Source organism: Cibotium barometz, chromosome 2, assembly GCF_041138505.1.
Source record: "Cibotium barometz isolate CiBa-2024 chromosome 2, ASM4113850v1, whole genome shotgun sequence".
In the NCBI taxonomy this organism is placed as follows: domain Eukaryota; kingdom Viridiplantae; phylum Streptophyta; class Polypodiopsida; order Cyatheales; family Cibotiaceae; genus Cibotium; species Cibotium barometz.
Window position 1 is genome coordinate 39,563,492 of NC_141047.1, and position 72,089 is coordinate 39,635,580.

Here is a 72,089-nt window from a genome sequence, read left to right on the forward strand (position 1 = left end):
TAATGCAAAATCCAACCTTTTGATACAGCCACACTGTAATAGCTCTTATGGTTTCTATCTTAGTAATGGGGCTGAATGTCTCCTCATAATGAATGCCGTAGGGCTGAGCATAACCTTTGGCAACCAATCACACCTTGTACTAACTAATACTTCCATTTGAGTTATGCTTCACTTTGTAGATCCACTTATATGTAATAGCCTTTTTAGCCTTAGGCAAAGGCACCAATTCCCATGTCTTATTTCTATCCAATGTAGCCATTTTTTTATCCATGGCTTCTTCTAATGCACACGCCCAATAGCATCCTTAGAACATGTAGGTTTAACCTCCTACATAACCTTTACCATGTATGCATAATGGTGAGCTACAAAACTATCATACATCATTCTCTGAACATGGTTTTTAAATATTAGTGGCCTTTTTCCCTAACAGAGAAACTGTGCGCAAAGAAAATGAAATGTGCGCAAAGAAAATGAAAAACACAGAAAAGAAAGAAGGAAAAAGAGTTATTCATTACCGCTCTCTCAAATCCATAGTTGCTCATTCTCATACACAAAACATCAGGTAGGTCAAGACCTAAGATGGGTGAAGGGTGGCTGTTAAGGGTAGGTGAAGTGTTATAGCGGCTAAGGGTGGTTCACATGGAGTGCGTGCACAGGAGCTAACACTTGGCACACCTGGTGGGTCGAATTCCCAATCTAATGACCTGAACCCACAAACATAGGGTCACTCCAATGTCATGCACATAACATGTAGCTAGTGCACATACAGTGCAACCATTTCATGGCAACATGCCAGGGCTGAGAACCCATCAAAAAGAGTGCCATCCATACATACAACAGGAAAACATAGAACAATGTCTGAATCAGAATGCCCACACTCCACTGGCACGGAGGAGACATGGGGTAGGACTGACACTGCTCTTCAAAAGATATATCGATGAAGCTCCAGCATCTACTACATGCTGATGTATCCCAAATGGCATAATGCCTCGAGCTTGAATCAATGAACAGGGCATATCATCTTTGAAGAAATCTTCACAAATCAAGAACACATCAGAATAGGCCTTCTACTCTAATTGAAGTATAGGCAGAGTTAGAGGTCATGGTCAAGGCCAAGGTGGTGGCCAACAAGGAAACCAAGATTCTAGACAATAACAGTCCAATGATTTGCAGAGCAGAGAAATTATACACAGGTGGAAGAGACTAGTCTAGAGATAGGGGGAGCCAAAGACACCGAGGTGGTTGGCAAAGAAATCAGAGTGTAAATAGCATAGAGTGATATTATTGTGAAGAACCAAGGCACATGGCAAAGGTTTGCTATAAAAAGCATAATGACATTAAAAGTGGAAAGTTACAGCAGGGCAACTATGCATCATCTAGTAAACAGGGTGGTGATGATAAAAGTGAGCAGCTATTTGTGATACAGCACATGCACATCTCCACAATAGGAGATATGTCAGGATCTCAAGATATATGGTATGTGGATTTTGGAGCCTCTAACCACATGACCAGTCATGGTAAGTGGTTTAAAGACATGAAGAAAATGGAAAAGCCAGGTTATGTAGAAACATGTGATGATATTGCGCATCCCATTGTGTATGTTGGTAAAGTGTCATTGTTTATGCAAGATGGAAAAATGAAGTACTTAGTAGATGTACTTCATGTTCCAAATATTACAAAGAAGCTATTTTCTGTTAGACAGATGGTTGAGTAGGGTCTACAAGTGAAGTTTAATCCTCAAGGATGTTTTGCGGAAGACTTGAAAAATTTGTGACGCTTGATTGCAAAGGATAATAGAATGGCAAGATGTTTACTTGGGATGTGAACATGCCTGAGAGGTAAAGATAGCTATGTTTGTGTATAAAACACGTATCATTGTAGATATTGACATATGGCACAAGCACATTGATCATGTGAATATACAGTGATTGAAGTTAATGCAAGCCCAAAATATTCTTGCAGGTTTGCCAAAGTTTAAGGTTGATGGTATGCATAAAGTATGTGAAGCATGCCAGCTTTGGTAAGCAGGCCAAACATGCTTTCCCAGATGAAAAGCATGTCAAGTCCATTAGATGTTATACATTCAAATGTATGGGGACCAACCAAGACTAAAACAATTGCAGGTTATAGGTATTATGTTGCATTCATTGATGACCACACTAGGAAATTGTGGGTTTACTTCATGAAAGAGAAAAGTGAGGTGTTTGCTCACTTTCAAAGATTTAAAGCCTTGGTTGAGAAGAAAAAAGGCATGCAAATAAAATGCATGAGTTTATTTCTCTAATGAGTTTAATAATTTCTTGAGAAAGCAGAGAATCAAGAGACAGTTCACATATAGGTACACTCCACAATAGAATGGTGTTGCAGAAAGAAAAAATAGGCACATTGCAAAAGTACCAAGTACCTTGATGGGGCTGAAAATAATATGCCACATTATTTCACTACAAGAGAATGTACCATTAGCGACACTTATTTGCGGTGTTGTGAGGAGAAAAATGAGCCCCTCCTAAATACGATGTATGGATAAATGGTGTGAATATAAGTTGGTGTGAAATGGATCCAGGATGGCCAAAACCAACGCATGGCTGAGTGGATAAACACAAGTGTGCCAAATAGAAATAGAAAGACGGTGGGCAATCATGAAAGATGGGTGGTGGCAATGTTCTAGAAGAATGAGGGCGGTGGTAGGATTTGAAAGGAGCAAAGGTGATGATGCGGGTTCAAGAGGCGAGATAGAGATCATTTTGGAGACTCTCGAGTTGCGGTGGCTAGAGAGCATACTAGCTTACAAAATCCTTCATGCTCATGGATGCAACGTGGCCTGCACATATCCCTGCATGGGCTTCCTCAAGGATCTCTATGTAATGATATTTATGGATGTAGAGCCTCAAAATGTCATCCCTGCTGCCTTGCCTATACAAGTTGCCAGCTATAAGTGTATATGGAGAAACTGACTTAACCAACTTGCAAGCCCAACCAGGAGTGATTTCTTCATCCACCAGTGGAAAAAAAAAGGGGCTCTCTCATCACTCTAATCTAATACTATGCTCTAGTGAATTAAGCAGGCATTAGGCAAGTCATCTTCCACACATGTGGGAGGCTCACCATTAGGAACTTAGGAAAAATGGTCAGCCAAAACATGCTGAGAACCCTTCCTAAATGTGACCATAAAGTCAAAGTCTAATATGATCAACAAACATCAGGTGATGCGGCCAATGGTGCAAGGCTTGTTCACATCACTAAATACAAGAGGGCTTTTGTGATCTACAAAGAACACAAACTTGTTGGCAAGAAGCTAGTGTCTAAATTTCTTCACTATGTATACCATAGCTAAACCTTCTCTTTTCGTGGGGGTCAGTTAATTCTTCTTAGCATCATTGAGTTGTTTGCTTGCATAGCATACAGGAAAATCCATATGGATCTCACCTGGTTGTGCCAGGATATAGCCAATGGTTTGGCATTTGCAGAGGCATTAATGTGCACATGAAAAATCATATTCCATCTTGGTGGCCTGAGAATGGAAGTTAGTGCTAATGCTTTCTTTATTTTTTTAAACGATTTCTTGCATTTTTCAGTCCAAACAAAAATAATTAACAACCTACAATGAGGTAGTGCCAACTCAGTGTATAGAAGATGAATCTTCTATAATATCCATAGTGATCCATAAATCTATAGGCACCCTTAAAGTTAAGGGGTCTTAGAAGTTCAAGAATGACCTTGATCTTACTCTTTATCAACGGATATGCCATCCCTAGAGACAATGTGTCCAAGAATTACATCGTGACACACCATGAACTATTGACACTTTTGGTAGTTAAGGGAAATCCAATACAGCTTGCATAGCTCAAAGACTTTCCGTATAGGTAATCTATATATTCTATTTGAGAGGAAATTCACACATAGATTGCCATGAACACTTCTGAGAATCTACTTAGGAAATCTATGTATTCTTTCTTATAGGAATTCACACACAAATTATCCATGAAACACTTCTAATCATTTTTGCAGGTGATCCTTGAAAGTTGTATTCATAAGTCTTTGGAACATGGTAGAAGGTTTGGTAAGTCTAAAGATCATGACTTTGTAAGAAAAAATACCACATTGAGTAGCAAAGTCCATCTTACCTTAGATCATTACTTGAAAACTATACTCATAAGTCTTTGGAACGTGGTAGGAGTGCTGGTAAGTCTAAAGGGCATGCCTTTGTAAGAAAAAATACCACATTGAGTACCAAAGGCTATCTTATGTTGGTCCTTGGGAGGATCAATCATCACTTGATTATTTCTTAACGGTCAAAGGATTCAACTGGATAATTAGAGGATTATGATCAGTGACACTATGGTTTCATTAAATGATTGTTTTAAAGACTGTTGAATCTGTGAAAAAGGCAATTTCATATTGGGTGTGTGACTAGTTTTAAGTTTGCATGAATATTCGGCTAGGGGGCTTGGGAACTCTTTTCCCTAGTACCCGGGAAAACCTAACCAAATTCTTAATTGGATCCCACACTACAATGGTTGGGCAGTTCGCTAACCCATGGGACTAGATGGGGACTGATGGATCCCTAAATTGAGACTCAATTCTGTTCTAGTTTGATAGATGAAGTAAATCCCGGGCAAAATTTGTTCTATGGAAAAGAATCAACGGCTGTGCCTCTCAATGAGGAAAAAAGCGTTGGTCTCTATGATCCAAGTACAATCTTTTCCCTGATCTGACTATGGGACTTACGGGTTCGGTCAGATCAGTTCAGTTGGTTAAGGCTTTTGACTACGTTAGAGAAAAGTTATACTCGAGGAATCGCTCGTGCTTTCCGGGCAAGGGAAGTTTTTCTGAGTTTGGCTTTGGATTAACCAATGGATTAGTCTCTTGTCTGGATATCCGTGGGCGAGGCCCGAGTGTGGGACCCTGCCCCGCATAAGAAGTGCTACTTCCACTACTAGCACCCCTGAATTTGTTGCGCGGTGGGGATAGGGACCTCACAGCAGCTGGTATCAGAGCGAATTGGCTAATGAGGATCAACCGAGAAGCCAAAAATGTCAAAACTTTATGAAGAAGCAGTAAAAGGTTGTAATTGTGTGATAAAATTCATACAATTTGATATTCAAACTAAAATTCGTAAATTGGTAATTGGGTCTTCAGATGGAAGTACCGCAATTGTATGGAATCCCTGACTTGCTTGAGGCCCAGACCTGATGGTATTATAGTTCCAAGGATCTTGACTACCCGTATATACCCACGGTATAACTGCAGCTCTTTACTGGCAATATATACGAGTAAATCTAAGACTTAAAATTATAAGCATTAATACTATCCAGACGATGAATTCGAATGTGGTTGATATGATTTTAAATTCTGGTTGAGAACTGATGAGTTGATTTGGATTCTGATTGAAAAATGAAGATTCTTGAATTTTGGTTGAATGTAATAAACTAAGCAAAACCACAATGAGGATGAATGGGACGAGTCCCTATGATGATGTTCGTTAGCTGGAATGACGTTAATGACTTCAGCAAATCACTATGAGATTAGTGGATTGTGCTGGCAAATTGCTGCTGTTAACACTTGACCCAATGGATCAAGTTAAGGGATGTCAAATTAAAAATCTGTATAATTAAAAATTTCCATGGACTATTTAGATAGAAATTTTGGTCTAATGGACTATTCAGATAGAAATTTTGGTCTAATGGACCATTATTGTGATAAGGATTGAATGTTATGATCTGAGTGAATTATTATCTGATGATGAAATTTATATAAGGGATCTTTATCCCAGGATTCTGTTGGGTTCACCAGACTACAAGGAACCCCATAATCAGTTGGATCTTAAGGAAAAGAGTTCTCCTCTAATTTTGCGAGATGAGGACATCTCGCGTTTTTTAAGTGGGGTAGGATGTAAGATTCCTCCCTCCGGCTTTTGAGATGTGCAAGTGTAAGAACCTCCCCTTCTGATCTTATAATTATTCCCCTCTCTAAAATAAAAGAAAGATCCTATTTTACCATGTTTTGGCTTAGAGAGAGAAAATATCTAGAGAGAGATAATTCAAAATTGAGATATTTTTGGATATAAAAATCCTCCTAGTGTCTAAAATGGTTTCCCCTGAAACAGATATTCAAAAAGAAATTTCCAATGTGCAATTGAAATAAATTGAAATCAGGTAAAAAGGACGTTAGCCTAAGGGTCCAGATTTTCTGAAATTTTTGAATTAAGATTCATATGGACCAATTAGATTAATCCAAATGTAGGGAGGAGATAAATGGAAGAATGAAAGAAAATCCCCCAAAAAATGAGTAAATGCTCACATAAGATGAAGAGTTGACTAAGGACAAGGTTATTAGTTTAAAAAAATGAGATATTTAGAAGAAATGATGCATTTTTGACATCTCAGTGTGGGGAATTCCCCTCATGAAGGAGGCACCTATTTCACATGTGTGGTCGAGTGTGGTTGAGTTTTAAACTCACAAATAATGAGATATTTTCATCTCTTCTCTCTCTTGCTTCAACTAGATCCAAAAGGTAAGCTAAATTGACCTAAAAATAGTCAAAAATTGACCAAATAGATCTGGAAAATTCTAGAATCAGTTTGCTTGGTTAGAGGCTCACTTTTTCCTATAAATGAAGCTTCCCTCTTTGTAAATGGTTAAGTGTTTTATGCACTGTTATTCTACTCCTCCCCCCAGAGCCAAAAACAGTGAATTCATTGATAATTCATTTGTTTTTGACCATTTCCTCTTCAAAAGAATTGGTGGCCACTCTTGTTGCAAATAAGAGTAGATCCCTCGAACCATCAAGCCAAAGGAAAGCTCACAAAACTCCTAGTAAGTTAGAAATTCTACTTTTTCTTATTCTATTTTATGGTTTTCTGATTTTTGCTTTCTTTAAAATGAAAATGGATGTTATGCCTTGCTGGAAAGGCTTTCCCCCTTCTCTTCATTATTGAATTCAGCCTTTCTTTATCTTAGATGTGTAATCAAATTGATGGAATTAAACTTTTCATATTATTTTCTCTTAATAAAGTGAAAATTGATTAGATTAGAATGATTTAAATCATCTTGGATAATTTCTAGTAAATTTTAGAGTGAAAAATTTGAAAAATGGTCAGCCATACAAAGGAGGTTATGGCCAAATTTTCTTAAATTTGGTGAAGTAAGTTTTATCTTTTTATCATTCAAAAAGAGTAATCCCCAACCGCTTGTGTATTCTAAAAGTGTCAAAAATGCATCATTTCTTCTAAATATCTCTTCTTTGTTAACTAATAACCTTGTCCTTAGTCAACTCTTCATCTTATGTGAGCATTTACTCATTTTTGGGGGATTTTCTTTTATTATTCCATTTATCTCCTTCCTACATTTGGATTAATCTAATTGGTCCATAGGAACCTTAATTCAAAAATTTTAGAAAATATGGACCCTTAGGCTAAGGTCCTTTTTACCTGATTTCAATTTATTCCAATTGCATATTGGAAATTTCTTTTTGAATGTCTGTTTTAGGGGAAACCATTTTAGACACTAGGAGGATTTTTATATCCAAAAATATCTCAATTTTGAATTACCTCTCTCTAGACATTTTCTTTCTCTAGGCCAAAACAGGGTAAAACAGGATCTTTCTTTTATTTCAAAGAGGGGAATAATTATAAGATTAGAAGGGGAGGTTCTTACACCTGCACACCTCAAAAGCTGGAGGAAGGAATCTTACAGCTTTAGTCAGAGAGACAAATTGAACCGGACCAAGTCTCTAATGGAGGTGCTTCTCAGAAGTTCAAGAAGATGCATCTCCTTGCAGACTCTTTGGATTCTAGCCCTTACTCCACTCTGATCCAAACTAAAAATCTCCCACTGTTCTGCTCATCTTCACCACGAACTTCACAAATTGCATGTTCTCAAGCTTGCGTAGTACTACAATCAGGAATAAAACTGTCCTACAAGAGACCACTCTACTGCAGCCGGCTCTCCACTCTCTTTGGTGCTCTCTAGCCACCGCAACTGGAGAGTCTCCAAAATGATCTCTATCTCGCCTCTGAACCCACATTGCATGTTCTCAAGCTTGCGTAGTACTACAATCAAGAATAAAACTATCCTACAAGAGACCACTCTGCTGCAATACGCTCTCCACTCTCTTTCGTACCCTCTTTGGCAATGCATTAGAATTTATGAAAAGATGTGATGCATGATGCGAAGATTTTTAGTAACTCAAAATAGAGACTATATGCCCATGACTTTTATTATGTTCCTATAGCCTTTTGCTAAATGAGACATAGACTTTGTAGGAGCCATTAGTCCTCCTGCCCACCATATCGAAGCACACCTAATGGAGCTTAATGTTCATGTTTATAGAATGGATTCCTAATCACAATTATTAAGCTATTCCTTGGATTAATTTAACAAGATCAAAGCCTTATGAGCTTCAAAATCATGCAAAAGGTTAATGAAATCAAGGTTTTACCCTTCCAAGAGATGAAAATAGAATTCCCTAATGTAACAAGCTTTAAAACAAAACAATAAAACAACAAAACTAACACATCCAAGGCTCCAAAACCATATGTTTTTGGAATGTGACCTCCTAATCAATACCAAACAATATTGGATAATCCTAATAGCTTAGAATGGACGAAGGAATAGAGCTAATCCCTAGGCTACTCCTTGTCCGATGACATAAAAAATATTCACATTAGGAGCTAATATCAACCTTATTGAACCATGTGTCATTGGGTCTTGCCTTCAAGCCATATATAATTTCCCGATGTGGGTGTGCTAGCTCATCCTTGCTACATTCCTTTGTTGTCACTCTAGAATACTCCTTTGCCAATGGGGTGAAGGAAGAGCTCTCTTTGCCTAGATGGAGGCAAATAGAGATTCAACTTTATGGTGGTTCTCTCTCACAAAAGGCAGGGAAGAAGGAGAAGTTAATGCAAGACGAAAACCTATAGACAAACCTATCTCATATGCATCCATCAAGCAAAAATATTCGATAGAATACATGCAAGAAAGAATAGAGAAGAATGGGAATTAGAGTGGGATAGTTCATTGATGTTCATGTATTTCATGTTTTTCATACATTTCTTTGATGGATACGTTAGAAGCGCGCAAATCTAATTTAAAAATAAAAAACACTTAAATACTTACATAATCACCACTAACTAGGATTAATACCCTTAGTTATCCCCATCAAGTCTAAAAATCTCAAGAAACTCTAAAAATGAGGCCAAACCAACTCTCGGGTTGGGAGACGTGAGCCCAAAGACCCATAAAAAAGGATGTAAGGTCAACACACGGTGAACTCTGAGCTATGAGCCTGGACACATGAGTCTGGATACGTGAGAGTTGTGAGCCATGAGCTTGGACACACGAGAGCTATGAGATATGATGAGTGTGGACACATGAGAGCCGTGAGCCATGAGTTTGGACACATGAGAGTTATAAGCCATCATGAGTGTAGACACGTGAAAGCTGCGAGCTGTAAGTGTGAACACATGAGAGCCGTGAGTGTGGACACATGAGTCAGCAAACGTGAGTCAACTAGGCATCAATAGGCATACCTAATATTGTACCAGCCAATTATTACATAAGTAGGTATACCTAATATTATACCAGCCAACTATTTTACATTGAAGACTTAAGTCCTATAAGGATTTTCTTGTTATACAATCTGTACACTAGATTCAAACAAATTCCAAGGAAAATTCTTGCTCTTTGTAATTATTAAGAAATTTAAAGTATAATTATTGCCCAATAATTGTACACCACCCCCTATCATAAGCCTAGTTCATAAAAGTATGTGCCCTAAAAAGGCCTAATTCAAAAAAATAAAATCCATGAATGATGTGGTCAAATGTAAGAATTGGTCTCTTATGGAGATGGTATGTTATAAAATCCATGAATGATGTGGTAAAATGTAAGAATTGGTCTCTTACAAGAGCCTACTTCATAAAATTTGGATGGAGGCAATCATTTATGTAGCTTATGTTTTAAATAGATGCACCACCAAAGCTTTAAACACCTTGGCATTGTATGAGGCATGGAATGGAAGGAAGCCAGTGGCAACTCATATGTGTGTGTTTGGTTGTTTAACATATGCTCTTGTGTCATCGTGTAACACCAACACAAGCTTCAAGACAAGGACATGAAATGCATATTTGTGGGATATAGTTCCGAAAGCATGGGGTACTGCACAACCCTTGTTGGAATATCCAAATCATAACCCATTGTCGGTACTAAGTGAGTTACAAGCTTAACAGATGGTAGTATATGAAAGAAAGGGAGGAAGAGGAGACTCATTTACATAGAGTATAGAGACATGTAGACATCGTTTACATGGACTCTAAGAAATGGGAGAAGGTCTATGAAACCTTACAAAGCAAGACATAATTGTTATATAAGTTATTTACAATTAGGGCTTATAATTATCTTAGATATCTATGCCCTATGTTCACACTCACATATGCCGTGGCCTCCACATTGGACCATGCCCATGGCCCCTTTATTGGCCCATTTCCCTTTACAAGTCCTTTGTACATGATCCCATTTGGCGAATTAATGATTTAGCCTTAGCACTTTCTTACAAAATATCCCCACCCATAGGTTTTCGTCCTCAAAAACCTTGTAACATTTAGGACTTCCATATGGGTCGGATTTCCACATATAAGTGCTTGGATACCATATCCACAAATCATATGAGCGAGTGACATGTCAAGTGTGAAAGCATCCTCATGTAATTCATGGCTATAAATTACCTCCAATGGTTGAAAATGCATTTTATCCCTTCAAAACAGTCCCAAAACTTGCTCCCATGATAGTACCTCAATTACCAATACTCCCAAATACAAGAAAGAAGAAGTAAAGAAGATGCATTCCCAACCCATTCTTTTAAAAACTACTAAATCTTGCAAGAAGCATAACTCTTCATTGAAGCATTGGATGCTATAAAAAGAAAAGTTGTAGATCTAAAGCTAATCTTTCTCTTAAAATGTCAAGTGAAAACCATGCCTCCATTTCTTGCTATTTTTGCTGCAAGTAGGTACAGTCAAAGGTGCATAGTTCTGCAAATTTCTAAAAAACTGGGCAGCATTACAGAGGTCATAACTCTTTATAGAAGCATAGGATTGCTATGATTTAAAGAAAAATTTATAGCTCTCAACCTAATCTACAACTTATCTTTAGCAAATCGGGTTCAAATTTTACATAACTTTTTGTGCTATAGTCTCTGTAAGCAACAATGGTCATTATACAATGCAATTGTGTTTTTATTTATGGATTTTTCTAATGCTTTTTGATGGGCACTTTCTTCCCTTCCACTTGACCTCTTAAGATGATTCAAGTATGATATGTTTCCATTCATTCTCTCTCATTTCTTTATATTAAGGTGTCATATACCCATCCAACTCGGATTATCACAAATCAAAATGGGCAAAAAGAGAAAGACATGTAATTTTTGTGGAGAAACTATTAGAACTTTAGAGCAAAAGTATGTTTTTTAAAATTTTGATATTAACCATGCAAAGTTGGTTATGTGGATGACTACATCCAAATCCACAAAGAGGAAGAGGGGCCAAAGTTATCCAAGAAAGCCAAGGAGAATCCTTGGTGGATGCATCTAATCTTGTGCATGAGACATGAGGGCCGGAGGAGAGAACCAAAGAGGTCCCTATCAAGTCACCTCTAAGTTCAAGAAAAATGGAAAGAAAACCAAAATGAAAATGTTAAAAGCATTAGAAAATTATAGAGGAAAATGATGTAATGATTTCTAGAATGCAGTTACTTGTTGGGTGTTGTAATTTCTAGACCTAAGGAAGGACTCACTTTGTAAATACCTGGAGTGGAAGAAAACTTCTCGGACTCTCGAAGATGGACTTTTGGAGATGAAGCTGAATGGAGTAGAAGCAGGTAGCTACATTGAATCACCTATAGAGTTAGTTGATGTGGAAGACTACATCCACATCCACAAGAGGAAGAGGAGGCCGATGTGGATGACTATATCCACATCCACAAAGAGGAAGAGGGGAAAAAGTTAGCGGCCTAGGATGGCAAGCTTCACCGACACAAATCATAGCACACTTGAGTGCCCATGGATGAGATTCTTTATCGGTATATGCTTGTGGATTCTTCATCGGATTGGTGGATATTTTCATGCTATATTTGGCATTGATAGGAGATAGTAACCCCCAATTAAACAAAGAGAAAGAGAGGTATTGACAGGTATGAACACCCCTAGCATTACTAGCATTAGCTTAGGCTAATGAGTTGTGGGATTTGGTCATTAAAAGATGTCATATCAAGAAGTGGTTACAAGAGGGCTAGTTGGGAGTTAGGATCTTGTGGAGGTTATGAGAGTCCAATAGTCACATGGGTATCCCAAGAGTCACATGGCTGTATGGCTATATAAAGTCCCTCTTGTATGCAAATTGGAAGGGGAATACACTATGATGTTTTTCTTGTGTCTTTATCTTGTTCTTAATCCATGTCTTTTACTCCATGCTCATGTGTACATGTATACTCCATAGCTATGTGTAGAAGCATTTGTTTTCCACCATGTTAGCAAGCATACGCTAACACCTAATGGTATGAAGCTCTCTAACAATGATTTATAAGAAATTAGGTGTTAGCAAGCATACGCTAACACCTAATTGGTATGAAGCTCTCTAACAATGATTTATAAGAAATTCCAGTAAGCAAAACCACTATTATTCGTCCTCATTTGGCCCACCAAATGCACCCAAGATGTCATCATATCCTTCTACGATCGAGGCAAGTTACCATGAAGCCTCTTCGTTGGGTAAACCCCTCCACTTGATGAGGTATTCCACCAAAGAACAGTTGTATAACACCTAACCCCTCCACTTGATGAGGTATTCCACCAAAGAACAATTGTATAACCACTATAAGAAATTCTAGCAAGCAAAACCACTATTATTCCTCCTTGTTTAGGCCACCAAATGCACCCAAAATATCATCATATCCTTCTAAGATCGAGGCAAGTTGTCATGAAGCCTCTTTGTTGGGTAAACACCTCCACTTGATGAGGTATTCCACCAAAGAACAGTTGTATAACACCTCTCTAGTGCCAACACCTTTCGTGGTACATATTCTATCATACCTTCCTCATTCACTCAACTCATCTTGTACGTCGACTATTAATCCCACATATGCCTTCAATCGAGAGACATGGAACACATCATGTATGCATGTAGTTTCTGGTATCATTAGCTTATAGGCTACTTGCCCAACTCTTCTCTCAATCTTATCGTAGTATCTATGTGCCATCTTAGTGTTTACATTGCCCTTGATTTTAGTATGTATAAAAGCACCCAATCACCCACATTGAACTCCACGAATTTCCTGTGGGCATATGCATATTGCTTCGTACTCCTTTGAGCATTCTTCAAATTATTCTTACATTGCATTCTCTCTTTGCATTTTTATTCACAATCTTCTCTTTGTTGATCACCATTGGTGCATTCACCTTGTATCCATAAGTAGCCTCAAAGGTGACATGCCAATGCTTGCACGATTTATGCTATTGTAAGTGAATTTTACCAAAGGTAACCATTGGTGCATTCACCTTGTATCCATAAGTAGCCTCAAAGGTGACATGCCAATGCTTGCACGATTTATGCTATTGTAAGTGAATTCTGCCAAAGGTAACCATTCATCCCATGAATGTTGAGTATCATGGCAAAAGTATCTCAAGTATCTCTCCATCCAATTATTGACTCTCTTCATTTGCCCATTTGTTTCTAGATGCTAGGTAGTTCTAGGAGTTAATTTGGTACCCATGAGGTCAAATAGTGTTCTCTAAAATAAACCCATGAACTTGTCACTTATTACAATTGGCATATAGTAGGTAGTGCTAGGAGTCAATTTGGTACCCATGACGTCAAATAGTGTTCTCTAAAATGAACCCATGAACTTGGCATGTCTATCACTTATAATTTGTTAGGGCATTTCATGCAACTTGAATACAAACTCCACAAATTTTATTGTAACAATGAATGCCGTATAAGTAACCCTAGTAGGAATGAAGTGCCATTTTTGTCAACGGATCCACCACTACAACAAGATGTCACAATCCTTCTTAGTGGAAGGAAGTCCCATGATAAAATCCATAAATATATGTGTTCACTTCCCCCCTCGGGAATAGGTAAGGGATGAAGCAATCCTCTTGGCTTATATATTGAATCTTTATTTAATTGACATGGCAAACACTTTATGATATATGTATCTCCACATCCCTTTTCAAAAGAAACTCTTTCTTATCTTGTCAAAGATTTTATAACCCACCAAAGGGTTGCATGCATTTCCTCCATCACTTTGGCCTTATATGATGAACTGGGTACAAGATAGATATTATCCTTATAGTACAAGAGACCATTCTTGAGCTCATATAATGAGGTAAGTCTTTATAGGTGCCTTGCTATGATTTCTACACCATTTGTGACACTTCCTCATCCAAGAGATATTCCTCTTGAACTTCCATGACCCAATCTTTATGTACCTCCGAGATTGCATTCAAAGAGAACAAGTCCACATCCGTGAAAGATCATTGGCCCACTACATTATCTTTTCCCTTTGTATAAGCGATCTTAAAATCATAGTTTTCCAAAGTGGACACCCATCTTCTTTGCTTTGGAGATATATTCAGTTGTGATAAAAAATGTTTGAGTACCCTATGATCACTTCTCACATAGAAATGAATCCCATAGAGATAATGGTGCCACTTCTTGATTGTATGAAGACAAAAATCTCTTGATTGTAGACATGCAACTTCATCTCCTTGTCATCCAATTTACAACTCTCAAATGTAATAACCCCATGATCTTGATATAATACAGCACCAATGCCTCTTCCACATACATCCGCCCTTATGGTGAATGGATTTGAAAAGTCAAGACACACCAAATTAGGGGCTGATGTAAGCATCCTCTTGAGCTCTTCAAAGCTCTTATTTGCAATTGCATCCCAAAAGAATGCTTCCTTTGCTTATCCATCAAAGGTGCAGCTATGTGCACACACCTCTCAAATGAACCTCCTATAAAATCAAGCACGTCCCAAGAAACCTCTCAACTGAGTGCAACTTTTGCACACGCTCCATCTTCTTGGGATCCAATCTTATGCTATGTTTTCCAACAATATGACCAAGGTACTCCACTTCAATACTAGCCATAAATGTATATTTGCTTTCCTTAGCATACAGTTGGTTGGCACACAAAGCATCCAAAACCATGCATGCATGCTTCAAGTGCTCTTCTTCACTCGTACGATACACCAAAATGTTGTCAAAGAAGACAAACAAAAACTTGTAGACAAATGGTTGAAGCACTTTGTTCATTAAGGCTTGAAAAGTGGCGGGCGCATTGGATAGTTTGACTAGCATAAACGTATAGTGATATTGTACTCATCACCACGCTTTATCTTTATTTAATGGTAAACTGGACCTCAAGTCAATCTTTGTGAAGAAACGGGCACCGTTAAACTCATTCACAAGATCATATTGGGATGACTTTTCTTGATAGAACTCTTATTTAAATCACAGTAATCCACACATATCTGAAAGGTGCCATACTTCTTCACAAGAAGCACCAAAGATGCAAAAGAAGATTGACTTGGCTCCACCCATCCTATATCCATCAATTCTTTTACTGGTTTCTCCACCTCATGTCTCTCCACTTTGGACAATCTATATGGCCGCTTGTTGTGACGAGCCTAGCATTAGGCTCAAACTCTATCCCATGATCAATTTCCCTTTTCGGTGACAAACAAACATTTGAGCATATATTGAATACATCCTTATACTAATCCAACAAATTTTGCATACCCTTGTGTATTTTCTTCTTATTGGAATCCTTGCAAAGCTATAACACATATACATAACCCATCTTCTTGAGCTCTCTCTTAAGTTGAGTGGCATTGATCAAAGTAAGCTTTGATGTATTCACTCCCACCAATGTGATACGCCATTCACCATGCATAAACCACATAAAACCTCGCTTCAAATTCATTCTCGTGAAGGATCCAAGATTTGAGAGTCAATCACATCCGCCACCAAGAACCATGTCGATGGGCCTCATATCAAGAACAAGCATATCAAGTTTACATGTCGATGGGCCTTATATCAAGAACAAGCATATCAAGTTTACATGTATTCTTTTGAAAGCTCACACTTCTTGCCACATCATTGTGTAATCCATTGTAGCCCCATTTGCCACTTGAACTTTATGAAAAGTTATCAAAGGCATGGGCTATAATTTGAGACTACACAATCACTTTGCATTCACAAAGCTATGCATATTTCCGCTATCCACCAAGACATGGCCACTCTACCATTGACATTGACCTTGAGTCTCAAGGTCTTTGCACCCTTACATCCCGCATCCTATATCAAGAACTAACAAATCAGCTTTGCATGTGTATTCTTTTGAAAGTTTCATACACACATCTTGCCACATCATTGTGTGATCCATGGTAGCCCCATTCACCACTTGAACTTCATGAAAAGTTGTTAAAGGTATGGGCTATAATTTAAGACTACATAATGATGTTGCATTCACAAAGCTATGCATACTTCCGCTATCCACTAATACATGAGCCACTCTACCATTGGCATTGACCTTAAGTCTCAAGGTTTTTGAACCCTTACATCCCACTCCACCCATCCTATATCCATCAATTCTTGCACTTGTTTTACAACCTCATCTCTCTCTAATTTGGACAATTCGAATGGTAGCTTGTTGATGGGGGCCTAACATTAGACTCAAGCTATATCCCATGATTAATTTTCCTTTTTAGGGGGGCATATAAACATCTGGGCATGTTGAATACATCCTTGTACTCATCCAACAAAGTTGACATACCTTTGTGCATTTCCTTCTTGTTAGAATTATTTCTCTCATCCTTGCAAAGTTGTAATACATATACATAACCCATCTTCTTGATCTCTCTCTTAAGTTTAGTAGTATTGATTAAAGTAAGCTTTGATACATTAATTCCCACCAATGTGATACTCCGTTCACCATGCATAAACCACATAAAACCTTGCTTTAAATTCATCGTTGTGATGAAGGATCTAAGACTTGAGAGCCAATCACATCTAAGAACCATGTCGATGGGCTCCACATCTAAGAACCATGTCGATGGGCTCCATATCAAAGACAAGAAAATTTGGTTTGCATGTGTATTCTTTTGAAAGCTCCAAACACACATCTTGCCACATCATTGTGTAATCCATTGTAGCCCCATTTGCCACTTAAACTTCATGAAAAGTTGTCAAAGCCATGGGCTATAATTTAAGACTACACAATGACTTTGCATTCACAACTATGTGTACTTCCACTATCCACCAAGACATGAGCCACTCTACCATTGATATTGACCTTGAGTCTCAAGGTGTTTGCACCCTTACATCTCGCGTAAGAGTCATGAGATAAAGTGCACAAAGTTGGCTTCATGCTTGCTTTTTCAAAAGCACCCACAGGCATTCCATCATCCATACACCTACAAATTCTCTAGTAAAGTACCACCAAGGTCAAAAGGAAACTCCCCGACTAGTACATGATTATCATCACTTTCCATGAACTCATTACAATCACCAAAGGTCTCATTGTCTTCTTCATGTTTATCTTCAATGACTTCATATAAGACAATATTGATAGTGGCATTTCTCAACTTGCATGTCTTATAATGCTCCTTATGTTTCTTAGCTCATTGACTCAGTCTTTCTTCATAAACTTACTTTTGTTGACACTTCCATTGGTTGGATTTCCATCCCCACTCAAAGCTTTGGAAGGATTTAACCCAAATATGAATTTTTTATTTTAAACCACCACCATAGATGGTAGGATACCTAGAAATGGTAGGAGTTGACGAAACATCCTTTGTAAACTTTCCAAAAGTTGGGGCATTTAAATCAGCCCTACCTCCACTCTTTAATGGCCCTTTATATGCATATTTATCTTCATAGATCTCAGTGTACATAATTGCCTCTTGGAGAGTAGAAGGCCTTTGTGCCCTTACATCCACCTAAATGTTTGGTTTTAGACCCTTGATGTATCATCTTGAATTTCTCGTTAAATCCATCCACATGGAGAATGAGTTTCAAGAACTTTTGTGTGTAGTCCTTGACCATGCCAAAACCTTGCTCTAAGTCATCCCACTTCCCAATCAACTTGTCATTTCTCAACTTGGAAGTGAAGGCATTTCACATTGCATCCTTAAAAGCACCCCATGTGGTAATTTCATAACCATTATCATGTAAATGTTGCCACCAAGTGTGCATACCCCTCCATGTGGAGTGAGGCAAAGTACACCTTACCCCGCGATCACTTCTTGGGTTCATTTCAAAATACATGTCCAATTTGTCAACCCATTCATCATACTCTTCATTGTTGAACTTTCATTGTTTACGGTTTTAGATATTCAAACTGCAAGTTATGGTTCCCAACTTTTCATGCCAGCCAGCTACCAAGCAATGCTAAGGAAGGGAGGAAGAGGACACTCATTTATATGGAGTTTCGAGACATGTAGACATCATTTACATGGAGTGTAATACATGGGACAAGGTCTCTATGGAAAATTGCAAAGTAAGAAATGACTAGGATTGATCAAAAAGTGATCATGAGTTATTTGAACCTACTACCTTCAAATTAATCTCTACTTGGCTACACCTTTAAACCACATCAAAATTTTCACCCTTCTTGATTGCACTAACCACCATTCACATCCCATCATTGCTAGCCTCTTTTTCCATATCTCCTCTCCTTCTCTTACTAATCCCTCAAACATCTACTCTCCTTTTCTCCTCTCTTTCTCTTGTTAATCCCTCAGACATCTACTCTCCTTTTCTTCATTCCATTTTCCACAACCTCCCTGGGTGGCATATAAGAATCCTAAAGCTTCATCAATCACTAATGAAGGAATCATGGAAACACCCATTCCTTCTAGCCTTGACTCTGAATCCAACTCCAAAATGCTCATAGAAAGTGTTTACTCGTTCATAAATTAGGGTAGCCCATTATTTAAAACATTTATCATTACATGACGTAAAAAAGAAGAGACCCTCATCATTAGTACTACCCTGTTGGCATAATCATGTTGAGCATGCGTTTCTAAATCACCTCTTACATATGTAGTGGAATTGGGCTAGCTCATTGTTTAAAACATTTATCCATACATGATGTAGAAAAGAAGAGACCTCCCTCATCAGTACTACCCTCTTGGCATAATCATCTTGAGCATGCGTTTCTAAATCACCTCTTACACATGTAGCAGATAGGCCAATCATAATTACTAATAGTCATGTAGCTTAACCACAAGATTACTTGCGAGGCCATGCTTGAAGTAGAAAAGCATTTTTTTAGTAGCATGTTCCCACCTTTAGGAGATGAAGGAGGTGACAATGTCAAAGATGACAAAGACAAGAGTGATAAAGGTAAAGATAATGAAGCCAAAGAAGACCAAAGTGGCTAGTAATCGTCTTCAACAACTTGAAACATTATTGTCATATGAAAAATTATCAGATTACTAATCCTCATGCTTGATAGTAGGTGTGCTACAAGACTAAGAGTTTTAGACACAAAAAGGGCCACTTCGTATGTTTGATGCACTTGTTTTTAGGGATACCCATTCTGTATGATCATGTAGTACTTTAAAGATTACTACTATTGCAATGTTAGTATGATGTGAATTGTCTATGCAAACTACCTAATCAACTTGAGATATGAATCATATTACATTTTGGAGAGAGATGCCCATTTCAAAACCACTACCTACTATACATGCAAAAACTAGAGAACATGAGGTTGGACAAAGGAATTAGCCTAGAGAGTGCAGAGTAAAAACTATGGCTCCCAAGAGAGGGGCTGCGAGAGGATCAAAGCTGAGTGGGGAGCTGAGTGGGGAGGCGCTATGGAGGGCTCCAGTGGGAGAGAAGCCCATACCGAGGATCTCTAGTTCCATGGTTTCTGTGCGTCAAGGCCCCAATTACGACTATGCTATGAGCGTCATGAAGGTACCCCACAATCATTTTGATAGAGAGAGGGAGAGACAGATAGACACAGCGACTCATGTTTGTTTGCAATGTATGCAGCACCCTGACCCCATCGGCATGGGGCTCGCTAGTGAGGCTTTCTTGGAAGCTGCTGGGTCTGATTGTATCGTTCCCGGCCAACAAATGCCTGTGACAGTTGTTGGATTACAGGTGTGTAGATATGCAGCATGATTTCCCGCATTGCGAATATCATATTTTTCCCTGATTTCTGTATTCACTTAACCTAGTTCAACTGCTTCAAAATCAGTGTGATGGGTTTCATGCGAGGTACTTAAGCTGTCATCAGAACATTCCTTAACCTAGTACATGTGAAGACTTGAACACGCTGTTGCAGCCAGTCAACCCCGGAATGGTGACCATCACGGTGTAGGATGCCACCCAATCTTCACATGGTGGTGTCCTTTTGGATTTTTGTTTCTTTTTCTTTTTGGGGGTGAAACGATTTATGGATATGAAAGAAATTTAGAATACCACAGGTCCATATGTGAGCCCTGAAAAGATTCCCTTAAGTATTCTCTTGAATGCGAGCGACATAACTAGGCTAAGAGGAGAAGTCTGAAATTTTACACGCTCATATGTGAGCCCTGAAACATTGGAAAAGACAGTCGTTTTGTGAACGACAGGTTTGGGATGGATGCTATAGGGACTGCACATTTCTTCGAGGCTTGCCATGACAACCGGAGAGATGAGGCAGAAGCAAACGATTAAAACAGTTGCTGACAGAATAGAGTAACTTGGTGCCAGAAAAAATTCTTCTCTCTGTTTTTCCCCTGGACGACATTGGCAGACTGCTGATCGGGCCCTTAAAAGGGGGTTAATCAACCCCTTTTCATCGCTTTCAAGGGGTTTTAGCCCACAGCCCCAGTCCGCCCAGTTGGGCTATTGACTGAGCTTTTTTGGGTGCCTCCGGGCTGCTACAGCCCCAAAACTGGCTGGCTGCAAATTTTTCAAATGCATGGCCGTTTGATTGCTTTATTCTTGTCTTCCAGCACGGATCAACTCTTGTCTGATCATGTTTCATGGTGGTTTGTTCTTTTTCTGTCCATTCTCCCATGCCAGTGCCTCCGGGCATTGGGTGATCTATTATAGGTGTACACATACTTTGACCTGTGCACAACCATAATTAAACCTCATGGACACTGGGCGACACTCTCTCTTTTGTGGCAAATCTCAAACCTCATGGACACTGGGCAACACTCTCTCCTCCTGCTCTTCTAATGCTAAAACCATTTGCTCATGTCAGCATGAAGCCATGAAACATGCTTTTGAAGGCTGATGCATGTGACATTGCCTCCTTACCTTAGAGGAGGAGGGTCGAGCATGGTTGCGCACAAGCTAGTATATCTTCAAATATTTACAAGTCTGCTTATTGGCAAGGACCATTTGTCACAAACCCCTAATTTGTCGGGACATGCATGGCATATTAATCTTGGGCATGCGTATGGATCATGTAGGCAAGGCCCATATGAAGTCCAAGGGCATGGCAGGATGATCCGGGATCTTGAGCAGGGCCCACATGGAGATCTCCAAATGTTTTGGATCCCAGGCAGGACCCCTGGAACTGTTTTAGATCCCATATGGAGATCTTGGGCAGGGCCCATTCTTGGCCAGTGCTTAATGGATTTATCCATGGCACTTGTTTCGATTTTGGCCAAGTACACAAGTGTACAAGATGGAAGATGATATCCTTGGAATACAAAAGAACTGATGGGTGATTCTCCAAGTCTACATGTGTATATGCAGAGTGGATGCATGTTTTGCACGTTCCTATGATTTTGGGCATGTTCCTGGATTCATCTAGCTATATCATTCAGCCGTATTAGTGGACATGCCTATTTTACATTGTGTGAATTTTTCGTCTTAGTTGCGGCCAGTTGATATTGTGCTTATTCCTTCTATCTTTAGCGGTGCATTTGCCCTATCAACTACTTATTTGCTGTACTAATTCTTTCTATTTGCTACTTCCCTTAGTGCTAGGCTTCATTACGGTTGAATCTACCCTGCATCTCCGGAGGTTTGACAGAAACTTAGGACGAAGGCCTTTGTGTGAATATATGGTCTTATGTGTGTGTGTGTGTGTGGAGTGCATGTGTGAGAGCATATCTTGATACAGAGTTCTACACCCACTATTGGGCGCTGATGACGTTAGTGGGGATGTCGTAGTATCTAGTCCATACTATGCATGATGGAGTTGATAGTTATATAGTCTTGTGGGTTGGCTACCATGAGTATATAACATGCACGTTCCTAAAAGGTGAATTTGAGCTTGTTTCTGGATTCATCTAGGTATATATATATATATATTTTTCTTTGTGTAATATATATATTTTTTGCTTGGACAATGCGTGGTAATTCGGCCTATGATTGTCCATGGGTCCATCACATTTTCCATTAGCTAAAATTACAGATCCACTAGACAAAGTCCATGTGGCAGCACTCCAAGTCATTGTGGATTAGTACACCAAGGTTTCCGTTCATGTAACATTGGTAGCAGAGCATCAGGTTGGTGACGCGACTCGGCCACCTAAAGAAGTGAGACATCGGTGGATGGTAATACTACGGTTTGGAAAAAGCACCTAGGCCTCCACCATGTCGGGAGAGACATTGCATCAAGAAGAAAGCCAACAAGAAGTTATGGAGGCACAAAGCTTCCAAAGCGACGCACCAGAAGAAAATACGCTTCCGCCAAGCACAGAAGAGCTCCTGAGAACAGTGATAGAGCAAATAAATTCATTGAAGATGCCGCTTGCCGCGCTGAAAAAGAGAAGCCCAAAGAAGGCCCCTTCAATCTAGCAAAATGTTCTTTGGTTTGGAGGAACAAAGAAGAAAAGACGACAAAAGACGTGAAGAAGCAAGAAGAAAAGTTGAAGAAGAAAAAAGAATAAAGCAAAACAAAGATGTGCAGAGGAACAAAGGGATAAGGAAGCCACATGCAAGTATGAGGAAGACCAATGTCGTCGAGAAGAAGCCGATTGAGAGTTTCAACAAAGACTCAATTGGGAGGCTATGAAAATCTAGCATTAGAGATGATGGCATAGATTCAGGCATCCCGCTCATGGCTCCAAATACCTCATCCTCCACCGCCCCTACCACCATCGCTATATGAACCTCTCCAAATTTTAGTATGATTGTAAGTGTGATCATGGTGTTGTTACTCAATTTATTCATCAATTTGAAGCACATTTTCCATTAGCTAAAATTACAGATCCACTAGACAAAGTGCATGTGGCAGCACTGCAAATCACTGTGGATTAGTACACCAAGGTTTCCATGCATGTAACATTGGTATCATAGCATCATGTAGGTGACCCGACTTGGCTACCTAAAGAAGTGAGAGCATCGGTGGATGGTAATACTACGGTTTGGAAAAAACACCCAGGCCTCCACCATGTCGGGAGAGACATCGCATCAAGAAGAAAGCCAATAGGAAGTTATGGAGGCACGAAGCTTCCAAAGCGACACACCAAAAGAAAATACGCTTCCGCCAAGCACAGAAGAGCTCCTGAGAACAATGATAGAGCAAATAAATTCATTGAAGATGCCGCTTGCCGCGTTGAAAAAAGAGAGGCCCCTTTGATCTAGCAAAATGTTCTTTGGTTTCGAGGAACAAAGAAGAAAAGACGTGAAGAAGCAAGAAGAAAAGTTGAAGAAGAAAAAAATAAAGCAAAATAGAGATGTGCATAGGAACAAAGGGATAAGGAAGCCCCATGCAAGTATGAGGAAGACCAGCGTTGTTGAGAAGAAGCCGACTGAGAGTTTCCGCAAAGACTCAACTGGGAGGCTATGAAAATCCAACATTAGAGATGATGGCACAGATTCTGGCATCCCGCTCCAAGATGGCTCCAAATACCTCATCCTCCACCGCCCCTACCACCACCGTTATAATATGAACCTCTCCAAATTTTAGTATGATTGTAAGTGTGATCATGCTGCTGTTACTCAATTCATTCATCAATTTGAAGCACATTTTCCATTAGCTAAAATTACAGATCCACTAGACAAAGTCCATGTGGTAGCACTCCAAATCACTGGAGAAGTTATCACTTGGTGGCAGCATTGGTCTCAATTTCACACAGACCTATTAACATGCCAATTTAATTTGATTGGGCTTCTTTTGTGGTTGACCTCAAGGCCCGTTTTCTTCCACCGCAGTATATAACCAATCTTGAGGACGAATTTCACAAACTCACTCAGGGTGGTTCCCCTATTTTGACCTATTCCAACAAGGTCGTTACCATGGCCCAACAATTGGGTACATCGGAAGAAGATAAGCTAAAACGGTTCATTAGAGGTTTAGACACAAACATTAGGTACCTAGTTAGGAATCTTGAGCCTCAGACTTATACATGGGCAGTGACCCTCGCTCAGAATCAAGAACTGATGTTGAACGGAGGTAAGACTAAGCAAGCACAATCTAGTTCTATCAGTAATCTTCTACCCAGGATAAGGGGACCCATAACAGCAAAGACCAAAAGGACCAAAAGAAAAATTCTCAGGGTCAATTAGACAATAAGAAAGATTCAACACCCAAGTGGCAAGAAGACCTGAGGAAAAAGCTAAGGAGGGCATCACTGGAGGTTACCTCCAGTCGGATGAACAGACACGGTACAAAGGCGGAGAACTGTTGTTTCTTTTGCCACACTGTGGGCCTTGGAAAGAAAGGTTGCACTAAGTTTTAGTCTGAAAAGTCTGCCAAGGCATCCACTTCCACAGTAGCGACCATAGCACCCCCATCCACATCTCCACCATCAGCCTCTAAAGCCATTCAGGTTTTGCTCGCTTTGAATTCAGTGCCAACAGTGGCATTTGATGATAAGTAGGAGGGCGGTGGTTGAGGGATAGAAGAAGGCTTTCATTCATGCCTATGGCACTGCAAGGGGACATTGTCCTCTTCGACATGGGAAATTTTGAGGATGCCATCTCTCCGCAGTTGGCAAACAAGATGAGTTATACCTTGGTTTCTTATCGTTTAGATGTGTACGGGTTTACAGTTGGTTTGCGTACACACATCTCTCATAAAGCTTAGCAGTTTGAGTTTCAGGTTCAGAAGGCAACATTCTAGCGGGATTTCATTGTCTCTCCTCTTTTAGGTTGTGACATGATCCTCGGGATCTAGTGGTTTAGACAGTATGCATCCATTCTTGATTAGAGGCAAGACACTTTCACTATCGTTGAAGGTTTTCCTGAGCCATCATGATTCACGGGGATCGGAGCATTCTTGGAATACCACTCATTTCCCACATTCAAGCCCAAGGAGCCATAAGAAAAGAAGCAGTGTGCGTTGATTTATGTCCGCTCTCAATCTAATGCAGACATCACCCGCAGTGGAGCAGAGGATGGCTGGTTTCTTGTCTCAATACAGCATAAAGGGCACAAGAGTCTCCATTGGTTTAGAGGAACAAGATGCAAGTGTCATCTTGCTCCACTAGCCAAGATGAAGGAACCAAAAACCTTTAGGACCGAGCGTGACCACTATGAATTTGGGTGATGCCTTTCGGACTCACCAATGCACCAGGGACGTTCAACAAGTGTTGGATGCAGAAGCTCTGAGAGTCTTCTTTCAGTCCTAAACACCACTTAGAAGATGCTGATGCAAAAACGCAGACAGAAGAGAGAGGAGAGAGAGAGAGATGGCTGGAAATTTAGTATTTTCATATGGTACAAAAAGGTACATAGATTCTTGCAGCCATGGGCTGCCTTCCATGAAAAGGTTGAACACCTATTCTAGTCCTAGTCTAGACCCACACCCAAAGGGGGAGTGAATGAACAACTCATGAGCCATGAGTGCCTTATATAGGCCCTTGGACAACTAGAGAGCTGGTCGATTGCTGGTCGGCCAGCCGACTGGACATAAGCATGATAAACACAGATCCCGACCTGTTCTCCATGCAGCCGACAGTACACTATGCAGCCGACAGGTAATCTTGTCCTCTCCTAGTCCAACACTGTCCATGTCTTGCACTCCTCTGCTCCAAAACCTGGTCCTAACTGATTCTTAAGTCCTCCTTTGTCACGTGCATCCCGCACTTGGATGCCACGTAGACATTTCTGCACAAAAGGTGCAGGACCTGGGATGGTGAACTGGTCCCATGTGAGCCCAGTCCGGGACGAGTCAGCCATGGACCCATCTCAGTCGTCCGAGGTCAGGTGTGCATTGTCCTGCACCTGAGTCCAAGGTCAGGTGTGCACTGTCCTGCACATGAAAGAGTGCTAGTCCGCGCTGTGAGTCTCTGTCACCAGGAGGTGAAACTTTTTGCAGTTGTTTTCCTTATTTACATTTCTTTATAAATATATATTTTTCTTTTCTTTCTCTTTGGTTGCTGTTGCTTTCCCCCGGGATCTCTTGGAAGGGCTTGGGCCATTGCAATGTCAGAATGGGTCAGCCAGTGGGACTTTGGACCAGTGGTTGGCTAAGCCTGAGAACTGCACTGAAAGATGAATGACAGTGTCCAGGACATGGCCACTGAATGAGGGTATAGGCCGGTTTACACTAGTGAGTGGCCGCCACCGAAATGTGAATGTATCTTGAATTCTAAGCAAATTCTGAAGTGACCATAGTGGTCAAAGATGGTCAGGAGACCAGAAGGAATGCAGATGACATCATCCCTAAAATCTAGGAAACTGCTATTTTTGGCAGTGTCGGAATTGAAAAGTGTTCGCGTCAGTTTGTGCGGAATGTCAAGGGGACCAAAAGCTGATAAAGGACTGTTGTGAGAATGTGAATCAGTCAGGAGATTTTTAGCCTGGAAGATTGCATGTGGAAAAGGCTTAAAAATGTGCCAAGTGTCAAATTTTGGTGCATTTTCCTCATAGAGAAGAGGGAAGCGTGGGAATTTGGAAAAAGGAGACTCATTTGCAGCCATCGTGTGGTTTTGTTGCAGGAAAACCAGCATTTGTGGTGCACTCCCTTGCCCTACAACTCATGAATTGAGGGTTGAGCTTGCTCCCCACAGCCTCTCTCTCTTTCTCTCTCTTGCAGACTATGGAAATGCTCTCATCAGATAAAATCAGGTACAGTTGTGTGAATTTCATGCTTTTATGCAAAGGCTAGTTGCCTCCTTGAACAGGAACCGGTGTAGTTAGTTCCTACACCAAAGCAGGGACGGAAGAGGGTAATAACCTCTTCAATACAATGCTGTTTCAGCACTGTTTAAGTGCTGTTTTTGGGCTGTTATGTTGCCCGGTTGATGCCAAAATGCAGTAGGACTTTGCTAAAGTCCTCCAGGACAGTACAAGGGTTATTTTGGGCTGAAAACAGTGCTGAAAACAGGTCTGTGCAGAAAATTACAGCAAGCTGAATTGTGATGTTTTGGACTCCATTGGGTAGTCTGATGCCTATGGAAGTGAGCCTGTCAGTTGGGACTCATTCTGAGATGTTATGGAACAGTTTTAGTGCAGTTATGCTGGCAAATTTCTCCCAGAATTTGTAAAACTCAGCTGATGCAAGTAGAGTGCTTTGTTGCACTTGTGCTTTGTAATTTCCAACCTTTTAACAATAAAGAAATACCGCAAGGGGCGCCGGACTTCGGGGCCAATGTGTTGTTGAGCGAGGGAGCGAGGATTCTGTGATTGTGTGTCTGAGTAAGTCCAGGTTATTTGTGAATGAATTACCGCTTTATGTGTTACCCCCCTCTTGAAAGAAGCAAGCGACCTCGATTGCAGTCTCCCTCTAGAATGATGTCAGTGATTTTGTGTATCTGGTATGGTACTGGATGCCAGATCATTGAGTAGGTAGTGTTTAGGACAAGGGGCCAGCCCATGGGGCTACCCCAAGTTGAACTGTGGGCATGGGGATGGTGTGAAACCACCCCCATGAGGGCTAGGAAGGCCCTGGTTGTACCCACCAGCCATGGGTAGGCCATGGGGGGGCTGTAGGACAGCCCCAGGGGCAGGCCAGGGGTAGCCGACTGCTTATCCAGCTCTTGGAGAGGTTTAAGGCAAGTATGGGGCAGCCCATACAGGCTGCCCAGCCTCCAAAACAGGGGCATTCAGTGCCCAGCCTCCTAGGCAGCAGGCGCCTAAGTGCCCAGCCCTATTTCCCATGTGCGCAAGTGCCCAGCCAAGCAACAAAGTGATGCGCAGCATTTAATAGTATTTATTGCTGTATTTTCTGGTCGTGGGAGCATTTAATGCTGGCCGACTGCTGTAGTACTGGCCGATTGCTCATGTTGGGTAGTATAAATAGCATTTGCCCACAATCCCATTCATTCATCTCATTATTCACCAAGAGCTCAAGCAAACAAGGGCTAGACAAGCCAAGGAAGTTGCTAAGCAAAGGGGTGGAGTACTGCAGGTCAAGGGCAGGGAATTCCCAGCCAAGAAAGGGCCAAGATTGCTGTATTTTCTTTCAGATTCACATCATTCTAATAAAGCAAATACACCATCTGTGGTGGGGGCCCTACAGAGGGTAATTGGGACCCAATACTGTGTCCTCTCCATCTCTCCCCCTCTCGCTCTATTTTCTGCGCATCTCCTTTCAGTTTGTGCGTTAATTTCCGTCGCGAAAAGAGTGCCGAATTCTGAGTATTGAAGTTACCGATTCTTCTCCGAAGCTTCTGCATATTACAGTGGTATCAGAGCCTACTTCAAGTACAAAGATTCAGCAAAGAAACCAGAATTTTTTCTCGCTCGTGTGGTTGGTTTTTAGACGCTGGTGGACTACCCCTTTCGGAGTGACTCCTGTCCCTCCAAGGACGGTTGGTTTTCAGCCTCCGGACGTCTCCCACACTGATAGTGGATGGTCAGATTGCGTTCCGGAAAGGAAGTGCTTTTTCCTGCTATGGCGAGCTTCGACGACGAGAGAGACCAAGAACCATGGGACCAGAGTGCACCAGGCAGCCTAGCTAGGGCACCAGGCTTGAGTGTTACAGACATGTTCCAGCAGATGATGCGAGCAATCGCAGAACAGACAGCCAAGTTGGATGAGCAGAAGGCGCAGATCTTGGCTTTGGAAGAGCGTACCCGTTCTCCAGCGTCGCGTTTTCCATCTCCTCCTCCCTCTCCTTCCGTATCCCAGATTCCAGATCCTCGTCATAGGGACCCTCTCGCGGGGTCACAGCCGCAGCCAAGCTCTTTGCTTGAGTTGCCGATGCATGCATTGGAGATCCGACAACGAGAAGACGAAGCCATGCGACGCGTGGAACATGAGCGTTACCTTAGAGCATTGGATGCCAGATTGACACTGGCGGCGCCCTCCAATCATTTTCTCGAGAAAATGAACTTTAGTAAGTATAATGGTAAACTCGATCCCACAACTCTCTATTCATGGTTACATCAATTTGAAGCTTACTTTGCCGCAGTTAGGAAAACAGATACTGACAGAGTGATCTTAGCCAGTTGGTACTTGGAAGGTGAGGCCATTTCTTGGTGGACTCAGTGGGCTCATGCCCACACCAGAGTAGGTATGGCAGCTTATGTGTGGGACGAGTTTGTCCGCGACCTTAAGCAGCGGTTTCTACCGTCCCACTACCTTGAGCGACTCGAAGACGAGTTCAGGGGAGTGCGTCAAAACGCGCAACCAGTCCTTCAATTTGCCAATAGAATTTCGACTTTATGTCTGCAATTAGGCTTATCTGATACGGACAAGAAAGGGCAGTTTTTGTATGGCCTTGACACGCAAATCCAATGGGAGGTGCGTATGTTTAGGCTAGCCACTTTTGAAGACGCACTCTCGCTTGTGCAGAGTGCAGAAATGAAACATAATGGTGGCAAGCCCAAGACTTCCCAGTCGGCTTCTCCCAGGGCTACCGCCTCGGGGGGCAAAGGCCAAAACCAGACGGGGTCTTCCCCAAGACAGAGCTCGGGAGCCTCTGGCTCCAAGAACTCGAACAATGCGTCTAAGCTTACTCCAGACCAGAAAGCGGAGGCAGGCAAGACAGGTGGCACGTTGAGTGCGGAGGAGCTTTCTCAGTACAAGAAGGAGGGTAGATGTTTCTTTTGTCATACAAAAGGACATACTTCTCGGGATTGTCCGAAGAAGCCTCCAAAGCCCACCGCCGCCGCCTCCACAGCTTCCGTGGTGAGCTCATCTCCCACACACAGACCCCAGTGGCTACCCCTAGTTCTTCAAACCCCGGTGCTTCAGTTGGAGCAATTATTAGTCGAGAGCTCGAAGATAAGCAGAAGGGCACCCATGACCAGGAGTATGAGCGCAACGAATTGCTCAAGTCCTTTGGCTACATAGGTGGCCAAAGAGTCGTCGTCTTGTTTGACAGCGGCTGCACGGAGGATGTGGTCACCGAACAGGCCGCTAGGTGTGCTCGTTTCGAGCTGACTTCGGTGGACAAACAGGTTTAGGGTTTTAGCATAGGCATGACAACGAGCGTCAAGTATGAAGCTCTAGGTGCTAAGTTTGTTATTCAGGGCATAGAGTTTGTGCGTGATTTTACGGTTGCCCCTCTTGTAGGAGCAGACATAATTTTGGGTATTCAGTGGTTTCACAAGTTTCTCCCTGATGTCAAGTGGGACAAGCACACGTTCCAGATCAATCGGAATGTATCAAACGCCCCAGTGACCATTAAGTGTGAGCCAGGAATTCCGAACTTTCCGCTTATAAGCCACTTGCAGGCTAAGCGAGCAGTCAGGAAAGGCGCACAGTGTGCGATGATTTACATCCAGATAGCCCAGACCTTCCGAGAAGTACTCGGTTCTCCATGAAAAGTTCCAGAAGATTTTTTCTACGGGACAGCCTCCCTCCCTAGCTCCCCCCGTCCAGACCGGAGGACCACAAGATTGACCTCCTCCCAGGCTCGCAACCCCCGAGCAAGTTTCCGTATCACCTTTCCAAGGCAATGGAATCGGAGTTGGACCGCCAACTCCAAGAATTGTTGCAATCTGGCTTCATCCGCCCTAGCGTGTCGCCATTTGCAGCACCGGGGTACAACTCTCAAGTTTTCATCTTCGTTTCATCCACAAACAGATGGTCTATAGGAAGAGGCTAATTCTACAGTGTTAGATCTTCTTAAGTGTTATGTGTCAGAGCACAAGCAACAATGGGAAAAGTATCTTCCTTTGGTGGAGTTTGCTTATAACAACACCGTCCATACCTCGACGGGCAAGGCGCCTTTTGAGATTGTGGAAGGAGGGAAGAAAGTACCACCTATTTTGCACACAAAGGATAAGATCTTTGAGGCAAATCAGTATGTGGAGAACATGGATGAAGCTTATCGAAGAGTTAAGTTGGCACTCCAGAAAACTCAGCAAAAGCAAAAGAAAGCAGCAGACCGTCTCACAGACGTGCATTAGAGTTTGCATTGGGTGATTGGGTTCTATTGCAATTTGAAAAAGCTAGGCTCAAGAAAATGAAGGGTAAGGAGCGCTTATTCCCTAAGTTGAGCATGCGCCATTATGGACCTTTTCAGGTATTGGAAAAGATTGGTGAGGTGGCCTATCGCTTGAAGCTACCAGATCACTGGAGGATTCACAATGCATTTCATGTGAGTCTACTTAGACCTTTCCATGGGGATGTGCCTGAGGATGTATCAGATGAGGCTTAGCTAGAAGTTGAGGAACTTGATGAGGTTCTTATTTCAGAGCAGATATTGGCACATAAGGAAAGAAAGGTACGAGGTAAAGTTTCCCATCGCTATCTTGTGAAGTTCAAGAACTATTCACCGATGGATGCGAAGTGGATGGAGGAAGGTGACTTAACAGATTCACCTCAGGTTTTGCAGCTCTATCTCGATGCCTTTGAGTTGGAGCCGACTCTTATTACGGCTCATTCAGGTTCAGTAGAGCAAGAGTCTGGAGCATTGCTTGATGCTCAAGAGGGGGGTAGCACCTCCACTCCCTTGATATAGACAGGCTCAGATGACATCTAGAGGTCGCTTGGTGCAGCTTTTGTCTCACCCGAAGGTACTGATGGCTGATAGTACATCTGTTTATGGGACTTCTATGATATATGTGTACTAGTCACATTGGATGTTGTGGTTGTGTATGGTTCACTGTGGTATAGAGCTTGGACTTCTACTACACCATTGGTTTGCAGTGAATGTTGTTACATATGCATGGCTTAGAGAGATTGGGACGCTGATCTTGCCATATTGTACTTTTCACTTTGGATATTTTGCTGTATCACCAGATTGCAATTGAGGACGCTTGCCATTTTCCAAGAGGGGGGTATGTCATGACCCTGTGAAAGTGGAACAACATAAGTGTCAGCATGGTGGTTGGTGAGCAAGATAAATGTAAGGTAAATTTTTCAAGATGCATACTTGGGTGTCCGGACAAAAGTAATATGTGTGGACAACCCCAAGTGTGAAGGGGGACCAAGGTATTAAATTTTATAAGGTTTATAAACCTTGGGTGGCCCTTAGTTTTTAAAAACTTTAAGGGAGGGCCACTAGGATAATTTTGGAGGGGGCTACTCTACTTTTAGAGTACAGGCCTCCCTCACCATCTTCTCTCTCTCTCTTGCTTTTTGAAAGAGGACGTGTGGTCTGGCTGCGTGGAGAGGAAGCTGGAGCAAGACGCCGGAAGGAGAGCTGTACGGTACAGGTGCTGTAGGGCGACTGGTACAGACAGGTACGGCTTGGTGCAGGTGCTGCAGTTTTTCTGACGCAGACAGGTACATGCGGGTACTGTACGGACAGATCAGTCCAGCTATGCAGGCGACGCATCATTCAGGCGGCTGCAGGAAACCGTACACACGTGTGTTGCAGGAGTTGACTTGTACGGACAGGTACAGGCGGGTACTGACAGTGCGCATCACAAGGACAGCTACAAGTGCATACGGGTATAGTCAGGTTCCGTCCGGTTGTTGCTGACTGGCTGACGTAGGCAGCTACAGGAACAGTCCTGAGGCGGTTGCAGGGAGAATAGTACAGACAGGTACACACGTGTGCTGCAAGTACAAACCTGTACGGACAGTCGCACACGTGTGCTGCAGAGTTGCTGACACAGGCGGCTGCAAGTACAGACTGGTACGGTCAATCCCTCCGGTGCAGAACTGTGCATAACAGTTGGTAAACTTTGAACATATCTTTCTCTCTTTCCACTGGCTTATGTTTGCTACAGAGTTGTTTCTTCTGGCCTTTGTGAGAGGAGGGGTATGGCAGTTTGAAGGGTGGAAACAGAGTTGGACAGTGGATTTGTACTTGGGTTGAGTTTGAAGCCATGAACATGGAATAGCCAGATGAGTACTCAAGGCTGCCCTGTTGTATTGTCTTGGTTGATTAGAGGAGACCACAGTGTGTTACTTTTGTGGGACACAGATCTGTAAGTGAATCCTCTATGCTAAGAGGTCTTGAGGGCTGCCAGATTGGACATGCAGGTTTACTTTCCTTGATTGGCTTTGTTGTACTCAGTTAAACTTTCCATTGAATGTGAATAAAGAAATACCGAAAGGGGCGCCAAGCTTTGGTGCCAACAGGTGTCGTTTTCCTTTTTGTTCTGGAGCATTCTAGCTCCTGTTCATTTGTCATTTGTCTGGACTACAATTGGATAGGTGACTGCTAGTCTACCGCACTTTGGTTTCTACCAGATGCCGGTTTCAATCACCCTCAACATTTTGAGAGGGGGACCATGGGGACCATCCTCATCATTGTTGTAAAGGGCGCATGAGTAAGTGAAAACCTTGTGAGGGCACTGCTCATGTGAAAACCCATTGCATAGCATTTACCATCTTGCATACCCTTTGCATTGCATTTTGTTTTTTGTGTTTGGGGTGCATGTGTGAATGAAAACCCAAATGGGTGTTCATGCATGTGAAAACTCCTTGCATTGTGGCGTTGATCCAGCACAACCCAAACTCAAAAGACTCTACAAAAGACAAAGAGATGAACGAATGATCTACACCCACAACATGCCAAATACTTCATCATGTTCCTCTTCACCCACTTAGCATCTTCTACATCTTCTCTCATGGTCCCCTTTCGGCTTGAGAGGGGGTGTGTGACAACGAGGCCCAAAAGGGTAGCCCAAAAAGGCCCCAAGAAGGCCCTCATTAAATAGCCTTACAAAGGCCTAAAAAGGACTTTCTCCAGATTGGGCTGGTTGGCTGTCCAGCGACCTGGAGAATTGGGGGGCCAACACTATATAAACGTTGCCCCTCCATCATAATTATCAGATTATTGGCAGTCTACCACCTGTGCAGCCGTCCTGATGGATCTTCATCATCAAGGATCCTGACACATCATCAAGCGCAGCATGCATATCATTTGTGCTCTACCTCTTGCGCACCACACCACTGCAGCAGCCCGGATCATCGCGGTGTCCTGCTTACACACACCATCCTCACCATACAGTAGCTGCCCTGCTCCCACAGTTTCCAGCGCTCAGCGTGGAACTCTGCTTCACCATCGACAGCTCCTTGCCTGCCCTGTGCGCAGCACGCTGTACCTTCATCACCAGCCCTCTACCTCACTTGAAGTGCCACCGCTGTCTCCGACGCGAGCCTTCGTCATCGACTGTGTCCTTGCTTCATTGCCGGTGTGTCCTTGCTTCATTGCCGGTCTACTTCCTCAGAGTCACTTCATCAGTGCCTCATATCTGAGGCCTTCTTGTCTTGGATTACATTCACCATCATACATATACTCATTCATCCATTTCATGCTGTGTTGATTTGTTTTGATCTCTCGCACATTTGGTTCTTTTGTCCTTTTGCCCTCACACTGCAGACACCCAATGTCCATTGAATCGCAACTTTGAGAGATGCCAAGTGACCGAGTGATGTCAAAGACATGCAAATGTACTGAAATGACGAAGTGCAGGGATAGAAAAGTTATCTGAATAGAGGATTGCTGACAAAAAAGTTAGTTTGAGAGTTGTCCGGATGCCGAAAGTCGATGCCGATACTACCGAAAGAGAGCTCAAAGAATGCCAGATGTGCCTCTATGCTTGGTTCAACTCTGTTTTCGTGAAAGCTGAAAATTTCCAGAGGTGTTTTGGAGGCCTAAATGAGCTTTGATTTTGATGGTCTTTAGCTTGGGAGACTCGGGAGATGACGAGGAACGCAACGATGTAAAAACATTTTCAAGTTGAAATCTGGCCCTGCAATGGTGGTGCAGCCGGCTGAGCTGGGCAGAAGTGGGCTGAGGTGCTAGATTTGGATGGGAGTGGGTGGAATTGCAGAAATAAAAAAATCAGCAAGGGGGTTTTCTAATTGGATGCTAGGCGAGTTGTTTTGTGTATGTGGGCTGGTGGAGTGGTCCCAAAAACAGGTAAAAATCTTCTTCTGAAAATTGAGCATTGCCAATAGTGGTGTGTTGGCTGAAAATCAGCCCCAGGTTGCACGCCAGGGGTAGGGTTTTCCAATGGAAACCCTTGCTGTGGCCTATAAGAAACCTAGTAGGCTTCCTTTGAAGCTAGGGATGGCGACAAAATAGGCTAAAAATGCAAAAACGGGCTGCAGCCTGTATTGCACCTGTGGGCAGCAACTAAGCTGAAAAAGAGAAGGGTCCTAGTCGTGTTCACCCATCACTACCCTTGCATCTGGCAATATCTTCATCCAAGTTGCGGCCAATTGGCTTATAGTAATTCTTTTTTTCAAAGTGGAACAATTGCCAGTTAGCTATTGTGTGTCAGGGCATGTTTGTTCTCGCTAGTGCTAGCATTCATCATGGCTAAGTCTGCCCTTCACCTTTGGAGAAGTGATATAAAGTCAATTTGATGGTGTGTTAATGAAGATTTGTTTACTACGGTGACATATCTTTATGCATGAACCTTCACCTACTCTTGGGCGTTGATGGTGTGAGCGGGATATCATAGCTTGTAGTCTATACATTTTTTTTGTTTTGTGAGAGTTGGTATTGAATTTATTGCCACTTGAGTATATTCGAACCCACTTTCTCCACTTCAAGAGGTAGGGGCTCTACTGCTGAACTACAGCTTGTAGTCTATGTTGTGCATGATGGAGTTGATGATTTGAAGCTGTGTGAGTAGATTCTCATGGAGTCAAGATCACACTTAAAGTTAAGTTTGGAAATAACCCAAACTTTCCATTGCTATATCTTTTTTGCTGTATGAGCGGACATGCAGGTTTCTTTTTAAGTATTTGTCCTAGTTTTGGTCAGTTGGTTTATATTAATTTATTTCTATTCAAAGCTGTGCAATTGCCCAACCAGCTTGGCTGAGTTTGTGCTTCACCTGCAAACACAAACAAGTGATAGAAACCTAGTTTTGTGGTTTATTGATGAAAACACTACATTGACATATCTTTGATGTCACAAATGAATTTGTCAAGTCTGGAAATAACACATTGGTATATCTTTTTTGCCATACTAGCGGACATGCAGATTTCTCTTGAAGTATTTGTCTTAGTTTTGGCCAGTCAGTTTATATTCTATTCAAAGCGGTGCAATTGCCCAACCAGCTTGGCTGAGTTTGCCCTCCACTTGCAGAGAAGTGACAGAAACCTAGTTTTATGGTTTATTGATGAAAACACTACAGTGACATATCTTTATGCATGAACCTGCATCTACTCTCGGGCATTGATGACATGAGTAGGGATGCCGTAGCAAGTAGTCTATACTGAGCATGGAGTGGATGATTCGAAGTGTTGTGAGTAGGCTCTCATGGAGTAGTTCGCACTTTAGTTTTTTGTTAAAGTTTGGGAATTAACCTGAACTTTCCTTTGGTATACCAGCATCTACTCACTGCTTACTTTCATTTTATTACATTTCGTGTGATTTTTACAGGTTTGGCCTGTTGACATACCGGAGATAAATTTCAAAGCATTGGAACCGATAGGGCGTGAGCTAAAAACATTCAGTAAGGTAGTTGCTTTTGTTTATTCTCTGTATGTATGTCTTACTTAAGCAAAAGTTTTCTCAGCGTCCAAAAGCTTTCTCAGCATGGACGCTTACTGCTTACTAAGGGGGTTTACAGACATAACCCCAGCCCACTGCAAGGGTCATCTGACCGCGGCTCATTCTCCTTGGATGGGGGGATCTCCCCCGTGCAAGCCTTGGCCATCAGATTCGGGGTGTTTTATTTGTAAAGATCCTAGCATGACATTTCTTGTTGCTTGCAGATGTTGGATAGAGCTTTTGATCTTATGCAAGCACCATTCAATGAAAGATAATCCAGACCAATCTCATGAAGACATTCATTCCATTACAATGATGTGCCTTCTCCCCTTCAGTGGGTCTCGTTAGATTTGGCTTGGTATTTGATTGCGAAGCCTTATTAGTCTCAGCAAGGTACCAAATTCTATCCATTCCCACCTTGTGAGCGTGATGATATGGATTTTGTACATTTTAACAAAGTTTTATCTCGTAGTCATTTATGCACTGATTTTCCCTGAACAATATTTCATTGATCCAGTCTTAGTTGCGTGGTATGGACTCTAAAACAATTCTCGTCCATTTAAGTTCTCAAGTTTTCTGCACAACACACTTGTGATTACTCAAAACTGTGGGGCCTACTCAACTTTTTTGGCCTGCCTTTGTGAAAAGCAGGTCTTAGTGTTGTATTTTTTTGGCTTAGCAGAACATCTCAAAATAATTGCTAAAACTTTATTAGTGTTGTTGCTTCTTCCTCCTTTTCTTCCTTTTGTGTGTGTGTGTGTGAGAGAGAGAGAAAGAAAGAAAGAAAGAAAGTTGTATTAACGTCTACTAGAGGCCAAACTCGACCTATGAGACAAATCAATGTACAACTGTCAATGTCCTCTGAGAGAGAGAGAGAGAGAGAGAGAGAGAGAGAGAGACCTCTCTGCATGCACACACATAGTTTACCCCTTCCTCCTCTTCCACCAAAAAATAAATAAATCAAAGGCAGGCTCATACAATAGATTCTTCTTTGGTTATTTAAGGGTGGAAAATTAACAATATTTTAATAGGGGAAAGTATATCCTTGTACAGTGGAAGATGATCTTCATAGAAATGGAATTTATGTAGTATAGACACTAGATGACATAGGCGATAAAGATTAAAGATGCATCAAGAAGTGTGTTTCAAACAATGAAACTGTAAGTGCTTGATCACACAAACAAAGAGGCCGCTAAAAACTGGGACTGAACTCTCGTATGGGTGGACCTTATTTCAGTGTTAAGGCAAGGTAGCTAAAGCGAGCGGACAGTTGAGTGTAAATTATTACTTAGTGAAGGTTAAAGGGCTTGCAGATGCTATTGCTTCTTTTGGATCACCATAGTAGGTGATGATGATATGATTTTGGTAAAACCTTAAATGGTCTTGGTAAGGAATACAGCCAGTTAAGACCTCCGTTGTAGTTTGAGAGAAATCTCATGATTTTTAGGAATTGATTGGTCTCTTGATCTTGTGGAAGAAATAAATTTGAGGGAGGTTAATCCTTGGGAAATTCAAATGAGTAGGCCTTCTACTCAGATATAGGTAGGGGCAGAGGGAGATCATCATCTAGAGGTTGAGCTAAAGGCCTTTTTAGAAGCAAAAATCATGGGTACAACTACATGAATAAAATGTATAGACAAGTGGGAGAGCGGTCTCTAGAGGCAGAGGGAGCCAAAGGAGTAGCTAAAGCAAGAGTTGTATAGAGAAACAACTGAGTATAAATGATTACTTAGTAAAGGTTAAAGGGGTTGCAAATGCTAGTGCTTCTATTGGATCACCATAGTAGATGATGATGATATGAGTTTGGTAACCTTGACTGATCTTGGCAAGGAATACAGTCAGTTTAGACCTCCATTGCAGTTCGATAGAACTCTCATGATTTCTAGGAATTGATTGGTCTCCTGATCCTGTGAAGAGATGAATTTGGGGGAGGTTCATCATCGGAAAATTCAAATGAGTAGGCCTTCTACTCAGATACATGTAGAGGAAGAGGGAGATCATCATCTAGAGGTTAAGGTGGAGGTCATTTTGAAAGAAGAAATCATGGGTACAACAACGACAAGAATAAAATGTATAAACAAATGGAAGAAGTCTCTAGAGGAAGGGGGAGCCAAAAGAGCTGAGGTGGTTGGCAAAGAAATTAAAATAGCATAGAGTGCTATTACTGTGGCAAACCAGGGCACATGACAAAGGACTATTATAAAAAGTAGAATGATGTCAAAAGTGAAAAGTTGTAGAAGGCAACTATGCATCATCAAGTAAACATGGTGATGACAGAAGTGAGCAATTGTTTGATTTAGCACATGCTTAGTTTCACAATAGGACATGTGTGTGGTGTGTGTATTCTGGCGCCTTTAACCATATGAACAGTCATGGTGGGTGGTTTAGAGATATAGAGAAAATGAAAAAGCAAGGTTATGTAGAAACAAGTGATGATACTATGTATTCCATTGCGCATGTTGGTAAAGTCATTATCTATGCAGGATTAAAAATGAAGTACTTGTCAGATGTACTTTATGTTTCAAACATTACAAAGAAATTAGTTTTTGTTGGACAAATAGTTGAGCAGGGTCTACAAGTGAGGTTTAATCCTCAAGGGTGTTTTGTAGAAGACTTCAAAAATTCAGTGTCGCTTAGTTACAAAGGGTAACAAAAATGGCAGGATATTTACTTTGGATTTAACATGCCTAAGGTGAAGGCAGTCATGTTTGCACATGAGACAAGTGTCATTGTAGATATTGACATATGGTACAAGTGCATTGGTCATGTGAATATACAATGGTTGAAGTCTACATATTATTGTAGGTTTGTCAAAGTTTAAGATTAATGGTATACATAAAGTATGTGAAGTATGCAAGCTTGGTGAGCATGCTAAACATGCATTCCTACATGAAAATCACATTAGTGCAAGGCCATTAGATGTTATATATTTGGATGTATAGGAACTGACTAAGACTACAATAATTACAGGTTGCATGCATTATATTCCATTCATTAATGATCACACTAGGCAAGTAAGGGTTTATTTCATGTAGGAGAAAAGTGAGGTGTTTGCTCATCTTTGGAGATTTAAAGCCTTGATTGAGAAGGAAAAAGACATGTGGATAAAATGTTTGAGATCAGATGGTGGAGGAGAGTATTTCTCTAATGAGTTCAATGATTTCTTGAGATAGCAGAGAATTAAGAGACATGCAAGTACACTCCGCAACATAATGTTGTTACAGAAAGGAAAATAGGCACATTGTAGAAGTGGTACGTGTCTTGATATTTGAAAAGAATGTGTCAGATTATTTTTAGGGAAAAAATTATAAATAGGATCCTCACTGCAACTGTTCATGGTATGACGCTTGAATAGAAGTTTATAGGCATAAAACTAGATATGTCTCACTTGAAAGTATTTGGGTGTATTATAAATGTGTATGTTCACGATGAAGTGAGAACAAAGTTGGATCCAAAAGTAGAGAAATTAATCTTCATTGGTTATGTCTTGGAGTAAAAAGATTGTAGATATTATAATCCTACCACTCGTGAGATGCGAGTAAGAAGAGATGTTGTCTTTGATGAAATGAGTAGTTGGTATACACCAACGAAGACAACAAAAGATATAGATGTAAGAAGTGATGATGCTATCCCACATGCAAGGTAGTAATCATAGTTGCTTAGAGGATCTAGAGATTTTTCTAGTAGTGGATCTAATGTTAGTCCATGATCGAGCAAGTTAAGGAAAGATGTACGTACACATGTATCACGCAACGGGAAGGAAAAGGTAGATCAAACTTTTGTGCCTGATCTATCAACAAGTTACTTATATTTGGATGGTGACTCTAGATGTACGTACACATGTATCACGCAACGGGAAGGAAAAGGTAGATCAAACTTTTGTGCCTGATCTATCAACAAGTTACTTATATTTGGATGGTGACTTTAGTAGCTTCAACCAGAGCCTTAACGAGGAGCTTTCTTTTGTCACTAGTGGTTACTCCTAGTGCAAGGAAAACTAGGGTTGTTTTGAGAACATCTAGTAGTGATCCAGGTGTATGTAGGTCTACGAGGGTTAGATACCCTATTGACAGGTCAAGATTTGATAGATATACAACTCATCATTATGCTTACATGGTTCAAGTAATATAGGAGTTTGAACCTAGTTATTTTAAGGAGATACTTAGAAATAAAAAATGAGAAGATATCATGAATGAGGAGATGGCAACATTAGATGCAAATGCAACATGGGAGTTAGTACCTTTGCCTAAGGAAAAGAAGGAAATTGGATGTAGGTAGGTGTATAAGGTTAAGTATAACTTAGATAGATCAGTGAGTAGATATAAGGCAAGATTGATTACCAAAGGATTATGCACAGACCTATGGCATTGACTATAAGGAGACATTCAGTCCGGTTATGAGAATGGTAACAATGAGAGCTGTCATTGCTTTGGGTGCAGTAAAGGGTCTATCTGTACATCATATGGGTGTAAAGAATGTTTTCTTGCAGGGTGATTTGCAAGAAGTATACATGATGCAGCCACCAGGTTATGAGAGTGATGCACACCCATATTTTGTGTGCAGGTTACACAAAGCATTGTATGGCTTAAAGCAGGTACCCAGAGCATGGTCAAACAAGATCGGAGAGTATCTTGTCATCTTTGGATTTTAGATAACTAATTCAGATTTTTTATTTTATGTGAAAAAGATAGAGGGATCATGCTATTAGTCATTTATGTGGATGACTCAATTATCACTAGTGTCAGTAGTGATGACACACATGATGTCAGGAGGCTTTTGAAGTAGAAGTTTGAGATGAAGGATTTGGGTAAGCTATAATATTTCTTGGGCATAGAGATGGTGAGATCACCTCATGGTATTTTATTATTTACAGATGTAGTATGGCTTGGAGATGTTGTCCAAGTATGGTATAATAGGCTGTAAGTCTATTTTAGAAGCTTTTTGTAAATATTAATTTAAGGTACTAGGGGTATTTTTAAATTTGAATGGTGGTAGTGTAAATTCATAATGTTCATAGGATTTCTTGACTAATCGATGGAAGGTAAAAGGGGCATTTATTAATTTGAATGACATTACTATGTAAATCTTTAGTGAATTCATAATGTTCATATCAGATATTAGGAATATCCTACTTCTTAATTCTAAGTAGATAGACCAAGGATAAGTAATAGTCACTCTACGAATTCAAGCACATAAACATAAGGCAGAACATGAAGCTAAAAGCATAAAGAAATTTGTACATAATCTACAGATGAAATTTGTTGTTAATATTGGCCGTAGGTTGCTTTTTTGTGTGGTAAGAGTTGCAATTAATTTGGATTTTCTACTCTTTGGGGCATACTCGAGAGCTTTAAAGTAGCTCACTAAAGAAACACCACACACACCAAAAATTCTATCTGCATCTAACACCACAAAACAAGTCTCATGTCTCTTCATATTCCTATGAACATAAGTAGTTCTTGAGAGCTGTAAAGGAACATTCCAAAGAAACAATGCTCACACCAAAAAAATTATTTCTATCCAACACCACAAAACAAGATTCATTTCTCTTCATAATCTTGTGTGCATAAGTAGTTTGTGAGAGTTCAAAAGGACCACACTAAAGAAACATCGCACACACCAAAAAAATTAATTCCATCTAGCACCACAAAATAAGATTCATTTCTCTTCATAATCATGTCTACATAAGTAGTTAGAAGCTCCTATCCATCATGTACCTTATCGTTATCATGGATCAATGTGAGACCTGTGGTTCGAGAGTGCTTGGAACAGCTCGACCTTTGATAGAGCTGCTTGGTGCATGAAGCAATGAGTATGTGCATCCAAGATGAGCACTTGCAAGAACACAAAGTAAATGTGTTTACATGGCACATAAGTAAGATGTTTTCTCTCTCGCTTCTGAAAGTCCTCACAAGTGCAGTGAGGTAGCTTTGAAATCATGTGAATAGTTCACACCCTTAGCATGTGATCCTTTGGTATTGACATAAAATACGTGTGATTCATTACACAAGATGATTACTTCGCACACCACTTCAACGTTGAGAGTTTTTCCCTGTTCTATTTTATGGAAGTCTTTTGTCAGCTTCTCTCTCCATCGAACAACCCTACCATCTCTATATTTAGGGTGCACACTACTAACTATCCTTATTGTGGTGGGGTGACTTCTATAGCTCTTGGAGGACAAGGCTCCCGACTCCAAAACAAACCCGTTTGCGTAAAGATCTCTAATTTCACCACACTCAGACATGTTCCCAAGGAAGCACGCCACACACTAGGAGTGGGGCCTGGTGGCCCAAGCACATGGGAAGTATCAACATCCCATGAGTAGGTATTGACAGTGTTGTAGAACCATATAAAACCCTCCATATAGTACCACCAGTGTAATGATGACAACCCTAGAAACTAGGCACAAGGATGCCCTCTTGCATAGATTTGCCAGTAGTAGGATTGATTACGTTTTCCACAACGCAACTTGGTCTCAAGAAATAATCCAAAACACACGACCATGCTATGTGGCTTAGTTCTAGGAATAACCCACAAGGTCTTTTTGAAATTTTCCTCGACAACATCTCCATTGAATTGTATTTCTTGCACATGTGGGGCTTTTCTCTAGTTCACGGTTTATTGCCCTATAAAATACTCTGGCCTGTGACTATCACTCTCTAGAACTCCTCCGCGGGTTGTGAACATGGTGTTTTTACGATGCATGCTACATTTCTCTATGCGAACTCGCTGCATCTTAGGTGAGTTGATGCTTGCCTCTTCCATTGTTGAATGTGTCAAATCCGCTAGCTAGGAGATGGATAAAGAAAAGCAAGATGCTAATGATGATGTTTTGTATCCTATTTAAAGGCATCCAATCTAATGCAAATGTGCGTGTGTTGAATCTAATCTCTTGCATTGTTATTATCTTGTCATTTGGTTACTCACTTTTTCTCTTCTTTCATATTGCAAGTATGAGGCTTTCATCTGCGTTAGTGAGCTCCCAACTTAATTTTCAAGTACCATCCCATTCATGAGTTTTGTCATGTCCCAACAATTCCAACACACTCATCTTTTTTGATGTCTCTCTCCATCAAGGTTTTGCTCATTGGAGATAATATTTGGCAGAAGATTTGAATAACTAGTCCTCTCCAAATGAACCTTTTAGTAGATTTATCCTCTTTTAGGATCAGGGTTTCACCTAAAAAGCATACCCATTTTTTTAACCATTTCTTTTGGCTTAGTGAGAGATCTACCATCCTCATCTGGCACATATTAAATAGCATCCTGAATTCTTTTACATTTCAAAGAAATATTTTGAAGCTTGCTGATTTGGCACAAATTCACGCAAAATTTAGAAATAATTCTTCTGTTTCAAGCATGATGTTTCATGAAAGTTGGTTTTAAGTCTAGAGTGAACAAAGACTGCATAAACTGATTTACAACTCGAACCATATAGCTCAAGTCCGGCTTAGTAATGGTTATGTAGATTAAGCTACCCACTATACATCAATGGGTTTTTACTAAAACCCTTGATATGGTTTGATATTTTGCATCAAAAAGGTGCATGCTACTTAAGGGTTTTTGTGGATGTTAACTCTTGTCTTATGACTTACATATGAGGTTGTGTATGTTCTACTATAATGTGATAGTTCTTTTATGCTTTAGCATTTCTCTATTTAATCTTGGACAATAGCTCTTTTTGGGCTTACTTTTCGGGAAAAAAAAACTTAACACTCTCTATTCAAAGAGCTTTTACCCATAACCCAAAAATAATTTTGTCTATGTTTATTTCATAAAGATATATGAATTCTTATAATTTACTAGGTTATAGATCGCATTACTTTTAATAGTCGTTTTTTTATGAAGACGAATAATTTTATATATTTGAAAGGGATATGTAGCTCTAAGATATTTCCTATTGCCATTTCAAATTCTTATTTTTGAGAATTGATTTTTTAATGGCAATGTACCTTTCCTATTTCATTAGATTTAGAAAAGATTCAATCCAAATCTTTCCTACATTGATGTGGAGAACTGGTCTTTGTTGATAACTTCCCTAAAAAATTACATTAAATTTAGAAGATCCAATTGAAATATTTCCCATGTAGATGTATTAATTAAATTTATAAGATTCAATCGAAATATTTCCCATGTAGATGTACTAATAAAATTTGGTTCAAATATTTCTCAATTTTGTGGAGAGAACTTACTTCTATTGTATCAAAATTAGGAAACAATCCAAAAAATCTTTGCAAGGCAAGATTTGAAAATTTTCCAAAGTTTCCTAACATATCAAGGCCTTTAAAAACGAGTGTTTGATTCCTAATGGAAAGGGATGGTCATTATTTTGCAAGTGAATATAAAAAGCCTCCCAAGGTTTACAAGGTATCATTTATGTGGTCCTTGGTCTATAATGAATGCTAGTGCATCCTTCATTTACCTATGTATATAGAAAAGGGTGGTTCATGAGAGTAGGGACAAGGTTATGGTAAGGTAAAAGTCATATAATATTGGTGAGTTCTAGTCGATGATTGCACAAACATTAACTCCCCATATCCCAAAGAGCATAAACCACATCCCATGTACAAAACGGTGAAGGGCCCCATATTGTGTATATTCTACTATAATGTGATAGTTCTTTTATGCTTTTGACCTTTCTCTCTTTCATATTACACTATAGCTCTTTTTGGGCTTACTTTTAAGGGAAAAAAGAAAAATATGTCTCTCAACACTCTCTATTCGAAGAGCTTTTATCCATACTCGTCAATATTTTTGTCAATGTTTATCTCATGAATTCTTGTGATTTACAAGGTTAAATATCACATTGTTTCTAATTGTCCTTTTTGCATGAAGATGAATGAATTTGTGTATGTAAAAGGGATATGTAACTCTAAGGTATTGTCTGTTACCATCTCAAATTCAAATTTTAGAGACACCTCCGCACTTATGCTATTGACAGTCGAGCATTTGTATTTACTCTTATGAGTGAGTGACCTTATCATGTCACTTCACTTATACTTCACTAATTTCTCATCAATCTACTTTGAGTATTGTTCTTCTCTCTGTCTCTTCTTTCTTGATACATATGTGTGTGTTGTTACCTTGGTCTCTCTACTCTAACATAACCATATAGTGAACATACATGTTTAGCTAGCCTAACTCTAGAGTGAATCTTTATATCTAAAACTTCCATAACCATAGACTGAACATGTATGCTTAGCTAGCCTAACTCTAGAGTGAGATTGTAAATCTAAAACTCCCAATCCTCCATAATTACTTGGTTTACATACCTTATGCCAAGATAGAAGAGACTAAGCGCTTTTTCCTCTCTTATTCCTTCACAAGAATGACTTGTGTAATTTAGCAATATAGAACATTGACACTTTTTGAATTCCACTAGAAAAGGATAAAAGTGAATATATGCCAAGAGTTCACAACGATGAGCATGGAGTGGAAGGGAAGAATAACATAGTCCCATCTCCTTAGCTCTAAGTCAATCATATCAACAACAAACTAATCCACTGTAAGGTTATTGGTGCAATCTATCGCAATAGTGCCTAAAGATCTTGACTCTATCATATCCCTAGTCAATTAGTTCCAAGCTATCTTCCTCAGAAAGGCTAATAAGAAAATTTACATAAGTAATCCTTCTACTCATATACAGGTAAAGGTAAAGGCAGATTATCTCATTGCCAGTATATGTAATGCAGAGGAGCATGTTTCCTTTACTTAGCAGTGCACGTGCAGGTTCTTATCATGCATCTTATTATTTTTTGGATCATGATCCCATTGCTAGTATATGTAATGTAAAGGAGCATGTTTTATTTACCTAGTAGGACATTTTCATGTTCTTATCATGCATCTTATTCTTTTGTGGATCATGCTCTCATTGCCAGTAGAAAGCATACCACTTCAATAGCTCCACACCTCTCCTTGGATAGCCGTTTCTGTCACCCGTCACACCTGTTGTTGTTGCGAGTCGTTGCATTGGATTACATCCCTTCTTTCACCTCACACCACTCACAAACATTCATTGGCATGCATTGGAGAAGAAGATTAGAAAGAGGATTAACAAGAGCACAACGAGAGTGTATGTTGCATTATGAGATAAAATGATTTTATATACTTAAATTATGACCAATCAAACGCCCAAGGCTCATAAGTGGCCTATTTCTTATGCAATGCTTAATCTCATAATACATGCATGAAGTACATTAATAGAGAATCCCTTATAGCTTGTTGTCACATGCTCTTATAGAAGAAGTCATCATAAATACTGTATTGAACCATTTTTGGGTGTTCATTCAAGTGGTGCATTGATAGCTATCAAACAAGTAAATCTTTAGATGGGGAGACCATGGTGGATGAAAGCTTGGTCTATGGTGTATGGTATGACTGCCCAGATTTCCTTGAATAGTGTATGGACAAGTGGTTGTTCCATTTTTTTGGACAACCCATTGTTCTTAGCAGTCAACCCCTCAAACCAACATACCTTGAGGAATCTTCTCATTTTTTTTCTCAACCAAAGTGAATAAAATGTCAAAGGTAGCAGGGAATCAGAGTCTTACCACCATGCCGAGCCACATCTACTTTTCAATTTATTTATATCTATGATGACAATACAAGAGTTTTGTATATTCATCAGGGCCATAAATAAATTAAAAGTAATAGACAGAACTCGGCATGGTTGTGAGACTCCAATGCTCTGGTATCTTTGACATTTGTGTATATGTGGATTCCACTCTTACTCTTGCAAAGTTTCATCACCGTTGAATCTCATTTGGTTGTAATCTATAGAAAAAAGGCCCAATTTCAAGGGAACTGTCTAATGCCACCACATTGAAAACCTTACCTCTGGTCCACATATTCCAACCAAATGTGTTCTGATGGTGGTGAAAAAAATTTGTAAGTGTGTATATGTGAACCCCATTCTTAGTCTTACAAAGTTTGGTCACCATCGAAGCTCATTTGATTACAATGTGTGGGATAAAGGCCCAATTTCGAGGGGGCTCTCAAAGCCACGACACATTGAAAACTAAGCGTGATGCATATTGTAACTAAATGTGCTTTGATGGTTGGTGAAAATTTCCAAGTGTGTATATGTGGACCCCTGTTATATGCACATTATATGTGCATATACTAGGAGGCTAACCCACATTAGGCTTGTGAGCATGGAAGCATGGGAATAAGCTCTAGTAGAGCATGGGAATAAGCTCTAGTAGAGCATGGGTTAGGATTAAACTTAAGGGTTGAGGTTAGGGTCAGGCATCCAAGGGTCACACATGGGAAATGGAGAGTCAAGAGTCACTTGAGGGTCCTCCTATATAATAGGGACATAGGGCACACTTAAGGGAGATCAGACTGGGATATGTTATGTTCTCTTGTATGGAGGATTGTATCTTCTCACCTACCATTTCACACTAGAGCTACATGTTGCTGGATTGGAGTCATACCTCTTGGTGGTATGGGACATCAAGGTAAAGGTATAAGGTACTTCAGAAGACCATTGAGTTTTTGAATTTTTTGACCATTCGTATTCTAATGCGTTCGGGGTAAATTAAAGATTTTAAAAAATTTCTAAAAATTAGTAAAAAAATTAGACAAAGGTTATTTTAAATTTTTAGAAAATATGGGGTTGGTGATTGGCATGTGGTTTGTCCATTCGGGCACGTGTGACCATTTAAATTCTTTTAAAAATCTATTTTTTGACCAAAAATTTAGAAAATCCATTAAAATTATAAATTTTTATTAGATTTGAGAATTGTCGGGTGAAATTGAAAATTTTGTGAATGATGGGATTCTCAGGAGAATTTAGAAATATTTTAGAAATTATTTTTAAAAATCTTAGAAATTAATATTTATAAAATATCAATGGTATTTTGGCAAATCTAATTGCTAAAAATTTTCTGAAAAAATATAGGTTGGAATGCCATAAGATAGGTTTAGTGGAATTTAAAATTTGCATATTTTGAGTCCCTATAAAATTAGGAAAAAAATCATGGTAATTCATTTTTCTCGAGAATTCTTATTTTCGAGGGTTATTTGGAGTTTATGGGTTAGTTGATCTAGTTGTTTTAGTAGATTTTATTGGATGTTTTCTAAGTTTTATATGGACTCATTAGATTCTACCTAGATCACTTGTATCGTCGAGGGTTTTTTAATAAGTGCTACACACATGTGTTTCACTTGCTTACTTTGGAGTTTTGCTTGAACGACACCACGTTCATATACTCCGGGATTGATGAGTCTGCCACCAATTTTAATCCTTCTTTTGGCATGGGCATGATTAATGACCATTAGATGGCATGATCAACTATGGTTTTCATGGATTCAAGGTGCTTCTATGCTTCTATCCATGGTTTTATAAGGATCTTTTGATCTTTTGGATAATATCATGTACTTTGAAGGTAGTGTTTGCCTTTGTTTTTACACATAATTTTGGACTATGTTCCTTGTACTCTTGTACATATTCCAACTTGGATACCTAGTTGCTTATATATCTAGGTGAGTTATTTTTCTACCCTAGCTTTATTATGTTTATTGGGTAGTTATCATTAGAAAGGCGCCAATAATTCAAATTGTTTTCTAATGATGTACTCGGAAAGAGTTATTCCTTGATGTGGTCTCAGGTATATAGAGACATGTTTTAGTATGTGAAAGTCTAGGATAAGGCTATCTCATTTATTTTATACGAAGGATTTTATTCATTTTTCCTAGACGGCATACTAGGGAGTTCTAAATTGGTAAGTTATGTATGGGTGGTATCATGGTGGTATGGGACGCTAGTGAGCCCTCACATATATTATCTTATCGGATAATTTGGGCTCAAGATTGTTGCTTTGCTAACATCACTTGGCATGTTGACCTCAACATTTAAAGACAATCTCATTTTCTGAATTCACTTGAAGTTGTAGTGTAGGCATTCTCTAGATAAACTTCTTTTATCTATAGCCTGCATGTTTTGATGAGTGTAATCTCGTCGGCATATTCACTTGTTGAAATCTCTTTCTTTAGAGTTCAACAAGTTTATCAACGAGGAAACTACTTTGAGTATGAGTTTCTCTGATCATCCATAGTCTGATGGGCAAAGAGAGCGTGTGAATCAAATTGTAGAGGATATGCTTCGTGCATGTCTCTGGAAAATCATCAAATTGGGAAAAGTATCTTCCCTAGTGATGGAATTTACCTTTAACAGTTCTAAACATACGGCTACTGGTTTTAGTCCGTTCATACTTATGTATGGGTATCAACCTAGGGTATCTATTGATGTCGGTCTTAAGGACATTGAGCTTGATGCATCGAGGGATTTCTTGCATAGTATGCAGGAAATGCTGACCAAAGCTCGGGATTCTAGCAGGAGTGCTCAGGATAGGGCACGGTTTTATACTGATAGAGGATGCTCACCTCAGTCTTTTGAACTAGAAGCGTTGGTTTATTTAAAAGTTCCTAATAAAGACTCTCAGACTTTGTGACGCTTTGGTTCATAAAATGAAACATGGGATTTAGTTACCTTACCCACAAGGTAAAAATGTCATTGGTTACAAATGGGTTTACAAGGTGAAATGCAAGTCAGATGGTTCCATTGAATGTCATAAAGCGAGATTGGTAGCTAAGGGTTATGCACAAACCCAAGGCTTGGACTATGATGAAACATTTAGTCCAGTTGCAAAGATGGGAACATTGAGAGCAGTCATTGCTATGGCTGCAGCAAATGGTTGGGAAATGCATCAAATGGATGTGAAAAATGCATTTCTAAATGGTGATCTACAAGAGGAAGTTTATATGGCACAGCCAGAAGAATATGTACACCCAAGGTATCCCACTCATGTATGCAGATTAAAGAAAGCATTATATGGTTTAAAGCAAGCACCTCGTGCTTGGAGTGATAAGATAAGCCAATATCTTATCTCCCTTGGATTTCAAGTTTCTTCAGCATATTCTTCACTCTATGTGAAGAAAACAGATCATGGGATTGTCCTACTTGTCATCTATGTGGATGACTTGATTGTCACAAGAGATCATGCTACAGATGTTATGCATGTCAAGAAGGCATTGAGTGGACAGTTTGACATGAAAGACTTGGGTGCTCTTCATAGGACTCAGCCAGGACCCTTCAAAGCAGAAGGTGAGAACCTAGGCGAGGCTGTGGAGAAATGGGTGGAAGCCATGGAAGAATATTTTGACGTCACAGGCTACAATGAGCGGAGCAAACTGGCTCTTGACCGACTGAAAATAGTGGAAATAGCTAGGGTATCATGGAGGAACCACTGTGACACCAACTGTCTGGATAGAAATACTCAGTCCTGGAATGACCTAAGAACCTATCTATTAAGAAAGAGATTTTGTCCCCCAGGATTTTTGGAAATCAAAATGAACGAATTCTTAGAGCTAAAGCAGGAGAGCAAAACCATCGAGGAATATCACCAAGCCTTTGCTCTTCTACTCAAATATTCCACCTCTAGATGAAGAACAACTCATGGCCAGGTTCATTCGGGGAATGAACGAACCCTTGGACACACTGGTCAAAAATGCCAAGCCAGTGTCCATGGTGGTTGAAGCAGTAAGAATGGCAAAGGATTTTGCCAAAGCCTTTGTAGTAAAGGTCCTGCCAAAGCCTGCACCCTCTAACTTTAAAAGATTCTAAGCCCAGGGAAGTACTTCAAACTTTCCACCCCCGAAGAGGCAGCAAGGCCCGAGAATCAGAATCAGGATGCAGGAAGCTTCTGAAGTGAAGGAAGACCCTTCCCCCAGAATACTTTCTTAGGAGCCCCACCTCTTTCAAGAAATCAGAGGGATGAGCTCAGAAGTGAAAACCGATGTTTTGGATGCCAAGGTTTTAGTCACCAATTGAAAGATTGCCCGACTCCTGCCATGTCAAGGGGACAGGGAAGTCAAGGATCCCAAGTTCAGAGACCAATCCCTTCATACCAGTCTAATCAGGTTCTGTCTCGCCCAAGCCAGGGAAACCCCTGAAGAACTCAAGCTTAGCCATCTACCTCTGTTCAGAGTAACCTCAGAACTCCTTCCTAGAACTAGGGCAACCAAAGAGAAAGAGTTCCACCTTAGACTGCAGCGCCAGAGCAGTCACAATTTCTGATGTAGTAGAAGAGGAAAGAGGGCAGATCTTTGTTGCAATTGAAAACCAAGGACCTAACCGTCAGTTCTCAGTCATCCATACTCCAGCTGAATATCAGGGTAAGCCTTTTAAGCTTTTGATTGATTCAGGCAGTTCTCATTCATTCATTTCCCCTGGATGCTTGCGTAAGCTAGTCTTAGAACAGAAATCAGGGAAACCTATGCAAGTTGAATTGGCCAGCGGGAAGATTCTTTTCACTCACCATGAGACAGATCTTATCCAGTTCAATCTAGATGGTAATGTAACCGATTGTTAGTTCAAAGTCTTACCTCTGGGAGTTTTTGACGGGATCCTTGGAATGGATTGGCTCCATAAAAATCAAGCTGATATACACTGTCACAATGGAACCATTTCTTTCCATGACCTTCACGCGAACAAAGTTCAAGGAACTGGAGTTTTCGGATCCCCAGACCTTCAGTTAGTAAAAGCTTCTAAGTTGCTGAAAGGACTTAGGAAGAAGCAGCAAATTTATGTTGTCAAAATGAACCCATTAGACTCAAAGCTTAAGGCTAAAGAACCAGAATGGTTAAGTGAATTTGATGATCTATTCCCAACAGAGCTAACTGAAATGCCTCCAATCCGAGAAGTAGATCATGTGATTGAATTGACCCCCGGAGCTCAGTAGCCCTACGCACGTACAAAATGCCAGTTCCTGAAGCCATCAAACTCAAGGAACAGCTTAGACAGCTGTTAGAACAAGGGTTTGTAAGACCCAGTGTTTCACCTTGGGGTGCGCCATTTCTCTTTCAGAAAAAGAAAGGTGGAACGCTTAGACTCTGTGTGGACTACAGAGGTCTAAATCAGCTGACAGTTAAGAATAAGTATCCTATCCCAAGAATTGATGAGCTTTTGGACAGGCTAAATGGAGCCCACATCTTCACAAAGATAGATCTCAAATCCGGGTATTACCAGATCAGGATCAATGATCAAGATATACCGAAAACAGGCATCAATACTCGCTATGGGCATTATGAATTTACTATCATGCCATTCGGATTAACTAATGCCCGAGCTACATTCAATCGCCTAATGCAGGACACATCCTTAGAGAACATCCTCAGAGAATTTTTGGATGATTTTGTTCTAGTTTTCTTTGATGACATTCTGATTTACTCAAAGAATGGAGCTGACCATGAGACTCATGTCAGAAAAGTTCTTGAGATTCTAAGGAAGCACCAACTCTTTGCAAAAAAGAGCAAATGCACTTTCTCTGCCGACCATGTTGAATACTTGGGCTTTCTGGTATCCAAAGATGGAATTTCTCTCCAGATTCTGCAAAAGTCCAAGCAATCATAGATTGGCCTAAACCAAAGACAGTGAAAGAAGTCAGAGGATTCTTGGGATTGAATCGTTGGTATAGGATTTTTATACCAAAGTATGCTCTCATAGCTTCCCCCTGACTAACCTTCTCAAAAAGAATACCCCATTTCAATGGTCTGCTAGGTGCCAGAGTGCTTTTGATAAGCTCAAGACCGCCTTGGTAACCAGTCCCGTTCTGAAGCTGCCAGATTTCTCTCTACCCTTTGAGGTAGTAACTGATGCAAGTGGTTTTGCCCTAGGAGGTGCACTCATGCAGAAAGGTCATGCAGTGGCCTATGAATCCCGAAAGCTCAGAACGCATGAGAGGAATTATGCTGTCCACGACCTGGAATTACTTTCAGTAGTCTATGCCTTAAAGTTGTGGAGACATTACCTGGGAAAATGATTCACTTTGATGACAGATCATCAGAGCTTAAATTGGATCTTTACTCAGAAGGACCTCAACATGCGCCAAAGAAGGTGGATGCAGAACTTACAGGAGTTTGATTTTGAAATCAAGTACCGCCCAAGCAAAGAATAATGTGGTAGCAGATGCCCTTAGTAGAAAAGCCTCCTTGCTTGCAATTACTGTAGTATCAAATCCTTTGATTATTGAAGCAAGGGAAAGGATCATGCAGGATAGATTCTTTGGCCCTATGGCTACCCTACTTATGCAGGAAAGCAAAACTCCACAGGAGTGAACAGAGTTCAAGGGTAAAGCCTGGATGATGGCATTATGTATTATAATCGCAGGCTATGTATTCCCAATGATGAGGGAACCAAGGATCAAATTCTGAATGAAGCCCATGACAGCCTTATAGCAGGACATCCAGGTTTCATCAAAACCTACATGTCTGTAAAGAAAAGCTTCTTTTGGCATGGTCTGAAAAAGGATGTACTGAATCATGTACGTCAATGTCTGACATGCCAGAAAGTCAAAGCTGAAAGAGTAAAAATGCCTGGGAAGTTACATCCATTGGACATCCCCCCAGATGAAGTGGAAATGTATCAGTATGGACTTTATTACTGGATTACAACTCCATTTTCGTGGTAGTTGACAGACTAACCAAAGTTGCCCATCTGATCCCAGTAAAAGAAACCTACACTGCAATGGATGTGGCCAGAGTGTTCCTCAAAGAAATCTTCAGATTGCATGGCCTACCCGGGAGAATAGTAAGTGATCGAGATCCCAAGTTTACTTCAAGGTTCTAGACTGCATTTTTTGAAGCAGTGGGAACTTTCTTGGATCTCAGCACAGCTTATCACCCTAAGACCGATGGTCAAACTAAAAGGGTAAACCAAGTAATCGAAGATATACTTCGGTCATGCTGTGGTGGCAGGGAACCCAAGAAGTGGCTAAGCTATCTGCACCTAGTCGAGTTCGCCTACAATGCTTATTATCACCAAAGTATCGGGATGTTAGATATCCGTAACGCCGCTATGGGCGTTACCACAAGAGGGGACAGCCTCTGGCTCACCACCCAGCCATAGAGGAAGAATGAGGATTGCCCCTCATCCCCCAGGCTATATAGTGTGTGGCCTGCCGTCCACACTAGCCTGGCCGCCCATGACTCCGCATGGGCGTCCTCTCCCACTGAACCCCGGACATGGCCATCCGGTCTACCGTCGGTCACCACCACAGGCATTACAGCCTACGTGACATTACCCCCCCCTTAAGAAGAGTTTTCGTCCTCGAAAATAACTGGGGAAACCTTTTGGAAATTGCACTACGGCGTTCCCAGGTTGCCACCTCCTCATCCCTATCTGTCCATTTAACAAGTACCTCCTGGTACACTTTATGTCAGGTTTGTCTGTCACGATACTCTAGAATCTTTTCAGGTTCATTTGGTATCTTTGGTGGCTCTATCAAGTCCACCAAAATCTCTGGAGAAACTGTGTTCTCTAACCCCCGTGAACTGATTTCTTCAGTTTACTGACATGGAAGACAAGATGGACTTGAGAACTCTCCGGTAACTCAAGTTTATATGCTACGTCCCCAATCTTCTTAAGGATTTTAAAAGGACCACAATATCTCGGAGAAAGTTTATTACACTTTCACGTTTTCATGGTTTCTGACTGCGCAGGAACCTTGAGGAATACAAAGTCACCTTCTGCAAAGGTCACCTTTCTACGTCCTTTATCCGCATAAGTTTTAGCGCGATCCTGAGCGCTACGAATGCTCTCACGTGCGGCTTTGAGCATATCATTCATATTTTCAAGGAAATCCTTGACAGATTGAATCTTCTCCTTTTCTAGGCCTACAGCCATCAGAGATCTCGGCTGGAATCCATACATTAACATGAATGGTGAGTGTTTGGAGCTGTTATAGGCAAACTCCAATAAGGGCAATTACTCTTCCCAATTAAATCGCTTCTTACTAACATAAGAACACAACATATCCTTTAGAATTTGGTTAACTCTTTTAGTTTGACCATCAGACTCCGGATGATCTGCCGTACTCATACTCAGAGTAGTATCCAACTTTTTGAAGACTTCCCTCCAAAAATGACTGTTGAACTTTCTATCTCTATCCAACACTATATCTGCGGGCAGGCCATATAGCTTGTAAAGATGTTCACTAAAGAGTTTTGCCAACTCTGGCATTTTTACAGTTTTCTTCGTGGCAATAAACTTTGCCATTTTAGTTAACCTGTCCACTACCACCCACACCGAGTCATTCCCTCGACTCGTCTTGGGTAAACCGGTAATGAAATCCATGGAAATGCTTTCCCATTTCCCTTGAGGAATCTCCAGCGGATGGAGTAGTCCTCCAACCTTAAGACGTTCATGTTTATTGACCTGGCACTGACTGCATTTCAGCACATAAGTCTAGATGTTCTTAAACAAACTAGGCCAATAAAACTGTCTTTTTACTAGTGCATAGGTCTTCTGAATCCCAGGATGACCCGCACTTGGACTATCATGACTTTCTTTAAGAATTTGGGCCCGAAAGTCACCAATAGTTGGTACACATATTCTACCCTTGTAGAGTGAGTACCCATCGTCAATGGAGTAATTAGCATATTTCTCCCATGTGTTCGGTCGAGCTCGACCGCCACTACGGACAATCCGACGTACTGGGAACGTCATTGGTAAGCAAATGTCTAGTAGTACTCACGCAAGCCGTGATTTGGTATTTCAACCAAACCCCAAGGCAAATTTCATGCCTTGATTTTGCATCATGTCATTAGCACAGAAGCTAATGTACTGGAGAGCACTCTAGTAGCGCAAGCTCTTAGACTATGCTACTAGATATTTGTAGACTACGCTACCATGTTGCATCACCAACTTGTTAAAACTTCTCGTTGGAAAGCTCTACGGCCATAGGAGAAATAAACTAGAGCCAATCTAATCATGCATCACAAGGATTAGTTCCAAAGTTGAGAGATACTTTTCTCTTAGAGTAACATCTTTGCACAAGCATATGCTCTAGAATCTTGTTGAGTTTCTAACTACCATCAATCTACGGATGGTTAAACTCCACTCTAACTCAGAGTAAATGTAAGTTTTGAAAATTTCCCTTCAAATATAATAATCAAACTTCCTATCTCTTATGCCATACTATATATGCGGGCAGACCATATAGTATGTGGAGATGTTTGATAAGGATTCTTGCACCACTACGGGTGTCTGGAGTTACATCCAATCACTTACAACTCTTTGTTGCTATTACAAGACACATCCCTTCAAGTATTGTCTGGACTCACACAACTATTCGAGTTTATGTGATATTTGAGGATATCCCTCCTTTCCCTCAAGAAAGGTTTTTGTCCTCAAAAACTCTACTCTCAAGCGGACTACGCGCTAGTGTCATAGGTCCAAGAACAAATCTAGACCATGTTTAATATCATATGTTATATTCTTGAGTCCTTCCAAGAAACTTTTAAACATCTTGCAATGAAGATGTGGTATAGTGTCTACGCACATATGGTGGTACTATTGATAAACTGCTTTGCAACAGATCAGTGGTTTCACACTTGTAACAAAGTGCTTCATTGTTGCATATTATTACCCTTCATAAGTGGTTACACATTTATGAATTATATGGGTGGGTTGTACCATCTATCAAGAAAATTCCAAACTACTAATAACCACATTATCAATCCACAGATAATGACTGAGCTTGCTACCCTGCTGCTGCAAAGCCATAGGTTGCTAGATAATTGATGGTAATTACACAAGCCCAATGTCTCATTACATCATACATTCAATATAAATGCAAACATCACAGTACTTCGTGATGATGAACTTAGGAATTTCATCCTATCCCTGTTTGGTGTTGGTATGAAGTATAACTATGAGAACATTATTTACTGCCTCCTCATTATAGCGGCAAAGCTACCTACCCATCACAGGTGGCAATCTCTACCAAGCTATAATCAATGACAAGCAATAAACGAGTACTCTTGTAAGAACTTCATAACCATATCTCACACCAAACTCATAATCACTACGGATTAAATGCCAGGGCTTGCAAAATTGAATGTTATCTGATAGGTAGAGGGGATTATCAAACTACGAATGACCTTGACAACTTACTAGGACTGGTGATGTGTAACTTTTAAGTTACTCCACTCTCCTTGCTTATTCCATACCATCGAACAAATCGGTCCCTCGATTTGAACAACGTCAACATATTTATGAGTACCTCGGTACTCATGGATTGTGGTTCGGTAATTTAAAATGTTGATCTAGAGTATCTTTCACTCGAGGATCTTAATTTTATTAGCAGCTATGTATTAGTAGTGAGTAACTACGTACCCACTATCATCACACTAGTAGCTCCATACTAGTCTGTGAGTAACTCCGTACCCAATGGCGTACCTCCCCCGAGTGGGAGTACCATATACAACCATCTATAGCAAGATGCTAAGTCACTTGCTGCTAAGAAGTGACTACACAAATTGACCCCTCCATTGCACATTGCAGTACAATTTCTGGTATTACAACTCGAATTTTTGGACGTCCTTATCATAGAGGTCAACTTAAAAACTAGTGCATAGGTCTTGTGGAGTCTCGGCTGACCTAACCACACCACTGGTGACTTCTTACAAAAAATGTGACGCCGAAGTCACCACCTATGTACTTTAACTCCGTAAAGTACATGGTCTTCATCTATCATCTATGGAAAGTTGTAAAACATTCCTGCGAGATGGATTTTTATCACCCTAAAATTATTGTGCACTATTTTAGTGTGAAGAGCTTTTTTTCCTGGGTACCATGGTTCACCCCAAGCTCATCTTTTGCTAAATTCTCCGATTTAACAAAAGATATGTCTGCCTCCGAACACTCCAGTTCAGCCCCAGACTTTGAGTTTACTTCTTAACACTCCGGTTAAGTCAAAACTCACCAGATACAGTAGGATTTACCGCTAAGCTCTCCGGCTTAGCCTCCTATCCTAACTCAGCCCGATTTTATGTACACTACATATGTCGGATCCGATACTAACAACAACCAGGCTCGTCTGGAGTGAGATACTACTCGCTATTGTCATGTAAAACCTTATTAAATCCTAGAAATGCTCCACTCATTCCCCAGGGGTCATACGACTTATAGGGTTTACACGCACATGAACTTTGTAAGCAAAATAGCCTGTCATGCAATATTACAATTGCTTATGTAGGAAAGTAATATATTTCCCAAATTCATATGGTAGCAACTAAAATGTGCTCACAATCGCACACTTATGTTGAACATAGGCAAGACTACGCTTGCAAAATGCTATAGGGCGTCCCCCATGCATGAAACTGTCCAACCAAACTAGTCTTACTGCTAACCTCTAGATTTAGATCACTCCGGAACTAAATCACTCTGTTAGCACTAGTACACCTAGAGCTTCTCCAAACTCTGTTAGATCATGGTCTTGCTACCTAGAGCTTCTCCGAACTCTGTAACTGGGTTTTATCCCAACTTATGGCTATATTTGGTAATTTTCAAAGTTCAAATTTTATCTTGCACACTTTATCACTATAGACAAGTGTACATACAGACCTGCCAAAGAGTCAAGTTACATGCACAAGCCTTGGCATCCCATTCCACCAAGACTACAATCGATTCCGTGAGAATTTGATGTCCCATACCATCAAATTACCACCAAACTAATTGATGTGACATATAAAAAGGCTCTTTCCCCCCTCGAAAGATCACCACAAACTCTCGAGCAGTGGGATGTCGACGCATGGCAATAAAAAGAAGAGAAAACCATGCTAGTAAGTTTAAGAATAGTTCTCTTCGATCAACTTCTATAAGGGCATTGAGTATTACATCTCAAGACTATACCCCTTCAGATTTACCTTTGATTTTTACAAATCAATTTTAAATCTACTATTATTATCTAGGCGTATGCTAATCCTTCAGATTAGTACTCCTAGATAAACCATTCAATTGAGTACTGCTAGCAGCACTGCTAGCCCCTTTATCCCAAGTAATACACATCTTAGGGATTACTTTGACAAGGCAATCTACGTGACTAAATCAAACTAGTCACCACTCTCTAGGCCCAAGTAGTGACACTATTTGTTACTACCAACAAGGGCCAACTTGCCTCTACGGGCCAAGGTTCTCTTGTTGCTACAAACAGTAAGCAACTTGTTTGGACACAAGGCATAACCACATCAAGACTACGCTTGTACATGATTCTCATTTGCCAAAGTTTATCACAATCTTCTAGCAACTGTTAAAAGATTGTGAAGGGTTATGAGCACTACGGCTCAATTAGGCTTACCTTGATTTCTCGTGATAAGCACTTCGTCTAATTTGGGCACAACTGACGCCACTGCCGGTCCTCTTAGCCCAAGTAAAACACATTGTAGTTTTAAATTTACACTATAGCCAAACTACGTGACTTTGATGGTCAATACTAAGTCTATGCTCAGCTTAAATTTAGTCTCTCTGAACCAAATGTGTGATCACCACATGTGCTACCCTCAATTCACTTCGAACTAGGACCAAGTCACTCCGGACTAGACCTGAGTGGTGACATTGCAGAGAAGGTGTGTCTACAGAAGAACACATTTGTTTGTCACTACAAAACAAACACAAATTTGTCCGAACAAAAACTTTGACTTTAGCAAGACGACGTTCGCAAAAGTGTAAATTGAAATCTGGTGAGGTTACACTCCCAGAGTCTTCATAAAAAAAATAAAAATGGTCGAGAGGCTGTGCCTTGCCGGGATTATCCCTTGCGGGGATTAACTTTCCTCCCCTTCCGAGAGAGGATTCGTTTGAAATTTTCTCATTTTTAATGTCATAAAAATGAATAATGAAAATATATTTAAAAAAATAAATGGTTTTTTTAAACCGTTTTTTTTTCTTCTGGCCGCTGGTGGCCGACTGCTGGCTGGTTGGCTGGCCTTTTGCTGGCCGTCGGTCTTGGTGGTCGTGGCCGCCCGCCTGGCTGGCTGCCGCCGCTGGTTGGCTGGCTAGCCTGGCTGGCCGCCTATTCCTTAGACGGCGCACTGGACAGCAAGTCGACCATAGAGTTCACAGAGTTCGCCCACACAAACGGTGCACAGAATGGCGCAAAGCTTTCGTGGGGCTGGTTTCCCCCCCATCTCTACGCAGAGTTATTTGGCTCTTCGCCCCCCCACGCTAATGGTCCTGGGCTGGTTTTCACCCTGGGCTTGCTTTGCTCCCACACACACATTTCAGCCTTCTTTCGTGGGGTCTTCGCCCCTCCACGTAGAATTTCAGCTACGTATTTCTACGAGAGTGGGGCTGGTGTCCGCCCCCCACACACAAGCTTCAATGGGCAGACCATTTCAACGCAGAGAAAGAAAAAAACAAAACCAAAATTGCTTTGCTTACCTGCGATGCTGCTTGCTGTGTGTGACGGGGAGAGAGAGAGAGAGAGAGAGAGAGAGAGAGAGAGAGAGAGAGAGAGAGAGAGAGAGAGAGAGAGAGAGAGAGAGAGAGTGAGAGAATTCTTCCCTTCCATTCTTCCTTGGCCGCCTCCTTCCACACACTCCATTGGAGATAAGGATAAGGAGATGAATGGTTGAAAACCATCGAGTGGGCTCCGGTCCCCCGGTCACGCGCGGACTCTGACGATCCCATCAAACCACGCTCTGATACCAATGTTAGATATCCGTAACGCCGCTACGGGTGTTACCACAAGAGGGGACGGCCTCTGGCTCACCACCCAGCCATAGAGGAAGAATGAGGATTGCCCCTCATCCCCCAGGCTATATAGTGTGTGGCCTGCCGTCCACACTAGCCTGGTCGCCCATGACTCTGCATGGGCATCCTCTCCCACTGAACCCCGGACATGGCCATCCGGTCTGCCGCGTCGGTCACCACAGGCATTACATCCTACGTGACACGGGATGAGCCCTTTTAAAGCTCTGTATGGACAAGATTGCTTAACTCCATTAACTTGGTCCGCCGACCCATTAATTAGGGTCGAGATGTCCAGACAGATGCTTGAGGACATGGAGCAGCAGATGCAGTCCATTCATAAAGATATTAAAGTTGCCCAGGATCGACAGAAACAGTATGTAAATAAGAAGAGGACACACAGAAAGTTTGAAGAAGCAGATATGGTCTTCATTAGAGTACGGCCCACAAAAGTTCTCTATCTCTTGGGAAGTACAAGAAGTTATCCCCCAGATATTGTGAACCATATCTGATTACAAAGAAAGTAGGTGACTTAGCCTACGAACTTCTTCTGCCTCCTCATCTCAAAGTTCATAATGTATTTCATGTAAGCCTTCTAAAGAAATATGTGCCAAGCCCAAATCATGTACTTGATGATGAAATCCTAACCTCTTCAACCTAAGGGCAGCAGATGGAACTCCAACCTGAAGAAATTCTTGATGTTCGAGAAAAGATTCTCAGGAACAGAATTCTCAGAGAATTATTGGTAAAATGGAAGTTCTATCCTTTTGAAGATGCCACCTGGGAGAATGAAACCGATCTGTTGTTGCGGGATTACCCCCAGTTTACGAGATGAGGACATCTCACGTTTTTCAAGTGGGAGAGAATGTAAGATTCCTCCCCTGGCTCTCAAGATGTCCAGCATCTTTCCCTGTAATCAAATCCCTCTTCAAAAATATAAAAGATCTTGTTTCTACCAGTTTTGGTCTAGAGAGTGATAATTCAGTTTTTAAATATTTTTGGATAGAAAAATATCTCATCTTATTAAAATAAGTTCCCCTGAAACAGAAGTTCAAAAAGATTTTTAGAAGGTGCATTAGAAATTAAGTATAATCTGTTTAAGAGGCATTATCTTGAGGGTCAAGATTTTTTTGAAATTTTAAATTAAGGTTCCTATGGACCAATAAGATTCATCCAAATGTATGAAGGAGATAAATAGAAGAATAAAAGGAAAATCCCCCAAAAATGAGTAAATACTCACATAAGATGAAGAGTTGACTAAGGACAAGGTTAATAGTTAAAAAAGAGAGATATTTAGATGAAATGATGCATTTTTGACACCTCAGTATGGGGGAATTCCCCTCATGAAGGAGGCGCCTATTTCACATGCTTGAATGAGTTTTAAACTCCTAAATAATGAGATATTTTTATCTCTCCTCTCTCTTGTTTCAACTAGATTCAAAAAGTGGACTAAACTGATCCAAAAATGGTCAAAATTTGACCAAACTGATCTGGAAAATTCTAGAATCAGTTGGCTTAGTTAGAAGCTCACTTTTTCCTATAAATAGAAGCCTTCCCTTTTGTTGATACTCAATAGTGTTTTGCACTATTACCCTGCCTCTCTCCCAAGTGCCAAAAACAGTGAATTTTACATAATTCATTAGTTTTTGATCTTCCCTTTTCTAAAAGATTGGTGGCCACTCTTGTTTCAAACAAGAGTAGAAAACAAACTGGGAAAACCTCTTGGAAATTGCACTACGGCATTCCCAAGTTGCTGCCTCCTCATCCCTGTCTGTCCATTTAACAAGTACCTCCTGGTACACTTTATGTCGGGTTTGTCTGTCACGATACTCTAGAATCTTTTCAGGTTCATGTGGTATCTTTGGTGGCTCTATCAAGTCCACCAAAATCTCTCGAGAAACTGCGTTCTCTAACCCCCGTGAACTGATTTCTTCAGTTTACTGACATGGAAGACAGGATGGACTTGAGAACTCTCCGGTAACTCAAGTTTATATGCTACGTCCCCAATCTTCTCAAGGATTTTAAAAGGACCACAATATCTCGGAGAAAGTTTATCACACTTTCCCGTTTTCATGGTTTCTGACTGCACAGGAACCTTGAGGAATACAAAGTCACCTTCTGCAAAGGTCACCTTTCTACGTCCTTTATCCGCATAAGTTTTAGCGCGATCCTGAGCGCTACGAATGCTCTCACATGCGGCTCTGAGCATATCATTCATATCTTCAAGGAAATCCTTGGCAGATTGAATATTCTCCTTTTCTAGGCCTACAGCCATCAGAGATCTCGGCTGGAATCCATACATTAACATGAATGGTGTAAATCCAATCGCTGAGTGTTTGGAGCTGTTATAGGCAAACTCCAATAAGGGCAAGTACTCTTCCCAATTAGATTGCTTTTTACTAACATAAGAATGCAACATCCTCTAGAATTTGGTTAACTCTTTCAGTTTGACCATCAGACTCCGGATGATCTGCCGTACTCATACTCAGAGTAATATCCAACTTTTTGAAGACTTCCCTCCAAAAATGACTGTTGAACTTTCTATCTCTATCCGACACTATATTTGCGCGGGCAGGCCATATAGTTTGTAGAGATGTTCAATAAAGAGTTTTGCCAACTCTGGTGTCTTAACAGTTTTCTTCGTGGCGATCTTTGCCATTTTAGTTAACCTGTCCACTACCACCCACAATGAGTCATTCCCTCGACTCGTCTTGGGTGGGTAAACCGGTAATGAAATCCATGGAAATGCTTTCCCATTTCCCCTGAGGAATCTTTAGCGGATGGAGTAGTCCTCCAACCTTAAGACGTTCATGTTTATTGACTTGGCACTTATTGCATTTCAGCACATAAGTCTGGACGTCCTTAAACAAACTAGGCCAATAAAATTGTCTTTTTAGTAGTGCATAGGTCTTCTGAATCCCGGGATGACCCGCACTTGGACTATCATGACTTTATTTAAGAATTTGGGCCCGAAAGTCACCAATAGTTGGTACACATACTCTACCCTTATAGAGTAAGTACCCGTCTTCAATGGAGTAATTAGCATATTTCTCCCCCCGACGAAGTTTATCACTCCCCTTTGTTGAAGCCGTGGCAGTCAAAGGTGATGAAGGGCCTACGTCAGAGCTCTCCGGCTCCAAACTATACCCAGAAGACACGGCTAGTATCTCCGAACTAACTCTCGCTTCCCTTCCCGTTGCACCTTCGGCCAGTCTCTCCGGACTAGCAATCCGTGCCAACGAGGGAGGTGGTCGCGTCTGTGAAGAAGTGCGTACACGTACAGCGTGCCAGACCTCTGTAAAAGATGGATCGTGCTCACATAAACCACGTAGTTACTCCAAGAAATCATTCTTGAAGACTGTGAAACTAAGTTCATTAATCTGTGGCATGCAACTAAGTGCATCTGCCACCACGTTATACTTACCTTTCTGGTAACGTATCTGAATGTCAAACTCCTGTAGAATCTCCGCCCACACCGAGCTTTTCTACCCTTCAGTTCATTTTGACTTGAAAGCCATTTCAGACTTTCATGGTCCGTCCGGACCTCAAAAGAAGCACCATATAAATAGTGTCTCCACTTTTCAATGCATGAACTATCGCTAGTAATTCTCGCTCATAAGCCGAGTAGTTACGCTGCGCACGATCTAACTTTTTACTCTCAAATGCAATTGGGCGTCCCCTTTGCATAAGTACGGCCCCAATGGCCTCATTACTAGCATCTGTTTCCAAGACAAATGGCTCATTTGGATCGACAATAGTCAAAACAGGTGCAGCTGTGCGGGTCTATGTACTTTTTCTTTAATGTCTCTTTCGCCTTGGATTTTTTCTTGTTTGAATCGCATGCATGCCAAACAGGGTTTTCAAACAGTGGGTCTCGTCCAAGGCAATTTTGTTTTCCTTGTTTGTCTATGCAAACATCATCTACAGTTTCATCTACGGAAACAGAATTTAAAAGAGGGTAACAAGCATATACCTCTACTATCTCGTCTCTGTGCACAGCTCCATGGAGGAAATAAGTGGTGTGGCGGGGACCATACGGTCGCCCTGCAGGGTAATGACTCTACCTCCATGCTCAAAACGTAGCGTATTATGTAGGTAACTCCAAGCTAGACTAGGGCCTAGCTAGCTAGGTATGTGAAAGAATGTGATGTGACATGAATATATGTGGATGTGAAGTGATAGATATGAATGTATGGATAGATGTGAGTAGTCGCACATATGAACAATTGGATGGATGTGGATGAATGAGATGAGATGTCTATGAATGAGATATTATGTGGATAGAAGTGATGTGATATAATGTGGATAGAATGCATGGGATGGGATGGTTATGAGAATGAATGTGGTGGATATGAATGAATGAATGTGATGGATATGAATGAATGTGATGTGATGGATGTAAATGGATGTGATATAAATGAATGTGATGGACGTGAATAGATGTGATGTGATGTGAATCGAGATATGAGTGAATGAGATGTGATGTAAATTGGGATAGATGTGATATGTGGTATGAATGAATATGATGTGATGAGATGTGGATATGGGTAGATACGAGTGGATGAGATCTGATGCAGATAAATGAGAAAAGATGTGATAAGATGGAAAATGATGTGATGAGAATGGGAATACTTATGAAATAAATGAGGATTGATGTGGAACAATGTGGAAAGACGAGAATTCATTATAGAAATTGTATTTATGACCTGTTTTTAAATGACTGTTTATGTCAAAAATGTTGGGCAAGCATTTTAACCGTCTTGTGAATGAGGTCGTGGAGACCTAATAGCTAACGGAGAGTCAACGGAGGACGCCTCGCGTAGCAAGATTGGCCGAGGTCTTGACCAGCCTCGATTCGATTTAAATGGTGAGCTTTCGGTACGGTGGATGAGGGACCAAGGAAGCGGCCTATGAGTGAAGTGCTAGGTAACCTGCGAAGGATCCTAGAGGGTGCTGACCACACGGTGCTCGGGCTCTGGGTCGCCGAATATACCCACACGTATATCGTGGAAGATATTGGAACAATGAGTAAGAGTTGTTTTCTGAATTTGGGCATGGATCTGGTTGATTGACCTTGCAGGTCCTCAACGGATGAGTCCATGTCTCTTTTATATGGATCTGTTGCTTGATCTTGCTGATCTTCAACGGAGATTCCATTTTGATTTTTATAAGTGAATATATTGCCAGGTACTATGAGCTAGGAACTATTGAAAAGGCCCCTGAGTGGACAAGTGGTAAGCGTTCTAGTTGCCAATGATGCCATAAGTACACCGATGAAGGAAAAATTGGAAATTAGGATTCAACCAGATATTTTGGAAGATTATGATCAATGATACTTTAGTTTCATTAAAAGATTGTTTTAAAGATAGCTGAATCTATGAAAAAGGCAATTTCATATTGGGTGTGTAAGTGGTGTGACTAGTTTTAAGTTTGCATGAATATCGGGCTAGGGGGCTTGGGAACTCTTCTCCCTGGTACTCGAGACAAAACCTAACCAAATTCTTAAATGGATCCCATCACTACAGTGGTTGGGCGATTGGCTAACCCAAGGACTGGATGGGGTTAGAATGGACTGATGGATCCCTAAAATGAGACTCAATTCTGTTATGGTACGATAGATGAAGTAAATCCCAGATAAAAATTGTTCTATGGAAAAGAATCAACGGTTGTGCCTCTCAATGAGGAAAAAGGCGTTGGTCTCTATGATCCAAGTGCAATTTTTTCCCTTGATCTGACCATGATACTTATAGGTACGGTCAGATCAGTTCAGTTAGTTAAGGCTCTTGACTACGTTGTTAGAGTAAAAATATCCTGGAGGAATCACCCGTGCTTTCCGGGCGAGGGAAGTTTTTTTGGGTTCGGTTTTGGAAGAACCGAGGGATTAGTCTCTTGTCTAGATATCCGTGGGTGAGGCCCCGAGTGAGGGACCTTGCCCCGCGCAAGAAGTGCTACTTCCGTTGCTAGCACCCCTGAATTCGTTGCGCGGAGGGGACAGGGATCTTTCATCGTGGCCTTAGAGAGCCCTCTTGAAATTGGGCCTTTCTTTCACACACATTGCAACCAAATGGGCTCTAATGTTTACCAAATGTTTCAAGAGTGAGGGTGTAATCCACATAAACACAAATGTAATGTTTGGTCTCCACCATCGCAACACATTTGGTTGCAATTTTCGGGTCATACCCTCGGTTTTCAATGTGTTGTGGTCTTAGAGAGCCCCCCTCAAATTTTTTCCTTAAGCGTACACATTACAATGAAACAAGCTCCATTTTTTGGTGACCACACTTTGAAAGAGTGAGTGAGGGTGGGATCCACACAAACTTTGAAAGAGAGGGTGGAGTTGTTAAAACCCTAAGATCTCTCTAGATAATTGTCATACATAAACTCATCCACCCAACCACCCCCGAGCCCAAGAAGGGATGCACACATGAATTACAATGAAGTACCTCATACCTTTACCTTAATGTCCTATACCACCAAGAGGTATGACTCCAATCCAGCACAGCATGTAGTTGTAGTGTAAAATGGTAGGTGAGAAGATACAATCCTCTACAAAAGAGAACATAACATATCCCAACCTGACCTCCCTTAAGTGTGCACCATGCCCCTATTATATAGGAGGGCCCTCAAGTGACTCTTGACTCTCCATTTTTCCATGTGTGACCCTTGAATGCCTGACCCTAACCTCAACCCTTAAGGTTAGTCCTAACCCATGCTCCACTAGTGCAATGCCATCATTACTACTTGATGCATAATTTCCACCACTTGCATAATTTCCACCATGTTGTGCATAATGTCCACCATGTTGTGCTCTACCCCCTCTCAAATCATTTTGTTTGCGGAAATAATCACGTGCCATATGACTAAATTTCCCACAGTAATGGCATTCCACATTTTGCATAGATGTTTGTTGGCCTTGCCAACGTCCTCTACCACAAGGATTACCTCTGCCTCTTTGAGGTGTATATCCACGACCACCTCTAGCACCATATGTAGGCTGAAAATTCTATTGTGGTGTCCTGTCCTGCCATCCACGACCATTACCAGGACCATGTGGTGATGCAAATCTCCCCCTGCCTCTAAATCCCCTTTGTGAATAGAAAGCCTGATTTCTGCCATTATCATCATGGCTACTAGATGCATCATGAAAAGAGTCACTGAGTTTGATTTCCTCGACAAGCAAGAGTGAAACCAACTCATCAAAATCTGGTAAACCTGTACTCCGAACCGAGATGGATGTATCAAAAGACTTATACTCCTTGCCAAGACCACGCAAGGTAATGTCTACCAAATCATCATCAGGCATGGGGGCATTGTTGCCAATGCATCTGCATACTTCTTTATCTTTTGTACATAATCATGGATGCTCCTTCCTTTCCGTTTCACATTATGAATCTATTGTCGCAAACTGAGACTTGCGAGCACTAGTGTCTGTATCAAACAGCTTTACCAATGTATCCCATGCATCCTTGGGATTCTCAGCATCATGTATATGTATGAGTATAGCATCCGCCGAGATACATATAGACAGGTAATGCAAAACTTTGTATGCTCTTTCTGACCATTGCTTATGAGCTATAACCTACTGTGTAGGTTGTCGGGGTAGTTCCGGCTCTGGATCCGCACCTGTAATAAGATTCCAAAAATCTTTTCCCTTCAGAAAGCTTTTGATCCTGTACTTCCATGCCTGGAAGTTCTTCCTATCCAACTTTTCACCCACAATTTGTACTGGATTGTTTGACATATTTGCTCAATGCAAATGCACCTTTCGTACACGTCTAAATCTGTAAACAAGCCTTCCTCAGCTCAACCACACTCTAATGAGTGTTCCAGATACTCCAAAGTAGTCAATAAACTTCACTTTTGATGTAGAAAATCAAACTGATTGCATCCAAAATGAACTGGCATACTACGCAGTCCAGGATACCCTGTTTTGGTGCGCTTTCCAAGGCTTCAAATTGCAATGTAGTGGTTTAATCAAGTGTGGATAACTTGCATTGACACCTAAACAAGCTCAATGTTGCATATTACACCAACCAAGGTGCGTACATACCAATTTTGTCAAACCCCCTTCTCTGTTTTGAGAAAAACCAGTAGTAGAATTGCTCTAATTTCTTCAATGCTTGTCCAAATTGGGAGACCAGGAATTCATTAGCTTAGCAATGATGTCCACTAACTCCATGTAAAAGAAATTAGACCAATTGTTTAAGATGAGAGAGTAATTAACCGATTAATCACCCTCTGTTTCACTAATCACAGTAGACAGCCGATTTAATCAGCTCATTTCCCAGCTCCATAATGCATAATTGCTTCAACCAATCATATAGCAACCTCCTTGGGTTTGTGTATTACATAATTTCTAAGCAAAATTTGGGTTTAATCAACCACATAAGTGGAATTTGGCCTCCACTTATCAAAAGAAAAGTACTCTGTTTTCTCTGTATAATCTGCATCGCCTACTGTAGAGGTGAATTGAGAGCTTTGTAGTAGTAATTGAAAGCATATATAGTTGCCTAACACTCAAGGGATGTGTACAACCCATCAATTGTCTGATTTTTACAAAAAACTAGCTCTAATTTCATAAAAAATGGACCTCTTTTCTCTGTTTTGTGAGAGATTCAAAAACAGTAATTTTTCAATCACTCAAATGCATCATACTTGCTCCAAATTCATTGTAGGGCTTGCACATGAGTTGCCAATACATTCCCATTTGCCAGATACATGTTTCTTTGTCAGATTTGTATCCATTTTCACAATACATCACCGCTTCCAAGCTCCAATGAAAAGCTTGCAAAAAACCAGAATTTTCTTTTGCTTTGGGCAACCCTAATTTGCCTTGTTTAAGCTTGAATCACCTGCAATGTGCTCAAGGGTGTTTAGTAGTCCTTACCCGGTAGGCCAAGCTCTTAGATCTGATAGAAATCGGTGTGCTCCAAGCTTCACAGCATCAATGGCAAGCTTCACAGCTTTTCTTCATAGCTTCTTCTCCCTCTTCTCCAACTCACTCATAAACCCTAATAGAGAGCACCAAGCTCTGATACCATGATGAAAAATAGGTAGAGGGAGAGGAGACACACACATGAGCAAACCCTAATGTATATTGCAAACCCTAACCATAGAGAGAAGCCATCTCCCTTCTCACACAATGCATAAAGCCATAATCCATAATCCATAATACACAACACACACTATGTGTTGTGTCCACACACAGCTAACCCTAGCTAATGTCCACACACTATGACCAGCTGGACGTGGTCATTTATGTCTCACACATGCTGCTACCTAACATGCCAGCACATAGTGCAGCTGGCACTAGTAGATATCGAGCTTGAATCTCAATAGTCATATGGTTAGAGGTTCCAGAATCCACTTACCATATATCTTGAGTCCTAACACATCTCTTCTTGTGGAGCTGAGCATGTGCTACATCAACTTTCCACTTTTAATGTCATTCTTCTTTTTAAATTAGTCCTTTACCATGTGCCTTGGTTTGCAATAGTAATAGAAATCTATGCTATTTGAACTCTGATTTCTTTTCCAACTATCTTGGCCTCTTTGGCTCCCCCTACCTCTAGGCCTGTTCCACCACATGTGTATGATTTTTGCCTACTACTACTGCTCTGCAAATCATCGTACTGTTGTCTAGAATTCTGCTTTCCTTGTCAGCCACCACCTTGGCCTCGACCACGACCTCTACCTCTGCCTCTACCCGAATTAGAGTAAAAGGCATAATCTGATGTGTTCTTACTTTGTGAAAAAGAGTCCTCACCCAAAGACTATGATCTGCATAGACACCAAGTCCCAAAGGGTGGGAACATTCTCTCTACCTGCAATGGAGGTCTTGAAAGGCTTGTACTCTTTGCAAAGCCCATTCAAATAGACACTAACTAAATCATCATCTTCCACACTGATAGACCCAAGAGATTCAACAATGTCCTTGATCTTTAAAGCATAATCATTGATAGACATGCTTTTTTTTCCACTGTATGCAGCTCTTATTTTAGCTGAAGTTTCCTTGCCTTTGTATTGGTTCGGAACCTCTATACCAAGTTCTTCCATGTAATTGCTCGAGTGTTGGCATCATGTATTTATCCTGTCATTGTGTTTGTGACATTAATCAAAAGCCAATACATGACTTTCGTTATACCTTGATTCTAGTCCTTGAATGCCTTTATATATGTTGGAGTGACATTCTCTTTAAACAACTCTAGAGGCTCCTCATTATCTCCTTTAACATAGTCCCAATATCCAAGTGATGTGGTTGCATTCTCTTGACGTGGCTACATTCTCTTGATCCTCTTCCTCTACTCATACCTTGCCCTCAATGGCACCATAGATTTCAACACCCCCCTTAGTGCCATGATGTATAGGCTACTATAAGGCGGTTGGATGTGTATTACAAAAGATCCATCACTTCCCCTTAGTGCAACATACTACTCAAGGTGGTCAAGTGTGGTAATACAAGATCTCATCACCCCCCCTGGGTGCATAAATTGCTACTCTTTAGGTGGTCAGGTATGATAAGAAAACACAATACAGAGGACTAGGCAAACTTTTATAATCATGGGCTAAGGTGGTGAGGCTTGTCGATGTAGCTTTGGTTTAGAAGAGATGCTCAATATCTTCTCTTTGCTTGTTGATGAAGCCTCCATGTAGTTGGCCTCCTAGTTCTTTAGTCTACATTCTTCTTCCTTTTGTCTGAGTTTGTTGCAGTGTCCACATTTGGGCTTGTGTTTCATCTTGCATTCGCTTTTGAAGTGTCCTTTCCTTCCAAGTGGTA

General features: G+C 40.9%; 1 protein-coding gene across 2 annotated transcripts; it reads left to right on the plus strand.

The window, feature by feature from the left end:
- Window positions 1–19,716: 19,716 nt before the first annotated feature.
- On the plus strand, window positions 19,717–37,496 carry LOC147641055 (uncharacterized). 2 transcript variants are annotated; one of them, XR_015267562.1, is made up of 5 exons: window positions 19,717–19,993; window positions 20,072–20,182; window positions 36,667–36,744; window positions 37,002–37,170; window positions 37,295–37,496. XR_015267562.1 is itself a non-coding variant. In XM_086809693.1 (4 exons), exons 1-4 carry the CDS (start codon window positions 19,826–19,828, stop codon window positions 37,050–37,052), a joined length of 408 nt encoding a protein of 135 aa, XP_086665819.1. In that variant the 5' UTR covers window positions 19,717–19,825; the 3' UTR covers window positions 37,053–37,496. The 2 variants fall into 2 exon arrangements, 1 of the variants encoding a protein (XP_086665819.1); XM_086809693.1 differs by having other exon boundaries at window positions 37,002–37,496.
- The last annotated feature ends 34,593 nt before the right edge of the window (window positions 37,497–72,089 follow it).

What these genes read in the sequence shown, in the direction of transcription:
- LOC147641055 (XM_086809693.1), top strand. Translation starts at nt 19,826, where the DNA reads ATGGCTCCCAAGAGAGGGGCTGCGAGAGGATCAAAGCTGAGTGGGGAG. An exon ending in ATGCTATGAGCGTCATGAAG is followed by an intron (nt 19,994 to 20,071) that starts GTACCCCACAAT and finishes CAATGTATGCAG; the next exon opens with CACCCTGACCCCATCGGCAT. An exon ending in TGACAGTTGTTGGATTACAG is followed by an intron (nt 20,183 to 36,666) that starts GTGTGTAGATAT and finishes TGATTTTTACAG; the next exon opens with GTTTGGCCTGTTGACATACC.